The 70,154-nt window shown below is 45.3% G+C and overlaps 3 protein-coding genes across 3 annotated transcripts; 2 read left to right on the top strand and 1 right to left on the bottom strand.

Moving 5' to 3' along the window:
* Positions 1-12,740: 12,740 nt before the first annotated feature.
* LOC308058070 (uncharacterized protein) lies at positions 12,741-23,733 on the top strand (the record flags this gene model as incomplete). Its single annotated transcript, XM_080412079.1, has 10 exons — positions 12,741-12,875; positions 13,110-13,283; positions 13,397-13,503; positions 14,025-14,162; positions 14,938-15,077; positions 20,868-20,901; positions 20,981-21,050; positions 22,288-22,348; positions 22,958-23,148; positions 23,704-23,733. Exons 1-10 carry the CDS (start codon positions 12,870-12,872, stop codon positions 23,731-23,733), a joined length of 951 nt encoding a protein of 316 aa, XP_080268205.1. The 5' UTR covers positions 12,741-12,869.
* A 7,543-nt stretch (positions 23,734-31,276) lies between these two features.
* Positions 31,277-43,608, top strand: LOC308058036 (ankyrin repeat domain-containing protein 26-like). Its single transcript, XM_080412047.1, has 5 exons — positions 31,277-32,258; positions 33,241-33,644; positions 35,570-38,689; positions 39,882-40,835; positions 41,480-43,608. Exons 3-5 carry the CDS (start codon positions 38,642-38,644, stop codon positions 41,612-41,614), a joined length of 1,137 nt encoding a protein of 378 aa, XP_080268173.1. The 5' UTR covers positions 31,277-32,258; positions 33,241-33,644; positions 35,570-38,641; the 3' UTR covers positions 41,615-43,608.
* A 21,509-nt stretch (positions 43,609-65,117) lies between these two features.
* On the bottom strand, positions 65,118-69,163 carry LOC308058049 (vigilin-like). Its single transcript, XM_080412062.1, has 4 exons — positions 67,912-69,163; positions 67,219-67,434; positions 66,167-66,373; positions 65,118-65,952 (listed from the first exon to the last, which is right to left on the bottom strand). Exons 1-4 carry the CDS (start codon positions 68,017-68,019, stop codon positions 65,821-65,823), a joined length of 663 nt encoding a protein of 220 aa, XP_080268188.1. The 5' UTR covers positions 68,020-69,163; the 3' UTR covers positions 65,118-65,820.
* Positions 69,164-70,154: the final 991 nt, after the last annotated feature.

Here is a 70,154-nt window from a genome sequence, read left to right on the forward strand (position 1 = left end):
TCTCTAACATGTAAAGCATCTAAAGCTAACTTAACATCTATGTTAACCCTAACGTCCCCCCAAAATCACTGGGTAGCTAGGTTACTGACAACGAAAGGAGAGGAAACAGCACTGTGAGAATGAAAATACCCCACTAAGTCTTTTTGTCTTTTTGTCCCACAAATTTTTTTGTCTACCTATACAACAAAGTGTTCTTTCGTGTTAAAGTCAGAGTATGTTCTGATTTGCACTGCCCCACTAAATGGTTTTATGCTGTAAAGGTTTACTAAGAAATAATTGTTAGTGTTCTTCTTGGTTATGCACCCACATCTTATAATGAAAAAATTAGATGATAACGTCTTTGCTGTGCTACACTGGTCTATAACTGAGAGTTAGGTTGTGTTTTCATTTTAAGCATTCTCAAAAAAGTACGGATAATTACAGCTTTTACTAACAGCACTGCGGCAAATGTGAATTCACTGGTGGGCTTTTAAGCCTCACCTCGGCATGTTTGATGTAGGAACAAACATTACAAGTACTCTAGTATTTTTGCCAATGCTTTCCTGCACAAATTGTATTAAAAGCATAGATTCTTCCGGTCTTCCATGCAGAAAGTATGGTGAGAATAAATCTGATATTAAAATGACTTCTTCAGATGTCAGAGGTTTATTTAGAAATGTCCACTACCTGTATTTTTTCTTATTTACTTGCAGTGGGTCATAACAACCTGCAGAGAAGATATGCAAAGTACGTCATCCCTATTATTTCCATTCCTGGGTTATGATAGCATTTGGCACAGAATTTTAGATCAGTTGCAAAAAGTAATGCTGGGCCACACATATACAGATTGATCCATGATCCCAGGTAGCTGTATGGGATTTGGTAATTTTCTTTAACAAGTAAAGGAAAACTGCATGTATTATGGAAATGAGAATTTAGTGAGACAAAGGGCAGGTCCAGTTCCTTTTTCACTAATACACAGAGATGTTCTAACATATCAAACGAAAAGAATTTCTAAAGAAGTAGACCTTTCTGAGCTGGAGAAGAGGTAGATGAAATAGAAAAGATAGATCTAAAATCTGCAGCAATATATTGCCTCTAAAGGAAGATGTGTTGGGGTTTTTTTCTTTCATGGAAACAAATGAACAATTACTGTGCGATTCTCCAAACTGGAAATTTGCAAAAAGCTGTGTAGCGTGGTTTTCAGTAGTATAAAAAGCAAAAGCTCTTTAGGGTTTCAAGTACCTCTTTGCAACAGCTGTTAAAAATATGCAAACATGCAGATTGTTCCATTGTATGAAAACACCTTCATTTACTACTTATTTGTTATACAGGGAGTAAACTAGCAGTGACAACCGTTGGAAAGTTTTAGATGAATAAAAAAATCCTCCAAACCAGGAAAAATACTGTGCTATCAGGTAGCTGCAGCTTTGCTTGTGAGCTTATTATTCACGTAGAGACTTTTTCTAAATGTGTCACTTAAGGCAGGGATGGCTTCTAATTCTAAAAAGCCATTTGCCTAGAGCAGTCGCTCATGTGCCACATACAGGATTTTTATGCTAACACTATTAAAAAATTTCCCTAGAAAATTATCCACCTCCTTCAAGTAAATACAACCGATGTCCCTAACTGTCTCAGTTTCCTATTCCACCATAGGTTGCTGTATTTCAAAGACAAAGTTAACCAACGGCTGGTTACTAACCGAGGGCTCAAACCAATTTTTGCAGCAGTCAGGTAGAGAGTTGCCATTTAGTCTGGACCCACTGAAGTGCCAATGTAAATATAAACAAAATAAGGTATATCAAACTTTAGGTTCTCTAGCAAAACAACGGAAAGGATATGAAGAGCTACGTCTTGTCTACTGTCTGTTCCCCATTTGTGTGGTGATCGGCTCCCTGGAAAACAAGAGGCTGGGCTGGTCCTGGCTGTGCCCATGAATATGCCAACTGAGTGCTAGGTGGTAGCAAGGAGAGCACTAGAGAAAAGCACAGACACATTGACCCAGCACCGCCGTTCTCATGTTCTTCATGCCTTTGAGGCCCGTTACCCTAAGGCTTAACCCTTAGACTTAATCCTATCTTAAGACTTAACCTTAAGACCCCTGAGACTTAAACTTAAGAAGTAAAGCTGAAACTTAAAGTTTTTAACACTAAGAATTGACCCTAGGTCTTAAATTTAAGACTTAATATTAAGACGTAACCCTAAGATTTAACCTTAAAACTTAACCCTGAGACCTAACCCTAAGACTTAACATTAAGACTTAACCTTAAAACTTAACCCTAAGACTGAACCATAAGACTTAACCTTAAGACATAACCCTGAGACTTAACTCTAAGACTTAACCCTAAGACTTCACCTTAAGACTTAACTGTAAGTTTTAACCTTAAAAATCAACCCTAAGACTCAACATTAAGACTTAACCCTAAGACTTAACCCTAGGACTTAACACTAAGACTTAACCCTGAGACTTAGCCTTAAGAAGTAACCCTGAAACTTAACTTTAAAACTTTAACACTAAAACTTAAATTTAAGACTTAACCCTGAGATTTAACCTTATAAGACTTATCCCTAAGACTTTAACCCTAGGACTTAAATTTAAGACTTCACCCTAAGACTTAATCCTAAAAGTTAACCTTAAGACTTAACCCAAAGACATAACCCTGATACTTAACGTTTAGACTTCACCTTAAAACTTAACCCTAAGACTTAACCCTGAGACTTAATCTTAAAGATTTTAACCCTAAGAATTAACCCTAGGTCTTAAATTTAAGACTTAACCCTAAGACTTAAACTTAAAACTTAACCCTATGATTTAACCCTAAGACTTAAACATAAGACTTAACCCTAAGACATAACCCTGAGACTTAACCCTAAGACTGAACCCTAAGACTAAACCCTAAGACTTAACCTTAAGACTTAACCCTGAGATTAACCTTGAGACGTAACCCTAAGACTTATCCCCAAGACTTAAAATTAAGACTTAAACTTATTACTTAACCATAAGACTTAACCCTGAGCTTAAATCTTAAGACTTTAACCCTAAGACTTAATATTAATACTTAACCTTAAGACAACACCCTAAGACATAAACCTAAGACGTAACCTTAAAGACTTAACTATAAGTCTTATCCTTAAGACTTAACCCTAAAACATAACTCTAAGACTTAATCTTGAGTCTTAACCCTAAGACTCATTCTTAAGACTTAACCCTAAGACTTAAACTTAAGACTTAACCCTAAGAATTAACCCTAATACTTAAATTTAATACTTAACCCTAAGACTGAACCCTAAGACTAAACCCTAAGACTTAACCTTAAGACTTAACTCTAAGACGGAACCTTAAGACATATCCCTGAGGCTTAACATTGAGCCTTATACTTGAGACTTTACCCTAAGACTTAACCCTGAGATTTAATCTTAAGACTTTAACCTTAAGACATAACCCTAAGACTTAACCCTGTCTTAACCTTAAAACTTAACCCTAGGACTTCACCCTAAAACTTAACCCTAAGACTTATCCCTAAGACTTAAACCTTAAGATTTAAGTTAAATCTTAACCCTAAGACATATGCCCTATAGAATAGGTTTTGTATTTGATGTTTTTTATATAAGTATTGCACTGATGACATGAATGAGAGTGGTATAAAAGCAGGAACCGTCCAATACACGAGGGCTGAGAAATGAAGATGCAGACAAGTGAAGTGGTTGGGGTTGGATTTATATGAAGCTTCTACAGAGGGGAAAAAATAGTTTTCTTGTTGGAAGAAGGGTTCGCTGGGGTCAAGAAGACGCTCAATATGAGTTACGCATCTTGCTCAACTTTATTAGTTTCTAACACTACTTATACAGAACCGATACACATGCATATTCGTAAAGCAGAAATAGAATTGGTTAGTAGTCTCTAAACGCGCGCGGTTCTCACACCCCTAATTATCATGACTAAAATAAGCATTCTATCCATGTAGCTAATTGTGTTGCTGTGCTTCAGCCTTGTCGTTTGTTACTCCCTATTTTCCCATACCGCTCCCTCTCTTTCTTGGCCCTGCACCTGCTTTCCCAGCAGCTGTAGCTTGTTACAGCCACGGCCTGTTGGCACAACATAATTACTTGGTCTCAGGATTCAAGAATAGCTCAAGGCTACCTTTCTTGTTAACTTCAGCACAGCAACTTCAGCACAATTCTGATTACAGGCCTATTCTAATACCAGGCCTGGATTGTGCAGATCTTCAGAGATTCTAAGGCCACGCTTCTGCAGCCATTCTTCTACAGTTTCTCTTTTAGTTGCTATCTAGATTGAAGAGTATTAGTAATGTCCAGCTGTTGATTTCTGTCTGTGTTTTGAGGATTCTGAGGGGCCTGCCTGTTCCTCAAAGTTCATGTCAGACGGTGACCTTAAGCTTTCCCTTCTCTTTTATGATATGTAGCCACACTCCAGCAGTACCGTCAATCATTTTAATCTGTGACTTGCTTTGTATTCTTACTACCAAAATAACAGGCTCCTTTTGAAGACTGTGTGTGTATATATATATATATATATGAGCTATCCAGAATTTTGTAAACCTAATCTATCAGTATAAAGGCAGTTGTTATTCTAAAACGAGCTCAGTAAGAAGACTACAAGAGGATGTGATTCAACATACTCTTAAAGTGTATCTCAAAAGAGCTTTCAGATATTTGTATTCATTTAATTGTACTTGTATAGTGAAGAAACAGAAGAAAGAACAATCTAACACAAAGTCCTGCCTTCAGTCACCAGAGTAATATTTGCAGTCAAACTATGGCTCTTAGATCACAACAGATTTCTTTGGGTTTTGTTAGAAAAAAATACCCGATTGCAGTGTGTGCTTGTGTATTGTTCAAGGAAGAACAATACCTGAGCCTTTTTTATGTGTTAGGAAACAGAAATCCTCATGAACAGCTGCTGATAGTCGAAGGTGCTCAGCTGAGAAAGATGATGAGAGGTTCATCTTCTGCGCAGATGCCTGCTGGTGGCAGGCAAAATTTCATACCTTTGGGTTCAATCTTAAGACAGGTCTAATTGTATAATAAAATAAGTTAAAGGTGTATTTCATGTTCTTAGAAATTTCTTCATGCTCATTTAACTGTTTTGTTAGGGCATGGTTGGACAACTGCAGCAGGAGCTTGCTGATGCACCTAAAAAGCAATCTATGCCAGAAGCTTCACTTGAAGTTACTACACGCTACCACAGTGACCTGGAGAGAGACAAGCTGCACTTGCAAAAGGAGTTGGAAAAAAAGTTGAAAACTAATGTCCTTAATGTCTGTAACTATATGAAGAAATCTGACTGTAGCTGTTGAAAGTAGGAGAGAATGTTGTACTTTTGCACCACCTTTTGCAGTGTTCTTATGAAAACTGAAGTATAGAGGGAACCAGAGGAGCTTTGCAGGAAAGCTGTAGGGTGATTTTGTGTATGTGTGCATGTCATCTCATCCCCCAAAGTTGCAACCTCATCCTGTCACTTCTAGAGTGTTCCTTCTTCCCACCAGCTCCAGCTGCTGTTCTTGGTTATGGTTCCTATGGTGTGTTTTACACTCCACATCAACCTTGGCCATAGGTCTTGGATGGGTGGAGGAGAGCTTAGGCCTGTTTCTGTGTAAGTTACTGCATTCTCCTGCGCTCTTGTCTTTTCCGGCCACCTTACTTTTTCTTCTGCCACTGTTGCTTTCACAGACGCAGAAGCAGAACATGCTGGCTCTGACATCCAAGGACTTGCACAGCACGTGGGAGGAGCACTTGAAGTCAAGATCCCACCTTGAAGAGCACGTTGCTCAGCTGGACGAGGAGAAGGCTGAACTGTTGTAACAGGTGAGCCCAGAAAATTCTCCGGGCACCGAGCCAATACCCAGGAGAACCACATGCACCTTCTGGTCAGGTTCTTACATATCATTGCTTTCTGTTATCCCTGCCATTCAGGCTGCGAGTACCTTGTCGTTTGGGGGTCACGGAGGAAGCAAATAAAAGCTGGATGGGTATCTTTGTGTAAGTTCTGGAGTGGCTCTGTTGGGAAGAGTTCCCAGTTACTCCCTCTCGGAAGAGAGGGGAGTAACGCAACCATCACTCGGAACAACTCTGTGCAGTTGGCCTTGCCCAAGGTCACCCCCTGAAGCCTGTCTCAGGCACGAGTTGAGCAGGAGGCAGGTGGGGGTTTGCTTTTCAGAATGGTGTCTTTGCTTCCCAGGGCACAATGCAGTGTGAGGTGATGCAGAAAAAATGAATGCAGTAACTTATTGCTTACTAGTAGCTGACTTAGTCCGTCTTTCCCTTGTCATGGAGACCCAGAAGCAGAGTTCCCAGAAGTGCTTTTGAGGTTGCTCTGGGTGATAGATTCTAGTTTTTAGTTTTGCATCCTTTCTGGCTAATAATAAACAAATAGTGCCCGTTGTGCCCATAATACTATATCCACAGGACCCATCAGCACCCTCTTATCTTCAAAGCCTGAAACTGAATTTCAGCCCAGCCAGCTACCAAGTCCCTGCCAACTAAAACTGGGTAATCACGGGGGGGTTTAATACCATTCTGAAACATTTAATATTGCACAGGAACTGTAGAGTCTCCTGGTCTTGGCTGGGGAGTGACCTGAAAAAAACCCAAGTTTTTGTGGCTGAGCATGCGTGCACTTGAAAAAACACTGGAGAGGAAATACTTCCTCCTGGAAAGAGCAGAGATGGATTGTGTTTACTGTGTATTGCCACCTTGTAAATAAAATCCTGCCTTTCTTCTAATGTCTGGAAAAAAACAAATACACTCAATTAAAAAATGCATTTTGCTCTCCATTCCCCCATTAAATGGTCCGACTGATTACAGAGGTACTCTTGAAATGGCTGCTGCTCATAGCCATTTCCCAAAACTCATAGAATTCGGGTTTTGCAACCTGAATGTACTTGGCTGTGTTTTCAGCAAAAGTCTTTTTTCTGTCTTTTTAAAATTATTATTATTATTATTATAGCTCTTCCTTCTAGAGATCATGTCTGCAATAACGGAATGCTGCTAATACACTGAGGATCAGCTAAGGAAAGTGACTGTACATCAGCCACTTTGGTCGGCGAGAACACTGCCAGAGCGAAGAGGCTTGATAAAGCTGTGAAGGCTCATTCCAGAAAGGAAAATGAAGGTTTTAGGAGCTGTACCATTATTAGTGATGAAGAAAAAGAAGGTATTTCAAAGGGCTGAATCTCCTCCCTAAAAAGTGGTACCAGATTCCTGTCCTGTTGTAATCAGTATTTTCAGCGCTAATCACAGTGCAGTGTGTCCCTCTCTCTGATGGAGGTTTTCTTTGCCATCTCTCCCATGTTTCACAAATTCATTGGCAAGAGACAGTTTCTAATAGGAAGTAGTGTGCTGGCAAGGTGTTCCATGAGTCAAACCATCTAGGGTATACTGGACTGTGACATCACCCCACAACCATATGGTACTTATAGTAAGGTTTCACCACGCTGAACCACTTAGTGCCATCACCGCAGCAGTACAACACGGAGGACGGTTCCCAACTTATCTATACCAAAGGCACGACCTGTCTTGATTTCTGGACCACGTTTCCATACCCTCAGTGCGCGTTTGTGTTCTTTTGTGGCAGTGCCAGCTCGGCCACGTTTACTGGAAAGTAACTTTCTGACCCTGTCCTGGTAAGGCAGGTAACTAGATGATGCCTACAGGCCCCCCCCCCCCGCCCCCCTCCCGCTATATTAACCCTTGCTGTTCGTTCCTTTGGCATCCATTTGCCCAGGGCTAACGATGGCACACAAGCAGGACTGCTCAACAAACTAGGAGGCGAATTGCTCGCAGAGCTGTTTTGGCCATAACTCCCTGACGAGATGCCCTTGCCCTGAACGACAAGCGCTTTCCCAGTTTGAGCCATTTTCTTTTAAAACCAACTCGCCCGAGCCGCCCCGCGAGCTCGCAGCGCGGGCCCCGCCGGGGCCAGCGGGGAGCTGCTGCTGCCCGGTACGCCGGCACCCCCCGGGCTTCCCGACAGCGGCCCGAGTGCTCTGCGGGGGGCGCAGCGCCGCCGCCACCCGCCGGGCCTCTCACTGCCCCCGGCCCCGCTCGGCAGCGCCGCGGCCGGGCACCGCGCGGGAGCCGCCGGGCACCGCGGGGCAGGAAGTGACGTCACTCGCGCTGGACACGCGCCGGAGCAGACCCCGCCCCCGCCAGCAGAGCCCGCCGGCCGTTTAACCGCCGCGCTCGCCGCTGAGGGAGGCGCTGTCCGCCGCTGCCGCGCTGAGGAGCAGCCTGTGCGCTCGGCTTCCCGCCCTCTGGTGGTTCGCTCTGTAGACAGCCGTACCGGGCCGCTGCCCAGGGCCCCCCGATCCCCCGATCCCCCTGCCCCGGGGCCCCCCGATCCCCCGATCCCCCTGCCCGGGGGCCCCCCGATCCCCCTGCCCCGGGGGCCCCCCGATCCCATTGCCCCGGGGGCTCCCCGATCCCCCGATCCCCCTGCCCCGGGGGGACCCCCGATCCCCCGGCCCTGCCCGGGGCCTGCCGCAGCCCGCCGCGTGCCTCCCGCCGTCTCTTCCCTGAGGCGGGACCGTGCCGCGGGATGAAGAGGTTTTTCGGGTTCGGGAGGAAGAAGAAGGGGCGGCCGGCAGCGGCCGGCAGCTCCGCCAAGCCCTTCCCCACCGGTGCCTACGAGCTCCGGCTGAAGGACCTGGGCAAGCTGCACCGTGCGGCCGCCCGTGGCGACCTGGGTCAGGTGCGGCAGAGACTGAAGAAATGCGGCATCGACGAGCGGGACGCGGCGGAGCGGTAAGCGGCGGGGGGCAGCAGCGCCGGGCGGTGCTGGGGCGGGGTGTGGGGGGGTTGCGGACAGCGCCGGCACCCGCAGGTGCAGCTGCAGCCACCGGCAGCTCAAGGGCGCTGGGAGCGAACGGCAGCATCGCTGCGGGGAGCCTCAGCCTGGGCGGGGAGCCAGGGCTGTGCTGCCAGGAGCCCTTGGAGTCGGCCGAGCATCCCCCGTCTTGTCCTGGTCTTGCCCCGGCCCCCTCCGTGCCCTCGTTCCCGGGGGTGTTGCCTTGCCTGGGGGCGCAGGAGCGGCAGGGGGCCGGCAGCAGCCTGGCCAGGGCGGGTTGCAGAAGGAGCCTCAGGGCCATTCTCCAGGCAGGCTTGGAAGGCAGAGTGCATGCACCTCGGAGGCCTCAGCGTGCGGGGTTAGTAGTTGAGCTGAGCAAGCTGCACTGCCTCAGCTGGGAGTAAAAGAGGGGTAAGCACTGCGTTTAGGAAAGGGTAAATGTGCTGTGTATTGGTGCTGTGTGGACGGTTGCCTGATGTGCCTTTTGTGACTGTGATGTTGCAGCCAAAGCAACATCAGTCTGATTTTAGGTGGCAGTTACTTTGCTGTTTGCTCTGTGGCCTTGGTACAGCTAATTAGTGCCTTGGTTTGGAAGATCTGGGCAGTGCCATGCAGAGGAAGCTGCTGCTTCTGGCAGGTGTTAGGATGTGTGCTTTTGAGTCGAGCACAGCAAGTACTTGGCAGTTATATCTTAGGGAGAAGCCCTGGGCTGCAGCACAGCTCCTCATGGTCCGCTGTAAGCATAAGGGAATCAGCTGAAGGTTTTGGGTCTTGGATGTGTCGAGCTGTTAATGCCTTTTCTGAAAAGACTGAGTCAAAACATCCATGACATTCAGAGGAGATGCTGGTTTAATCAGAGTACTTCAGCATCCTGGGCTGTCTTTTCTGAAGACTGGACTTTTGCCAGCCAGCTAGCTTATTGCCCTGAAAACACCTGAAACTGTCTAGATTTGTAGGAAGGCAATGAAGAGTGCAGTCAGTCAGCATGTGGGCTGTGTGCCTGAGTGTTGCCAGCCAGTACTTGTTTATGCAGCTGGAGGTGGGGGATGCCATTTAAGGTGGCTTGAGTGCACTTTTGTGCATAATTCAGCTGCCAGAGTCAAGGTGCACGATGGCATTTATGGAAATAGTTCGGAATGTTTCTCTCTTTTTCTTCTTACTGCTTACTGATTCAGTCATCAGTGAGTCACCAGCTCTTAGCAGACCCTGGTATGAAATTTCGCTAGTTTTTGCGTTTCAAGTTCATCTTGTCTAGAAAGCTTTTTTTCCTCTGAAGGGTTTCCTTCTGTGTGCCAGGCAATTATCAGTGTTATAACAGGACAAATACAGTCACAAACTGTAAAAAACAAGCCGGGGGTGGGGGGGGAGACGGAGGGAAGAAAGAAAAGGCAGCATACTATGATGAGCACTGTGGTGGTTTTGCCATGATAATGCCCAGTGCTGAACAGCGAGGCTGAGAGCAATTCGGTGGACAGAGCCTGCCTACTTGCTGCAGCCACTGCCCTCTGTACCAGCCATGGGGGTTGCAAGGCCACCTGTGCCCTCTTAGTGCTTGTGGGGGTGATGTGTGTTGTGAGTGACCACCGGATGCAGTTGCGTTTCAGGGCTTCATTGTGTTGGAAGACTTGGTATCATTGGAAACAGAGGTGAAGAATAGGAAATAATGCAAAGTAACGGCAAAAATGTGTGCATTGGTTGTATGAATATCTCAGTTTTGCTGCTCAGGATTTCCAAAAGCAAAATCCTGCACCAGGAACATGGCAAGGATCACACCAACAGGTTCCTTCCATAAAGTGGGTCCTGTAGCCCATAAGACCTCCCGAAAGCGTGCTTGATACAGCATCAGTTAGGAGCAGGCAGCTTTCAGAGGTGGTCTAGCAAAACCTTCAGCCTCACTGACAGAGACGGGCAAAAGTCAGCACAGAGCTGGAAGCACTGTAGGCACAATGCCAGCTAGTCATCATCCTGGGTCAGAGCTCATCGCTAAGGGAGATTTACCCTGTCAGCTGCCTGTCAGACTGAACTCCAGCACTTTCATTGCTTGGCTTGTAGCTGCTGGGTTGTCGGCTCAAGGGCCATTCAAAGTGCGTACTGCCAACCTGCTGTTTCCCAGTGGGGTTGTTTCGTGGCTGCTCAGGCATCAGCAGTTCTCTTCTACTCTGTAGGTGATCAGCGTAGCAGGAACAGAATCTGGGTAGTGTCCCCAGGGCTGGGTGGCGGAAGAACTTCGGTGTTACTGGAGGCCTCTTGCAGGGACAGGCAACCCTGAACACTGATGGTCTCTGCCAGCCTGTTCCCTGAAGTGGATCTTCTGTGGAGCACAGCAGGCCTTGCTCCAAGCAGAGCCGTCTCCTGTTGACAGACTGAGAGGCTTGGTTGAGGAGGACAGCAACAAGTCCACAAGTTTTCTGAAGGCTTTTCTGTTTGCAGAGCTGATAGTGACTACTTCACGTCTGTCATGCTTCCTAGTGGTTGGTAGTAGCAGCTTTCAGAGGACTGTGGACTCCTTCATAACCAGTCCTGGTTAGCTTTCAGATAATCTCAGCCAGTCATTTCTTCAGAGATGAAGAATCCTGCATGTTTCCATGGAAATTTCTCAAAAAGTGGTGGTAGTTGCTCTTGAGCTACTCCTCTGTCAGTGCTCCAGTCTGTTCCCTGTCTGTAGCAAGACATTACAAATTCTTTGAAGTTTTCTGTATTTCTCTCATCCTCATCTTTGTTGCAGTGGAGGAGGATGTCAGCTGCCCTGTAACAAGTATCTGCATTACAGATTACTGTGTTTCTGCATCACCTGCCACTGCATTTGTGTACCTCTCCCTTTCCATTCCCACTTAGCCAGGGAGCTGTTGTGCTCCGGTCTCAGCAAGGTACCAAAACAATTGCAAGGCTAGTTGAGCTTTCCTAAATACAGAGAAGGACCTACCTGCAGCGATGTGGTTCAGAGCCAGTGCTGGTGTTCCCCTCAGTTCTTGAGGAACTGTGGGATTGTTACTGCATCACCTTCAAGGGAGGAAGGTCCCAGCTGTTTTCTAGCTTGTCTTCTGCTCTGTTGGGACAGGTGTCCTGCAGAGCAGCAGGTGCTTTGCCTTTGCACAGCGTGAAGCTTGTGCTGATTTGTGCCTCTGATTTAGGGGGAAACACATGCAAGGACTTTCTGGGCAATTTCTTTCAATATAAGTAGGCTGGTTAATTGACATCAGACCTAAGATGTTCTGTGGTTTGAAGGAGGGTTTTTTTTGGGTGGTTTTTTGTGTTTTTTTTTTTTTTCCTCTGGCAAGGCTTTAACTTGAAGAAAAGAGTTTCATTTTCTTATGCTGGTCATGTATTATGGAAACACAGTATTCCCTCCCTGGAGAGGACTTCCTCTGTAGTAGGCTTATTATGACTATCGTAGTTATACATATCTGAAGGATCAGGTATTACTTCCCTGTACTCAGGATTACAGTGTTCTGCTGTCTGGTTTGCTGCATGTGATGGGGGGCACGTTGGTGCAAGTGAGTACTTGGTTTTGTTGCAGTAGTAAGCAACCTAGAGAAAAAGCAGAAATCCTCAAAGTGCAGGGAAATGCTAATACTCTTTATATAAAGCCCATCTACATCTCTGATACTTCTGGCACATGAATAATTATAGAACTTAGAGGGTTGCTTGCCATAGTTCTCAGATTCCCAAGCTTTTTTGCTGTGCCACAGGTGTAGTCCTGCTGGAGGCAGTGACCAATGCCTGGGCACAGGAATCTGTGCAGATTAAGTTCTAGAGTGAAGGAAATGGCAGCTTACTAAGCAGATGCTGTGGAGGGGTTTTGCTGGCCAGTCTCGGGTGTTTGGTGCGCAACTGCTGTTACTGGTAAAAGAATGAGAAATCATTTCTTAAGCTTGCTTTGTGCAAAGTGAAACTTGTGGTTATATCAATTTATCAGAGCCTGAAATTATTTCTCTAGTTGTCTGTTTGTGCTAATTTAATATGTTTATTTTTTAGGACACCTCCGCATCTTGCTTCTGCGAATGGCCATGTGAGTGTTGTTACATATCTCATAGAAAACAAGTGTAAACTAAATCTTACTGACAGTGATAACAGATCGCCGCTGATGAAGGTATGTGGAATATGTTATGCTCTTTCAAGTGGGGCTTGTCAACTGTGCATTAAATGAGAGGTGGCTGGTAGGATTCTTTACACAGCTCTGCATAGAAGCATGCGTCTCGTAATCAGCGTGGAATAGGCATATGTTAGCTCAGCTTTGAAGGTGCTCTTATTTTCCAGCATTGGGAAGCTGGGGCAATTGTAACAGAGTGCTGGAAGTTCTTCCTTTTTTGTGTGTTGTTCACAGGCAGTACAGTGCCAGCAAGAAGAATGTGTAGCTATTCTGCTAGAGCACGGTGCCAAGCCACACCTGGCAGATGCTGATGGCAACACTGCCCTTCACCTTGCTGTCCGATCTCCTAATACAACCGTAGCGGGGCTGTTACTTGAGCATAATGCCAATATTGATGCTCGGAATAAGGTAAATTTTTGTATTTGTTGAAGAAGTTCTTTCAAAAAGTTGTATTAGTATTTCTCTGGTAGGGTGGTGGTTTTTTTTTTTACTTTTATTTTTAAATTTATCTGCCCTTTCAGGAGGGAAACACTCCGCTTATTCTTGCTATCTCTGAACATCATGAAGATATAGCAGAGTTTCTTCTGCAGAAAGGAGCTGATGTGCATGCTCGAGATCACTGTGAAAGGTGAGTGGTTCGTCAAAACTCTGCATGGGTCTCTTTAGTATTCTTTAGGTTGGATTAATCAGAGGCATGAGAGTGAGCTCTGAAAAAAAAACCTGGGGAGCCACATAGTAGCTATTTCTGTGTGACTTGTGAAAGAACATCTGCGCTTGGCTGTTGTCATACCTCAGTGGGTGCTTTCCTCATTGAGGATTACAAGAAGGCGTTGTCTGTGGTGTCCCTTCTGGCAGGAAACATGCTGTTAGCTCAGCAGCACTGCCTCAGTTTGTGAAAAACATCTCCTGCATAGTGGCATAGTTTGTATGTGAGTGTTGTCTATGTGGAAGCTTTGTCTGAAGATTGAAGGTTTGGTTGTTTTGACTCCTTCTTGCATTTTATGGTTGCTCTTAATATTTAATGAAAACTGCGTTTTCTTTTGCTCATTCAGTAATGAGAAAAGTAGTTTTTGAGAGCAAATAGGAATAAAAATAATTACAGTGTCTGTGTCAAATGGTCTACTTCATAACATATTTTTGGTGTTTCAGAACCCCACTTATGACTGCAGCATCTGATGGACAGCTTAATTTAATAAAAGTTCTTTTTCGATATGGTGCTGATCTTTTCCATAAAGACACTAACGGATGGACAGCTGAGGATTATGCTGTTACTCATGGATATTCTAGGTAAATTTTTGACTTTATTGTTAGAATAGGTTGTCAGTTGTCAGTGTGGCTTTTGAATGTTTTTGGTAATAGCAGCACGGTTTAATGGTGTGTTGAAAGCTGTCCTGAAGCTGTGCTCAGTGACGTCTTCTGATACGTATTGTTCCCTGTGTCTAGTATTAATCTGGATGTTGAAGAAAATTTCCGCCCCAAATTGTCTGTAGATGTCAAGTTTTGACGCTAAGCTTGCACCTGCCCAATACAAACTCTAAAACATGTCTGTATCCTACAGTTACCCAGAGGTAGAACGTGGCAAACTGAAATGCGTGTCAGTCCTCTCCTCAGACCAGCACCATTGTCCTTACTGACTTCCACTACAATCACCAGGAGCTACCAGTCTTTTGTTTCAGAGATCTAACAAATCCCTTTTGTTAAAGTCTTAAGCAGTTTCACCCCTCTTACGGATAGCTTTGTACCTGTGCGTATCCCTTCTCTGAGGTGGTTATGTGTGCTTAACAGCTAGGCTGAAAATACTGTGCCGAGCTGGAGCTAATAGCTTCGTAGGTGTGGATATGCACCTCTAGAGTGAACATGACTGTAGTGAACATTGAAGTAGGTAGTAGTCGTGCAGTAAGTTCTGTGTGTATTACTCTCAGTGAATGCATACAAGTATATGAATTCATATGGCTGTGAATACGTGTAGGGTGGTTAAGTGGCTGTTAACTGTTCTATTAAACTGTATAAGCAAGTATGTGGTTGTTTTTACCAAATGTGTTTCTTCTCTTTCCCTATATAGTCTTTGTAAACAACTGGTGGCATACGCATTCCGGGGAGACAGAGACGAAGGTGGTGCACAAGGCGACACAGTACCTGGCATTCCTCACCGGGCCAGAGCTGCTGGCTTGACGTTGGGTGCACCTGCTGTGGACAGAGGAGGTAGGATCTTTAATCACGCAGGAGCTCACGAGGAAAATCACTGTGGCCTTTTCTTTAGGGGGTTTGTGTTGTCAGCGCTCACTGTGTTCGCCGTTGACTTTAGTGGAGGCATCAGGTGGGGTAGCGCAAGCAGCTTTGTGAATATGCTGACTTGTTGCTGGTTGGAGGTGCTTCTTGTCAGGGGTGAAGGCAGCTGCGGTTTGTGTGCTACGGGCCCACTTACCGGGCTGTTGTGTTCTGCCTGCCAGATTGCCCATCTGTATAGGTTTTCATACAGAGAGAGAAGGGGGACAGGGAAGGAACTAGGTGAGAGTGGTTTTGGTTTTGGGGTGTGTACTTGTACCTGTAGATGGCCATTCAGATTGTGAAAATGAATTGCAAAAGCAGTAGGTTCGTCCTGAGTAGTTGTTCATCTTCCTGTAGCTGGGAAGCAACAGATGAGTTAGCAGGGCCGTACATGTCTTGTTGATTTCCACTGAGTTTGTGCAGTAGTGTTTTAATATTAATGGTTTCACCTGCACTAAGCTGCCTTTAGTGAGTTGTCTTATTTCTCAGCATCAGTTACGATTGTTTCTGTGTAGGTGCTGTAGAGACATACTTAGGAAAAATCGTCTTGGAAAAGTCACTTTGTTAGAAACAATAATGCAACTTCTGTGTGTACTGTATCTTCATGGACATAGTTTGATTCCAGTAAAAATAAAAACCACTTCTACTTCCAGTAATTTTATGAAATAAACATTAAAAAGTCCATATTAACTTGTGATCCAGGAAAACAATTGAATTGCCTTGTTATCAAAAAATTAGCTCCTTCAGTGAGTTCATTTTAAATAAAAAAAAAACAAAACAAACAACTCCTTAATTTTTAAGATCCAGTCTATGCTTATGAGCTCATATAGCCCTAGAGGAATCTTAGAAAACTAATCTTTTAATATAGATGGAACTTCTTGTACTTTACATCTCAGGCCCTACAGTGGGAAGTTCTATCCTTTCTGTTTTTTTTAAGGGTGTTACATCAGAACTTTGTGGCAAATGGGCAGCAGACAGTGTTCAAACACAGTTTATTACTCCTTTTTTAAATATGTCGTGAAATATGAGCAAAACATGGGATATTTTTCCGAGTTCACTTTTCCCAGATAGGGGAATTTAATTTAGAGCCAAACTTTGTTCCTTTGACTTAGGAATAGTTATTTTGATCTAGTCAGTGATGTGTAAAGTTTCTTGATAGACTGAAGGAAGATGCAGAGGTTTTTATATTTTATTTTATTTTTGGAAAGGGCTTGGTACAGGTAGTTTAATCAACAAAATGTTGCTTTTACCCAAACAGCACCCTGTGGCTGCCTCCTGTGCACATAGATCATTGCTGTGGTACCACATTGTGATGACTGACAGGCCTGGGTTATTTTAAAATATGTGGCTTGCAGAATAATACTGTTGTGTGATTCCAAAATTAATATGCCCTCAGGGAAACATGGGTTCTTGAACCAAGTAATTTGCTCAGTTCCTTGAAGACAGTAATACTACTAGCATAAGTCCACAATGTTACAGGAAATCCTCACTTGAAGAGGCCTAGTAAGTGTGAAGAGCATATTTATGTGGGTTAAGGACTTGGGAGGAGAAAGAGTGTGCTATGGTCTCAAACTGTTTATAGTAGGGCTTGTTTTCCTTGAGTAGTACGAATCTTTTTCTCCTTGTGCTCAGTCTCCTGGAAAATGACCCCGGCCTGTTGAGTGAGAGGGATTAGTAGCATGCAGGGAGCACTTGGTGGCATTGATTCTGCAGTCTCTTGCTTGCACACACAAAGGGCAGGTCCTGCATCCTGAGTCCCTTTGACAGGCTGCAGTAAAAGCTTTGAAGCCCCTGGTAGAGGAGAAGCTCAACTGATGGTGAGACAATGGAGGAATACCCACTTTGAATTCTTTGTTTTAATCTTGCTCTTCATTCCTGTTTTTCTGGGATTTTCAATGTAGTCCTTCCTTCTTTTTGCTGCTACTTTTGCACTTGTTGAACATTGTTCAAAATATTCGCCTCTAGTGAGCAAGTTGGTATATTTAAGAAGTTTGCTCATGCTTATTTGAGTGTTTACTTTTTGTCAGAACATGAACCTTTTTGTTGATTACAGACAGACTTGCAAAAACCTCCAAATGAATGGCTTCCACCTCTAGCATATCGAATGACAGACTTTTCAGGTTTGAAGTTGGAATTTCTTTGGCAAAAAGTAATTATGTATTTTTTCTAAAAGCGAGGGTTCAGATTTCTAGTATGTCTTCAGTGGCAGCTTTTTTTAGCTGCTGCACTGCATATTGGTGTACTGTTCCTACAGAAACCATTGGTTTTTCATCATAGAGCTCTTGGAAAAGAAACGAGTGCTTCAGTGTGCTTTATATCTGCTGTATCGCCTTTTAAGAAAACAGAAATGGAGAAGGAATGAGAAACAATCTTGAGGTCCTTTTTTTAACTCTTACATGTGTATTTTTGATAGGAGTCCTCTTGCCACATCCATTCCATGTATTTGTGGTAACATCAATATAAGCCGGACTCCCTGTTGCTCTGAGGCAAATGTTATGGCCTTGTCACACAGACGTTTGGTGTTGGGTAGCTGCAATAACAGAACCACACCATTCATTGATATAAAAAATAAAATTTTACTAAGTAGGATGAGTAGAGCAGGCGGATGGTGATTTATATTCTAAAGCTTCTGTTCCACAACACATAGACACGCGTACACACACAAGCACACACGCATGACACTCACACCAGCCAGTGCACCTGTTCTGGTCCAGTTGTGGCCTGCCCTATAGCTCTGGGGGAACAGGGTATTCACTCTGACTGCTTGTCATGCCTGCGTTCTGGCTGGTGGCATAGCTTCTCTATGTGAACAGTTCAGCATGGTCAAATCAATATATGCAGGGCTTTTACCTTCAGACTGAGGTAGGAGGGGGCTGTGTTTGCATCCGGCACCATCTGACACAACTGGCTAGTGTATCTCCAAAGTTTGTTGGCACCTACAGATTTTTGGGATGCTTAAACGGAGGGATTTTAAGTGTGCCGTATGTATAAAACACTCTACAAATATGAAGGAATTGCATTGGCAGTCAGTGCTGGGCAAGGACTAGTCAAGCTGAGAGAAATTCAAAGTTGGCAGTACAGTAAACTGCCAAGAATCTGTTTCAGTGTTTCAAAATATTGGAATATAGGTATTTTACAATGGAGCAAGTAAATTAAGTTACACTGTTTGACACTGTCCCTTAAGAGTAGAGTTCTGTAGGTTGTGATAGGTTTGGCTTCTACTTCTTGTAACTGTAGAGTAGGCTGATGGTCACAGTACAGTCTCCCATTGCTACAGCTTTGTTAATGTACTGGTTAGGTTTTCCAAATTTCTGGGAATTCACATTTATTCTGGTGTCCTTGTTTGGTCTGTCCTTGACACGCCTTTCCCTAAATGGATATAGGAATGCCACAATCTCCTAGCCAGACATCAAGAACAGGAAAACCAAAGAAAGGTATTCTATACAGTAGCATTTCAACTGTGAAACATGTTGTGTGATGTACAAATACTAACACACCTGTGATGTTTATTATCTTGGAGGTCTCTATTCTGATGGTTTTGGTTTTATAAATCAGGTTTGAGAGCAGGCTTTGGGCGCTTTTTGTTTGCGTGTTTTGCACGGGTCCTTTAATACTGGATTGAGTGATTGCTTTGTGTCATTAGTGATAGTAAATAATATTAAAAAAAAAATATGCTCTTCTGTTACTCCACAATGAAAATGGACTTCAATTAAAGTAGAAACAAGTGATCCCTAGATACTACTTTTCTAGATCCCATTTCTACAGTAGGGCATCAAGATCTGTCTGAAAACTATCTCATAAACTTTCTCTCTTGCTTTTTAAAGGAGAATGGGAACTGGTTTTGATCATTGCTTAAAGTTACTATCCATGGAAAGCAAATGTTCAGATAACTTACTCAACACAATATGCCCTTTGTTTTCTTTTCCTTTTAATGATTTTGTCTAAGACCTCGGTTTGGCTGTCATCATACAACTTTATGGAAGACCACCAATCTCCTATTTATAAGCAAGTTCATTTTGTGATGATAGTTAACGAGAACTAATTATCGAGGACTTGAGGAATGCTGAAATAGATACGATGTGGAGGCTCTATTTGTTTTTTTCCTTTCTGTCCTGGGAATTGAAGAGGCCTTTTATTTCCTCTTAGTTGTTGGTAATTGAGAGGTTTTCGCACTCTTCAGGCTGGATTCCTAGAGTTCAGATTTCTTTAGTACATCAGTGGTGTGCTAGAGTGCGCTGTCGTTGAGTTTGCAACATGTGCATCTGGGCCACGCTGCCATTCGGAGGGATCTTGACAAGCTGGGTAAATGGACTGTCAGGCCTGTCTTAACAGAATTCAACAAGGGCAGATGCCAAGTCCTGCGCATGGAAAGGAACAACCGTTTGCTACAGCACGTGCTGGAGCTGCCTGGCTGGAGAGCTGCTTTGCTGGGAATAGCCAGAGGGTCTTGGCAGAAAGTGAGCTGAGAATGAGCCAGCAGGGTGCCCTGCCGGCTGAGAAGGTTAACGGTGTCCTGGGCTGTATGAAGAGCAGCATAGCCAGGGGACTGAGGAAGGGGATTGTACGCTGCTACCTGGCAGTCCCTGGGTTGTGTCCAGCTCCCTGGGTATAATTTTGAGCCCCCAGTGCAAGAGAGAGTGGTCTTTCATCTGTGAGCGAGTTCAGTGGAGGGCCATCAAACTTTGCCAGGAGCAGGGCTACTTGCCTTTTGGGGAGAGACTGGGGGAACTGGGCTTGTTCAGTGTAGAGAAGAGATGACTTTGAAGGGGACCCAGCAGCAGCAGCTTCCAGTACGTGTAAGGAGAAGACAGAGACAGGTGCCTCCCAGTGGTGCGTCACATGAAGCAAAGGTACAAGAGGCATAAATGGAAACAAGAGAATTTCTAATGGAATGTGGGCAGCTTCACCATGGTGAGAACAGTAAAACAGAGAGGTTGTGCAGTCTCCCTCCTTGAATGGTTCAAGATCAGAGTGGAAAAAGCCCTGTGCAGCCTCATCTGACCTCAGAGCTGAGTCTGCTTTGAGGAGGCGGTTGGCTGAGAGACTTGCCGAGGTCCCTTGTGACCTGATTTATCCTGTGATCCTGTGTGCAAGTTGCTGTCTTAACATGGATGAAAGCTTGGAGCGTAGTATAGAATGCCCTGGTTACGCCTGTCTTGCCTCTTGAATACCCTTTTTGGTGCAGCGTAGAGAACTGCTGGGGATTTTTCTGCCTGAGGATAGGCATTAGATCTTGGTTATGCTTTTTGACGGTTTTTACCTTTTCAGGATAACCTGTAAGTGGGTAGAGCACCAGCTAGTATAGTATATAAACCAGTAATATCTCTGTCAACAGTGTGTGCTTGTGTGTGCAGTATGAATACTTCAGAAGTTCATTTATTTACTGTCTTGCTAAAGCACCAGTATTTTGTTAACTGTTTATTAACGTAGCATATTCATGCTATGCTGGGTTTTTTTAGTTTAGAGGTAGTTCTTAAACTTTTAGGTATAAAAGTTCAAAGGAGATAAAACTCTAGTCTTTTTTGTTTTGTCAATTCAGTGTGACTTGAGAAAGCAGTTGTTTGGAAATGCATGCATTCATTCATGCTGTCTTACATAAAGTTGACTCCCCAAAGTTTCATTCTGTTATGACATGTAGAGTTGTCCAGGTTAAATGTTTGTATGTGCTGGTTGATTTTTGGCATGCCAAATCTAATTTCAACATGTCAATTAATGTTTGAAGAGCAATAGACGACTTGTCGCAAGGAGACTCAATCAGGTAAGACTTTAAACATACCCAGCACATACCTGAGGAATGATTGGAGAGACACAGTACTCATTTTGCTTTACTTTTTAAGAAGCTTGGAGAAAGAGGGGAGCGATGTCAGTTGGCATACTTCTGAGGAAGAACTCGATTTTTCTCCCAAGGTATGGTGTATTTACAGTAAATGTCCTATAAAAATAAGTGATCTGAAGGCAAGTTTTCTGGGGGATTGAAAGAAACTACAGTTCTAGCCAATATTGTTTTCTCCTTAGAAGCAGTCTCTGACCTGCCAGCCTTTCTTTTGCTGTGAGTTTTTCCTAAAAGACCTGTAGCTGTGGCAGAGCACGCAGTAGATTTGTGGTTTGAGGCAAAAGAGCCATAGGCGACGAGATAAACCACCACAGTTTTGTTTGTTCTTGGTCATTTGAGTCAGATTTTAAGTTTATAAGTTACTAATATAACCTGTTCTGTTCTTCCCCAAACACTGTTAATGTTTCCTGTAGATTTCGTGATAGAATCCTAACTGATAAAGGGCACTTTTTAATGAAGAGGTACTGAAATCCTTCATCACCTAGTTCTCCTTTCCTCCTCATCAGGTTACTCAAGAGTGCTCAGCGGATGAGTTACTCAAATGGGTCATCTTTTTTTCTTCTATTGAGATGGCATTCTGTGCTTGCACGTAATCTCACATTGCATGTTTTCCCTCCTTTTTTTGAATGCTTAGGCAGTATTCTTTTTGTCAGCTACAAGCTCTCAGGCCTGCTTTTTTTGCTAGTGTTCTGAAGAATTATTAACTTCTGCAGGGATGTCTGGAGCATCTGTTCTGTTGCTCTGGGATTCTGCAGCGATGAGGAACCGGTGTTCTAGTTCAACCTACTCTGTAATACTGGAGGTGCAAGCATGTTTAGTTTTAACATGATTTCATTTTCTTGCACTGATTTAAATATAAATTATGCATTTTTTGGGCATGTTTTTGAAATGTAAGGATATTCTGGTAAGTGTACTTGCAGGGACTAATCAATGCATTAAACCTAGGGTTCTTAACAGTTACTTCCCTTGTGCACACTTGCAAGTAAGCATCCAGAAGCTGCGATCTTAAATATAACTGAATTTTACTGAAGTACTACAAATATTAAACCCAGATTTTTAAAACTGCTATGCATGTAACCATAGTTGTGGAAACAATTTTCAGAAGGGTGCCTGCATGGTATTTTGGGGGTGAAATACTCACTGAATTGCGTATGTGAGGAGTGTTTTTGTAGATAGTGGTCAGGTGTTGGCTCCATCCTATACTTCTATCAAAAGGACAGCCTGATTACATTTAGTGTTCAAGGTTTGATGTGACCAAAGGATTTGTTGTTGTCGTTAGTGTTCTAAAAGAAAATAATCATTTATTTACAGAAGCTGCAGAAGCCAAATTTGACATTGTTAATGAATGTTTCCCAGCAGTTCAGGAAAAACAGTAAGCTATTTGGAACAGATTGCATAGTATACTAATGTTTAAAAAACTACTTAGCCAATCTACTTTTATATAATTCTTTTCCTATAGTAAATGAGAAAAGTAGCATTTTGAAAACACAGCACTTGGTCACTTCAGAAAACATAAGTCATGTTGTTAAAATGAAGGTATTATCCCCTCCTAAGCCTTTGTCCCTGGCCAAGTCCTTTCTCCATCCTGCCCATCCTTGACTTGGTTCCTTTTCCAGACGTTCCCAGATTACTCCATTAATCTGGTAACATGCCTGTTGCCATTTCCATAACTCCTTTTGTTGTTTTGACATAACTGCCATGTCTCCAAAGACGGTGAATAATGAAGTATCTTGCAAGTCAGTACCAAAGCAAACTGTCTTTCAAAATCTAAATAATTTGCAAGATAAACAAGAAAGTTGGAACAAGAAAAGCATGATTGGGGTGAAGTTTCGCAGAAATGATGACTCCCTTTTTGCAGAATCTAAGATGACAGACTGGAAAAAAGAGACACCTCAGCTTCTCTCAGATAGTTGTGGTCTTAAGGAGGAAAAGTCAAGCTTCAGTAATGGCTTTGAAAGCGATAATAGTTCTTTGTCAGCAGGAAAAAACCCAAGGCTTGAAAGTCAAAGACCAAACTCTGTCTTTCTTGAACATGTGGATGATGAAGATACAGAAGAAGAGCAATGTGAAGTAGATAACAAAGACTGTGAAGCACTGAAACAAGAAAGTGAACACTTGTGCTTGAATAGGCATGAAGAAAATGTAAGAGCAGCATTTCACTCAGGCACCAAAGTAAGTTATATAAGGATGATTCAATCACAAAGGTATTTTCTAAGGGTGATAAAGGTAAGAACCAAAAGGTAAACTGGATTTCTGTTAATATTTCATGTATATCCATCTTTTGATCATCCTTTTTTTATATTAGAAAATGCCTTTACTCCTAACCAAAGCAGTTTCTTAGGTATAAGAATAGTGTTGGGCAGTATTTTCAGTATTTTTTTATTGGTTGCAGTGGTTTTGCAGGAAAACAAATAGGCAGTATAATTTTTCTGAAATAAATTCATTTTTTCTCAGTTGTATGTACAGTTTTTATCTGTCAAGATTTATTGCCATTTAGTAAAATACCTGGTGTGATGGCTGAAATAGAGGAAGCAAAAAGTTTGAATAAGATTGAGAGCAGGAAGTTAGTGATTTTCCTGGAGCAAAGTAGAGGAAAAGGAGCGTGTTCCAAAACAATGTAACTGAAATGAAAGCTAGAGTTAGGCTGACATGAAGAATTGCTTCTCCGGAGCTTTGCAGAGCCAGGGCTAATGACTTAGGGCTAATGTCATTGCTGTCTCCTCATAGAGTCCCATGGAAAAACTGAAGGCCTTGTAAAACAAAGCTCAACAAAGTTTCCCTGTTGTCTTACACAGGAAAAGCATTTTTAAAGTTGTCGATGGGTGGCTAAGAAGGTGCTTGCTTCTGCTATTTCCAGCTGTTTGGTCAATCTCTTTTAGGAAAAATCACCTGAACAGGAAGAAGAGGAGAAGGAGCAGGAAAAGGAAGACACAGGTGAAGAGCTACAAACTGCAGTTGTTGAAGGTGTGAAAAACTCTATTTGTAATGATAGCCATCAAGTCCACAGTGCTTCCAAAGACAACACTGGTGAGAGAAGTGAGTTAGTGAATACTGATCCCAGTTCTTCCTCTATAAATATTAATGCACAGTAAATGAACTGAAATGGTGATTGACTTCTGAAACAGTAAGGTTTTCCCTTGCCTGTGAACCCTAGTGGGCATTGGCAAGGAGGAAAGTAGCTTTTGTTCCTTTTCATTCATTCCTGAAGAACAAATTGTGGCCTTGGATTCCAAACGATGCTACATGGAGCAGGTGTCATTCTTTGTTTTTGTTGCTGTGTTCTCCCTGAAGCGATCAGAACAAAACGCACAGTTGAAAAAGAGGAGGATTAGAGAGTCTTGGTGTGACAGTAGTATTCCCCTTTCTGGCCCGTACTGTCAGACTGAAAAGTTGTGGTTGCTCTTGGCTGAAGCTTGGGAAAGATTTGAGTCGATCTGAGAGAAAGCTGTTCTGTTCCAGTGCCTCACCTTGTCCAGTTTTAAAACGTAGAAAGTCTCTCCAGTGCCACGCTTGAGTGTGCTCGAAAGCATTGCCCCGTCAGTCAGGGCTGAGCACTCTGGTACTCACCTCAGGTCTTGGAGCAGGAGGAGAAGGCACACTTTCCACTGTGTGTCTCCAGAGAGTAGAGTGGTGTGGTAGATGTTACCAGAGCGTGTGTAGCTGCTGATCAAATGCTACAGAGCGGGCCTGGCAGAACCTGCTGTATTCCAGGTGTTGTGCCTATACATGCTCTTCTGTCTGTGCATTTTGCCATAAGCCTGCATTTGGCACAGTGTGAGTAGTCCTAGCTGAGGCTGGAACCAGCAGTTCCCCTCTGCTAGGACGGGTGCCCTCACTGGTCTCTAGCTCCTTTCCCGTTTTTTGTGTGCATGTCTCCACAAGAGCGAATCCTGAATCAGTTTTACCTAACGGACTAGCTTAAAACAGAGAGATGAAGATAGTTTAATCTGGCCAGGAACCTACTGAGACTGAGCCTTGCGTGTGTCTGGTAGAGAAGAGATTCGGATGTTAGCCCCCTGAGATAGAGACAAGTTGTGTGTTTGGGGTGAGATTTTGGGCGGTGAGCCTCTCCTCTTTTTCAATGGCAATGCTTAGGTGTCTACCTTCTGGGAAGGTGCAGGGTAAAAACTGCTAGTCAAGGAAGGTCTTTTCTGGCAGTGCTACAAAAGGAGCATTGTTTCTTGGTGATTTTAGCGTGAAGATGTGTCGGGTGGTGTTTCTATGGTACTTCTTGTACAGTGGATAGTGGTAGTCAGTGGCAATTTCTGGAGCTGTGGACTGGAGAGCAGGTGACCTAAACTCTGTATGCCACAGGGCTGCAGCGTGCTGGAGCCTTTTCCTGAGTGTGACCCAAACACGTCTTCAGTGCTGCTTGTAGCTGTGTCAGCTGTTGTGCATAGCCATCTTCTGCTGGAGAGGTGGCGATCCAAAGGAAGTACCATGATGTTGTGTGCTGGGTGTGAAGAAACCCTTGAATTCAACACTCACTCCTTAGTTTGTCCTCAGCAACAGAGCCGCTGTGCATCTTTTGGGCGCAGGGGTGATGGGGAAAAGCAGAGTGAAATAGAAGGGCTCAGTGTCTCACCTCTTACTGCCTTTGTAGGTGCCCTGACTGCGGTGGGAGCAGAGGAAGAGGAAGATGCTGAATCTCCCTGGGATTCTGAGGTATTTCCCGTGAAGGACACCGGGGTTCCCAGTGGGGCGGGGGTGGGGAGCGAGATCCAGAAGCACTCGGAGCTTGGGCCCTGCCGCGGCTGAGGCTTATTTCCCCTTCTCCTGGTTCTGCTGTATGTTTGTAACTGGGGGCCCTTGAAATACTTGTGCTGTGTGCTAGCTGTTCAGCGAGGCTTGGGGTGAAGGTAGGTCGAGCTAATGCTTTGGGTCTCATGGCAGCTGGCCCTTGGAGTTGGGTTTCTGGTACAGTATTGCGGCAGTGAAGTTTCTTGCTGCTTAAAATAGTCTGAGCTCCTCACGGGGGCTGGCGGGATTGTTGCTTTTTCACCACACAACTCTATTCCGCTGACGTGTTCAGTGGTTGCCCTTAGGGTCTGCAGCCTAGATGATGAGCTGCTTTGGGAAAGAGCCTTTCTACCTTTTTGACCCTTTTTGAGAGTAGCGTTCAACAGAAATACCACACGTGCTGGCTGTGTTTGCCCTTTTAGTTCTTCCTGTCTGTGGGAATGGGTTAGAAGAAAACGAGCAGAGTCTGTAGCTTACGCCCTCTGACTTTTCTTGTGAGGAAGAAGGAACTCTTCCCCGTCTCCTTCTTACAAATACAAGGCTAAAATATTATTGGGGGGGTTTAGGTAGCTTTGGTTTCTGTAAGCTTTGTCTTGCTCGTCTTTGTTCAACCCTTGCAACTGGGAGTAGCAATGTGTTCGCTCCCCACTGCAGGACGTGTGCCTGGGGAACGTCAGCACAAATTTGAGTATTCGGGTACCAGTTCAGTCCGAAAGTTGGGTCCCCCCCAGACCTGCAGTTACGGGTTGGCAACCCACAGCTCGAGTTACCGTGTTAATTCTCCCTTGCGGCTGTGCAGTTTGCCAGCGTGACAGACTAGTTTAGATGAGTTGTGAGGTTTTTGCCTAAGATCTGAAAACACACAAGTCTGCTGTGATTTTCCCATATACTGTGTCTTGACGTGCCCTTTCCAAGGGGCTGATCAAAGGCTTTTGTGATTCCATGCTGTGCAAGTTGGCTTAGCAGGAACATTTTGCGTAGAAATGAGTTGAGAATTTGTACCGATGCTCACGCCCATGTTTTATGCTCTACAGACGGATTCTGAAAGTCCGGAAGAAGGATCACCTGGTGTGTTGCTTCCAGCTGCAGACAGACACGGAGCGCGCTCACGGATTGTTTCAGGGGAGCGCCACACCGGTAACTTCCTGGTGGACTAAATGTTTGTCTGTAAACACGTACAGGCTGAAGTGAGCTTTTATCGATGTCTGCCTTAGGAATGCACTTACGGTGTGGGTGCGCGCTATAGCAATGAAGGGCTTAGTATTTGTTAATTAACACCAGCTGTCACGGCGCTTGCTGGCAAGTTGTAAAGGAAGTTACCTTGTTTGCGTTACGTGTGTCCTTTGGATGTGTTTGTATCTCTTTGGGTTCGGGTTCTTGTGGCATAGTGCTGAAAGTGTATGTGGTTTAGGGCTGACCTGTCTGAACACCTGGACATTCTTGGATGATAACGTAGCAGAAGAAAGCTATGATCTGGCCAAGCACTTTTCCCCCCGTCTTAATTTTTGATACCTTACTGTTACGCTTTGCCTAGGAGCTAAAATGTGACTGAAAGTTCAGGGTTTGTTGTGAAGGGCTTCTGCCTGGAGTTTGTGACGCTGTCTCTTGAGCATCTGGAGTGTAGAATGGCAGGGAAGTTTTTGCTGTTGGCGTAGAACTCTCATCTGAAGGATTTCTCCTTTACTAAATGGCCAGTCCTGCATGTAGTATTTTTTTTATTTTATGTTAAGATTTTTGTCACAAGTAGGGTGATTCAAGATGCACTCTAGGTGTAAATAAGTAGTATTAAGTCATACTGTTTATAAAAATGTGTGGTTTTTCACTGCAGGTGAGAACTCGGGATCTACCTTTCATATGTCATAATGAGCTGAAAAAGAAGACATGAATGGTGGCATTGAATATTATGGGGTGCAGGTATGTAAACCCAAGTATTTTGGATTGCAGTCTGATTCAGTAGGCTGTGTTATACACTAAGGTAAAGAAAACGTACCAGTTGGGGAATAATGCAGAAGGGACGTCCTGTAGGTGAAGGCTGTGTTTACAGTCTGAAGTAAAGTTGGATACAGTCTTCTTATGGTGGGGTAAAATCCTTGTCACTATGTCGGATGCTTGCTGTTACACTGATTTGTTTTCAGTTGGTTTGCTTACATTTTGAGGGGTGTTTTTCCTCTTGTGCACTTCTGAGAAACAGTGCAGCCAAATGTGGGTTTTATTGCCTGTGCAAAATGCACGTTCAAGTGAAGAGGGAGATTTGTCTATAATATGCTGATCTGTTTGATGAAACACGCCGGTATTCCTCTTTTGTAAGACAAAGATCAAAGAGAGCACCTTGAAATGTGGTGACCTTTCTGAGGCTTCCCCAGCCTCTGCAAAATACGCTCTTGTTTGGCCACGTGAAGTGTTTGAAAAGGGTTTTCTCGGAGGGTATCCTAGAGGGGAATAAGGCAGGCGTCCTGCTTGTGGCGGGCGTGCGGGGCAGGGCTGCACAGCAGGGTCTGGCGTCCTCTGGAACACCCGAAGGGACAGCGTAGCAAATGATTTCCACCCCACAGCCGGGCATCACGAGAGAGGGACGTGCCTAATTCTAGCAGGCAAAGCGCAGGACTTAAGCCTGTTGCAAGGTGGTAGTAGTTGGCCAGTGAGCTTGGGAAGGGGGAGGGTGAGACAGGTGGTGTCTGGCTGAGGTGCTCCTTCCCTCTTGTGAGCGGAGGGGTCTTTGCCGCGGGAGAACAGGGCCTGGCTGACGAGAGGAGCGCGAGGAGCGTGACGGTCTCAGCCCGCTGGGACACCAAGGCTGCAGGCCCTCTTCAGGAGGCACCACGAGGGGAAGGGGCGTGTGGGCAGGACTGTGACACGGGGCAGAAGCAGTCGGAGCTGTTGAGAAACAGAGCGTGGGGACAGGGACTTGAGGGGGCTGGGTAGGGTTAAGGCATGGTGCGGTTTTCCTGCGAGCTTGGGTTCCTGATTCCTGGGATGAGGGCAGGAGCAGGCAGGTTTCCCTAATAAATCCTTTCCTTTGCACCTTGGAGTGGAATTTATTATTTCTGAAGCTTGGGTGAAGAAATAATCCTCCCTTAGCCAGTTCTCTGTGTGGTGAACGGTAAGAAGCTTGTCATGTTCATTCCCGTTGGGTTAGCTTAGGTGGCCGGGGACTGTACAATGCCAGACGGTAGAGCGCGATGGAGGGAGGAGGGTGGGTGAGAAAAATGTTGGCAGTTTTAATGAAAAACGGTATTAAAGCAATAAAACATGAAAAATAAACATGCTCTGTGACAAATGCCGGCAGTTACAGCAAGCAAGCAGGCGAAAAGGTAAAAGCAACCCTAATGCCTAGGCAAACCTAACCCAAGAAACCGCTGTCTCTGAGTCCTTCTCTTGTTAAGAAGATGGTGTGCAGTGAACCTTTCATTTAGTGTCCCTTGATTTTTGTAGTGAAAATGGCTTTCAAAATGCCTTATTTCTATTATAGGATGAGTTTGCAACAGAAATTGCATAGATTAACTGTAGTAATTTTTCTTGATAATCTTTCTGTCTGTACCTGTTTACTTAAGGATAAATATACTTTAGAAACTATCAACTTGATAGAAAAAACAGCACATGAAAATCACACTGATAAGGCAGAAATTTTCACATCAGAAATTTCACAGCAGAAAATGAGGAATTGCACGGTGCTGACAAGCAGTTCTAAGTCCAAAACCTTGGAAAGAAAGAGATGCAAGAATGTGGGTTGAAAATGAGAAGAGGGAATTGAAAACAAGTTTTAAAAACGTTACAGCAGAACTAAAGCAGCTGCTTGGTGAAATTAATGAAAGTGGGAAAACTCCTTCCCTTGTGGAAGAAATGTCAGAAGATGGCTTCAGTGCTGAGCTGAAGAGTTCTCATGCTGTTTCATCTCATGCAACAGAATCGAGTAACAGCTTAGAAAGTAAAGGTGAATTTGGAGACATTAAACTTACGCTAGGTGGAAAAGTACCCAAAATGGAAACTGTAATCCGAGTCTTGGTGTCCTTCCTGATCAAGATAACTGAAATGCAAACATGGAAGATACCTGGAGTACAGATGAAGAAGATTGCACAAATAATATGGATGATACAAAGGTGCCTCTAGCAAATGGAAGTAGTAGAAACGTAGTGGGAGGTCCTGAATACTCCCCGAGATACAGCTTAAAACCCAGTCTTTTGGATGACATTTCTGATATTATTCCTACAATAAGACAGTTTCTCCACGTGGTGAAAATGCACTTTTTGTAACAGAGAGGGAACTTGGAAAAGACTCTGGATTTAGTGATGACTTTCCCAGGGACTGCTTTATCGACAAAATAGGAGAAGCAGAAATGGAAAGTCTTTTTGCAAATGCTCAGCAATCATACGTCATGCTGAAAAGGAATCTTGATGAAGAACTAAACCAAGATACGGGAAGATTTAAGGGTAAGGTAGGAATGCTGCAAATAGTATTCCTGGCTTTGGAGAAAGAGAAGGTACAGCTGCCAGAAGAGGTAGTTCACCTGCTACTCTTTATTCTTTAATCTCGCTCTGGATCAACGGTCCTGTTCACTTTAGCTGTTCATCATTAAAGGAGGATGCTTCCTACAAATTGGGGTTTGTTCTAATGGAAATGTTACTTGTGAACAAAGAGAGCAGTGGAGAGTTGTCTTTTTCCCCATTTTTGGAAAACGGAATGCATTATTGCTCCAGTTTAACAGCAGGTGGCACTGGGTTCCAGTGCAAGTAGTTATCACTACATTGCCTTAAGAAGAAATCCATAGAACTCTATCGGTTCTGATTCTGAATCAAAGAATGAAAATAGCTTCTGAACAGGGTCTTGACTAATAATTCATGTGCTGTGATATCTGCATGGTGTGTCCTCATTGCCTTTCACTAAAATTCCTCTTTCCTGTGAAACCATTTGTGTTTGTGGGTTTGGGATCTTTTTTTTTTTCTTTTCTCCCCTTGTTCAGGGAGCAGGAGCCCAGCGCAGTTCCACTTGATATTCTTTTCTGGCGGTGTTACAACTGACATTGTGCAGTCCTCCTAACTCGTTGTCCATCAGTAATGCTTTCACTTCATTGTTGTTCTCATGTTTTAAGAGACACTATTGTTTTCTTTCTAAGGGCTGTCTTCTTGTTATCTTTAATCATGAGTGAATTCAAAGCACTTTCAATGACGTGATACGCTTTGTAGTGTAATTTTGTGAAAAGGCTTCTCTAATGTTATATTATTTCAGGGGTAAACCCTGAATTAATCAATCTTGGATGTGGTGTTTCTGTCTTTTAGAACTACTAAGAAATACATGAAGCTTAACTTTCTTTTTATAGGTTGAGAAGGAAAAAAGCAAACGAAGAATTTCAAAAGTGCAGGCGGTGGCGAAACAGGAATGTCTTGGTAAATTAAATATACCATCAGACAACATCACTAATCGGCAAATGAAACAAAAGATTACTGTAAGGAAGAATGACTGTTTGAAAATGGAGAATGAAAACACTATAGAAGAAAAAGACAAAAAGAATTTTTCATCTGGGGAGAGCTCAAAATTGATTGAAATGCCAATGAAATGGTAAGCTAAGGAAATGATCTCTAGTTCTTATTTGTAGTACTATGTAAGTGTCTTAGGTTTTCTAATACTGTGGTAGGTGAAGTAGTTTCCTCAGTGGTGAAAGCCATAGTGAGTAGTCCACTGCTTCTCCAAAAGTGAAGAAAATGTCTTTTTAGAAAACACAACGCTCACGATATTCAAATCTATTGCCTGCTCTAAAAAAAGAAAAGGAAATAAAAAATAAACCCCCCACCCAAATTCCTGTGATTTCCTTGTCAATACTGAGGCAAAATGCATCTTCAAAACCAGAACTGAAGACTGGAAAAAGCAGTTATTTTTGTAGGAAATGGCCACCTAGAAAAGAAAAGTAGGAACCTGGGGTTTGCTACTACTCCCTTTTCTAGGTGATTTTAGTGATCTCCGTGCAGTTGGTGTTTTCCTTTTCATTAAGTTAATATGCCCTTTGTCGGGAGAGGGGAAAAGATGACATTACCAAACGAATCTCAAAAGTCTAAAGAAGGCACACGTATTTTTATGTAAACCTAAAGCAGGAGTTTTTTCCTGTCTGTCCTTCAAAGGAATCTCTGCTCTAGATGCTTTCTGTAACATGGATATTATAGGTATTCCAGCTTAACCTGGCTCTAGCTCAGATTCCACGTGTCCCCCTCACTCCTAGGGGCAGGTTTTTTAAGTACTTGGGTATCTTCCACGATCTTTGCAGTCAAGTCTGTGTTTTTATAGTAGATATTTTTTGTCTCAGTCGTTTCTGGACATCATCTTATGTCTGTTTCACAGAAATATTTTTTGTAAGCCTACTCACTTGGTGATTTACTTTTTTTTCCCCTTTCTGTTTAATGCAGTAAAATTGCCCTGAATGCCAAAGTTGCAAAGAAAAGTAGAAGGCAGCCTTCAAAGCAGAAGGCTCATCAGCAGATGAGCTCTTCCAGTGGCAATCATGGTCAAGTACGGGATGATAGCACTTCCAGTGAAACATCTGAGGATGAAGGAAGGTATGCATAAAAGGAACGTTGAAAACAAAACTTACTTAATGATGTAAATTGGCCTAAGAGCTAGAGGCAAGTTTGGGGTTTTGTTGTGTGTTGAGGCTTTTTGTAAACCTGATGCATATGAAGATTTTTGTTCTTTCTTGTGACCACACTACCTGGTGCACTTTGTGTTGACAAACACTTTGCTGTTGTTTAGAGTGCTTTGAGCATGCTGGCCAAGTTAATGATAAGGTCACTGTGCACAAATTCTGATTAATTACATGAGTGTGTGCACAGGCATAGAAGTATTTTATGTGTTTAAAAAGGGCGAGGAGAGACTTACAGAAAAGCAACATCACTCTTTCACTGCAGGTATCTCAGGATTTTTTGCCCTGCTCCCCGCTCCACCTTTTCTCTTGCAGCTGTGTACCCTCCTGACTTCTTGCCCACCCTGAACTTACTTGTGCGGGTTGTGGCAAAGTGAGAAAAAGAAGTTGTTGACACTGTTCAGCCCTAGCTAAAAATCTGGTGTGTTATCAACACTGTTTTGGTCAGAAATCTAACACACAGCCCTGTGTGGGCTGCTGTGAAGAAAATAAACTGCATCCCAGCCAGACCCAGGACACCAGAGAATCCAAAATTACAGTTCTTTGACCTGTAGGAGAAGGATTCTCAGTACTGAAGGGAGCTAAACCCCTGGTATTAAACAGGGAATGCACGTAAGCGTATAGCTACATGTCTGTAGCTGTAAGATTTCTGTCACTTTGCGTGAAGTTTAGGGAACAGTTATTTCAACTATTTGCTTAATATTTTGCGGAAAAATTAGCCTTTCGGTAGACATTAATAGCACACAATAATTGTTTCAGTCTTGAACTATATCTAGCGAAGTTACTATACCAGATTTTAGTTTAATTCACTTCTGAAATGAGGTTTTCAAACGAACTTCAGGTATTATTCATACTGCAATGTAAGCATTCCAGTACTGAAATATATTTCTGTTTTCTAGACCTGCAGCAACAACTGGGAGTGAAAAGAACAAGGTACTGTAAAACGAAGTTCTTGATAAACAGTTTCTATCAACTTTTAATCACTTAGATGGGAGCAGTGTTTATGTAGTGATCAACCAGATGTACAAATTGCTGCTGGTATGCAGCTTTATTGTATTTGAGACAAATCTGTGGGCTGTGAAGGAGAGAATGAATCATTCATGCATTTGTAATGGTCTGTAATACTAGAAAGTGGAATTACAGAAAGTACTGTATTTTTTGTAGGTCAGCATCCCAGTGGAAGTAACTGATGACCCTGGTTTAACTCGCTCATCTGACCCAACTTCAGAGGATGTGGAATTACGAACTTCAACCTACAAGGAGGCTATGCTGCTGTTAGAACAGCTTCGTGTGGATCATACCGGTATGTTTTCAAGTCACCGTCTTCAGCTGTTACAAGTTCCCCTTAAAACATGGTTTCTTTGTATGCACTCCTAAGTATTGTTTTTTTGATATAGTATCTCTTTATGATTAGAGATCCCCCTCAAAAGCTGTGAAACTGTCACCTGACCCGAGATGTTGCCTGTATTATCAGCCAAGTGCCTTACATTATCATTGGTTCTCTGTCTAGTCAGAGCTGGAGAAGCAGTTTCTTGCAAAGTACAGTTCAGCTCCTTCTAATGCGGTCATCAAAAGTCAGCAAGAGCTTTTTCTTCTTTATATCCCCCTGATGTGGTTTAAGCCCAGCCACACCTAAACACCTAAGCACCACACAGCCACTCACTTGTTCCACCCCAGTGGGGTGGGGGAGAGCATCGGAAAGGGAAAAGTGAGAAAACTCATGGGTCGGCATGAAAACAGTTCAATAGCAAAAGCCACGCACGCAAGCAAAGCAAAGCAAGGAATTCATCCAGCACGTCCCATGGGCAGGCGGGTGTTCAGCCATCTCCAGGACAGCAGGGCTCTGTCACGCATAACAAATACTTGGGAAGACAAAGTGCCATCACTCTGGATGTCCCTCCCTTCCTTCGTCCTCCCCCAGCTTTATATGCTGAGCATGATGCCGCGTGGCATGGCTCGTCCCTTGGGTCAGCTGCGGTCAGCTGTCCCAGCTGTGTCCCGGCCCGGCTCCTTGCGTACCCCCAGCCTGCTGGCTGGTGGGGTGGGGTGAGGAGCAGAAAAGGCCTTGGCTCTGTGTGAGCGCTGCTGGGCCATAAGGAACACATCCCCGTGCTACCAACCCTGTTTGCGGCACAGCTGTAAAACTTGGCCCTGTACCAGCGACTGTGAAGAAAATTAACACTATCCCAGCCACAACCAGCACACCCCTCAACAGCTAATGACAAAGCAAAATAATGGCTTTGCTTAAAAATAATAAAAAAATAAATGTATAACAGAAATCAAGATGCTTGCATATATGCACAAGGCATTATATAAACATAAGCATCACTTACTAGGGCTCTTAAACTATGCTAAAATTTCATTAGGCAAGTGTTAACCTTGGCCGAAGGCCAAACTCCCCGCCCAGTGCTGCCACTGCCCCTCCTTGACAAAACGGGGTGAAAAAGCTTGTGGGTCAGTGTGAAGGCAGGGCTGTCACTTCCCAGTGACTGTCACTGGCAAAACAGACTCCACCGATTAAAATACATTTGGATAGTGAGAAACAAAGACCCAAAACCTGAGAAGGACACGTCGGCACCCCCCCTGCTCAAGCTCTGCTGCGCTCCTTCCCGGCCACCTCCCCAGGCAGCACGGGGAGGCTGCGGTCTGCAGTCGGGACGTAGCAGTTTCTCTCTGCTGCTCCTTCCTCGTCCCTTTTCCCTGCTCCAGTGTGAGTCCTCCCCCAGGCTGCAGTCCTTTGGGGAAAATCTCCTCCAGCCTGGGCCCTCCATGGGTCGCAGGTCCTTCGGGAAGGATCCGCCTGCTCTGGCACGGGGTCCTGCGCAGCACTGCGCTGTGGGTATCTGCTCCAGCATGGTTCTCTCAGGGGCTGCAGGGGAATCTCTGCTCTGGCACCTGGAGCAGCACCTCTCCCTCCTCCTTCGCTGACCTGGGTGTTCGTTTGCGGGGCTGGTTTTCACATGCTTTTCCCCTTCTCTGCCCGTGTGGTGGTTTCGCCCTTTCCTACGTTTGTTTTTCCTGAGGAGCTGCCAGCACGGCTGAGAGGCTCAGCTGTGCCCTGCGGTGGGTCCATCGAAACCGTCCATGTCCAGCACGGGACGACCCCTGGCTCCTTCTCACAGGGACCTTCCCGCTACCGAGACCTGCCACCTGCACCTAATGCAGCAAAGCATTGAACAGCATTGGGCAGTATTTGTGCAGCTTTGTGTCTTTTCTGTCTCAAAACAGGTTCTGCTACTTTGTTGAAAATGCAAAACATGCTTCTTGAATATGAACAGAGAATAGAACGTCAGAAAAATCAGTATAAAGCGCTCTCAAGAGAAGTAAGGGAATTGGGAGATGAAAAGAGGGAGTCACAGTTCAGAGCGGAGAAGACTCAAGATTTGAAATCTGTATTGGCTCACCAAGAAGCAGAATGGAAAAGGGATATCCAAAGCCTTAAGTATGTAAATTGTGGTCTGATAATGTATTATCTTGTCAGTGGTTTTGTTCCGAAAGACACTGATGGTGCAGGCAACAGGATGAGAAGTTTCCAGTCTTTTGGGTTTGGGTTTTTTGAATCCCGTGGGCCAGTTATGCTATGAAGGAGAGGGGAAAAACGTCCGGATACCAGCTCCATGTACAGTCTTCTGGATGTTGTTCTAACTTTGTTTTCTAGCAAGAAAAGAGCAAGAGAGTGTGTATGGGGAAATCAGATTTATAAGAGAGATTTGAGAGATGGTTGGGTGGTGGTTTTTTTTTTTCATTTTGTCCTTGCAGCTTCAGTGGGCCTATAATACTAGGATTTCTGGTAACTCCACCCAGTGCAAGTCAAACCAGAGCTTAGAGCATTTGTTTGCTTACCTGTTTGTTTGTTGGAAAGGTCAAGTTTGGGATTGCCCCTTTCCCCACACTCCTGAGCTAGACCCGGAGGCGTGAGGTTTCTCATCGCTGTTGACATCACGTCAGACAGGGGTGGCCAGCAGGCACCGTAGGCAGTTCAGCAAGGACAACTGCAGAGCCCTGGCCTGGGAGGGGAGATCTCCTTGTGGTGATCCCCGGTGGGACGGCGTGGCTGGGGAGCGGCCCAGGCAGAGAGCGAGCTCAGCAGGAGCCACCGTGAGCTGGCAGCTGGGGCGGCCCGCAGCGGCCTGGGCTGTATGGAGGGCAGCAGTGCCAGGGCACTGGGGGCAGTGAGTGCCCACCCCTCCGCAGGGCTTGCTGAGCTGTGTCTCGAGCCCGGGGCCCGGTGTTTGGCCGCCCAGCCCAGGAGATCTTGCCCAGTCCGTGTGAGGTCGGCAGGGAGATGCCGGGCTGGCCCGGGGGCAGGAGCACCAGCCCTGTGAGGGGAGGCTGCGGGAGCTGGGCCTGGGGGAGTTGGGCCTCCCAGCGCGGGGGAGGGGGGTACGAGGAAGACGAGGCCGGTCCCAGCTTGGCCTGGGTTTGACTTCAGCAGGTGTTCAAAATCCTCAAACATCTGTCAAGTATAAAGAAGTAGTATTTTCATTCTAAGTGAATTCTCCAAGCAGCGTTAAATTTATACTTTCAAAAGTTACACTTTTTGCGAAATTACACTAGAAACTACATGTAAAGCTTTCTCCTTGCAATATACGCCATTCAAATGCAAATGTTTCTGTCAGTCTTTCAAGTAATTTTAGTGGTGGTTGATTCTTGTCTTGCAGAATTTCTAAAGCAGGCTTTCAATTGGCAGTTCTTCCCTTACGTTGACACTTGATTTTTTTTTTCTTGTTCACTGTTGTGAATATATGGGAAAAAATAGTCAAAATAATGATCAAACACAAAGCAGCTTTCTTGTTTGGGTACCATGGGCACACCATGGACCGTTTTTTACCATGTCAGTGCTCATTGCTGATTGTTTCAGTTGGTAAAGAAGCTGACCTTCCATAAGGCTTTCCTTGTAAGTCAGCTTCAAAATGAAATTGCTGTAGTTTCTCCCAGAGGTAGATCCACTGAGGTTTTAAACCTGGTTTTAATCGTATTCAGCTTAAACCCCATGCATTTCTGAATCTGGTTTTGAACACTGACATCCTTCTCGAGTAAACAGAAACTGCTTGTTCTGTCTGTGGGCAGCCTTACAGAAGGCTTGCTGAAAAATTGTTGCCATAGATAAGTGGCGTGCTGATTCACCAGTATTACTTCTGGTCACTGAATCCGTAATATGTAGGCTCAGTATACTAAGAAAATGTATATTAACCATAGTAAAAGTTTATGATGCTTTGATCCGATGAGACTACAAACTCCTTTTTCAACATAATGGCTTTAATATGAAGAGGATTTATTTTTTTATGACAGAAGTGTACACACTAGTGTGCATTTCCCTGTGTAACCTTACAAAAAACTGGTAAATCAATCAATGGTTTATTTCCGTATTTTGTACAACTGATACCGTGGACAATGGAATGAAGTTAGAATTCTTTAAAAAGTTGAGAAGTACAGTAAAAATATGGAATCTGGAAACATTTAAGTTTTTTTATGGTTTGAGTTGTCTCTGCAAGTTCATCATGTGGAACATCTACTTTTGTATCAGTGCTTTTGTTTCTCAAATACTCTGTTACATCCCAGGTGTTCTTTGAAACAAGAAGAAGCAAAGAGACTCAGAGTAGAAGTGCTCTGTGAGAAAATAAGATAAAAACTGCAAAGGAAAGAAGATCAATATTGTAAAGAAAGGGAGGAGAAACAGAAACTTGAGTTACACTCAAGGAATTTAGAAATGGAGATAAGAACACTGAGAAAGCTCTTGAAACAGGTATATTAAATAATGAATTAAACACTTTCTTTTCTGCTTCTTTTCACTTGTATTCCAGTATGCCTAGAGAAGGAGGTGCTTTGTTCATGGAAGAGGCATTGGATAACTATTGCCAAATTTTGAGGGCAGTAGAGAACAGTTGGTTCACAATTGGTCTGTTGTTGTTTTGTTTTGTTGGGCTTTTTTGGCTTTGCAGTTTATTAATCCTTTTTTTCTTTTTCAGAATTTAGGTTTCATTTGTATTTCAGGCAAAGCCTGACTTTTTTCGAAATTACTACAAAACATCCTGTATTTCTTCTTCTTAAATTTTCAGAAGAAAATTAAAATTTATTCTTTATAGGTGGATTATCATAGCTGTGGGGAATCAAAAATCTTTTCAGGTATTCTGGGGAGAGTGGGAAGATGTATTGCTAGCTCTGATTTTTCTCGAGATGCAAGCAGTTGTATTACTGTAGGTTGAAGAGGAACGTGATGAAACACAGACACAGCGCTCTCAGGAAAAGAGGGCCAGAGCCCTTCAAGAAGGAATTTTGAACAACCACCTTGGGAGACAAATGGAACTAGAAGAAGAGACAAGAAGATCTATAGGAAAAAATTCAGAGGTAAGCAGATATTTTTTTTCGAATAATTCAGATTTCACCATATTTGTTTTAAAGTCATAACAAATCTTATATAACTTCCCGTGTTTCTTGATGGTTTATTTACTGTTTACCGGTGTAACTTAACTGTGTAAATACCTTTCCTGTTTTCTCTTACGTCTTTAAAAGTTCTGGAAAGCAGCATCACTCCTGTATGTACCTGAATTACTTGTGCAAGTTGGAAACTAATAGAACACACTATTTACCCCGTTTCTTAACCTATCTGTTATTTGTCATTTCACAGGCATTTTATTATCACTTTTTAGGGTTTCTAGCAATGAGACAGCTAGCTACCTATGTCAAGGTTGACCAGGAAGAAAGTTGTTTGACAGTGTTTGTGTTTCCATTGCTCTTTTTTTTTTTTTTTTTTTTTTAGTTATTCCCTTATTGAACTTACTTACTTCAAGTATGCCTTTCTTTTCCACCTCCACATACTGAAATTTTATGATCGAATATCAACAATGAATTCAACTCTCTGTAGGAGTTAGAGTAACTGGAGGAGAAAAAGCAACCATAAACACTGTATTCAAAGAGATCTTGAAAAGAGTTTACTGAATTTCCTGAGAATGTGCAGTGCTTGGAAGCCTTGTTTGTTCTTGGCTGTGCTGCCCAATAAATGTAGGATGAATGTGTTTAAGTCGAAAAAAGTTAAACATATAATAAAGAGGGAATATACAGGACTATTGCATTCCGGGGGTGATTGAGTTTCATAGCTAACTTCCAGTAACACAAAAGGATAAGTGTTCAGAAGACATTTGAGAAGGAAAATACCCTTTCTAGCCTTGTTTTTACCAGATCTGTAGCACAACTAATTCAACCTTAAAGGCAATATTATAAAGGCATGCACATACAAGAAAGCACTGTCATTTTAAAAGCTTTACACTTGAGATGTTTTAAATAATTTTATTATTTGGTTGTAGGTTTAAGGGGGTATTGTGTATTTGGGATGTTCATTTAGGTTTTAAGGATATGTTGCACTTCCGTTGTGTACGTACATTGTACATGTGCGTGGGTTCACAGAGTAGCTTATTGCCTGAAACTTCATCCTTGAAGTCATGCTTCAGTATTAGAAATGTTAAAATGCAGTTTAATGCTGAAGTTTTTTTTGGAGATTCATTTCCCAATTGGCTCTTTATTCATGTTCCCTGTCATTCAGGAATCCAACACTGAGAGAGAAAAGGATCTGTTGTACAAGAATCAGTTACTACAAGATGAGATTGCTGTGCTAAGGCTAGAAATCAATCAAGTAAGACTTAGGCACCAGGAGGAAGAAGGAAAATCTTTAGAGGAAAATAAGACCTTGAAAGAAAAAAATGAAGCTCTCAAAAAGGAACTTAAACTGAACAAGGAAGCATTAACACAAACGGTTCTTCAGTACAATGCACAGCTGGACTTACTAAAGACAGAATCTGCAGTGCTGACTTCCAGACTTGAGCAGACAAACGAAAGCAAAGACAGACTAGAGACAGAAATCAAATCATTTCATTCCCGCCTGAATGCTGCTGTTCAAGAACTTGAACGTCATCGGTCATCAGAAAAGGATGCTGAACAAAGATTTCACAGAGAACGTGATGAATGGCATCGCTTGCAAGACAAGCTCCATCATGACCTCTCCGACACACAAGAAGCCAACAAGAGCTTGTCTCAGCAGCTGTGTAAAGCTGAAAGCAAAGCTAATAGGCTAGAAAATGAGCTTCACCAGTTGGAGCAAACCCTCAGAGAAAAAACTTTGCTTGTAGAAATGGCACAAAAAGAATTAAGTCAAGCCCAGCGTCAGGCAAAGGAATGTGATCGTGCTCAACAACTTGAGAAAGATCCAGTAAGCGAACTTGTAATAAAACAGGAGTCCTTGCAGGAGCGATTGGCCCAGCTCCAGAGTGAAAACCCTTTACTGCGTCAGCAGCTGGAAGATACACAGAGCAAGAGGATCATGAAAGAAGAAGTAGTGAATGATGTGCAGGACCGGTTTAATGATACTCTGAACAAACTCAGAGCTGATAGGGAAAAGCAAATTTATCTCATAGAAGAGCAAAACAAGGATTTAAATGCCAAGTGTACTGATTTAAGGGAACAAGTCTTCGAATACGAGACTGACAAAGTAGAAAGAGAGGTAAAGGATATGCTTAGAAAGAACAATTTAAAGTTTGTCTGTTCTTGAAATTATTTTGTTTCTACAGTGTACCTGGTTTGTTATGTTTCTCTCGGAATTGCGGAAGGTTTTGGCAAACGGGATGTTAGTCCTCAGATCTAAGCAGAGAGCAGAAAAAAGGTATCCAAGTCTAAGCTTTGATCAAGAAAGGTGATTCTTCTTACTTAGTTCATAAAATGTTGAAGAACTCCAAAAGATCAGATTCCTCCACAAGCCCCTGCCTGCTGGTTGGTGGAAGATCCCATGAAAGCTTTAGATGGGTCAGTGTTGGCCCATGAAGTGCATTCCTACGTAATCCCTACTGTGAGCAGAGGCACTGCCAAAAGTGTTCTCCAGCATCTTTTCCACCTTTTTGTCTAGAAGAGGATGGCCTTTGCTTCAGCGAGGGCATCTGTTTCTGTAGTTACGTATTGGTCTGTTTGATGTGAAACCTGAAGGGATGGAATATCCTCAGGAATTCCGTCCCGTGGCATTCTGTGGAACGTGGCTAACGGATAGAGACGTCCGGCAGCTTCTCTGTGGAGAGCGCCAGATGCACAGACGGTACGTAGGTATTTTTCCTGTGCTCTGTGTGTGTGATACATCTTTCTTTTCTCTTTTGAAAGTGCGATAGTGAAAGAAAGGAGGTGAAGAAGCTGGTAGAGTTGAAACACGCAGTTGAACTACGTCTGGACCAAGAAATGAAAAGAAACCTCGATCTGCAGAAAGACTGTAAGAGGTACGGCTTTTTAGCGTGGTGAAGAGGTATCCCTGCGTAGAAGTCATGTTTTATTGAACTGTAATGTAAAAAATAGGTGTACCTAACTGTGAGCAGATGCCAGCCTCGTGTTAGTTCTTGCAAGGTACTTCTGTACACCAGCCCCTAGTTTTCAATAGCTGCCAAAACAACTGCAGATGCAGGTTGCCCTGCAGTTCTCCGGGCAAAAAGGGAGTCTTTCATTCCTCTTTTCAGGTGAAATCTGGACTCTCCAAGCGTATGTGGCACAGGAATACTGGTTTTTCCTGGTAATTCCTGGTGTGTCAAGCATGTTAAAGATGAAGCAAGCCGTGTCTGTGCTGTTTACATGAGAGTATGTGAAAAAGTCCAGTTTTGTTTCTTTGCTTCATTGTTTTTGTGACTAATTTGCTGTGCAGGTTGAAGAGGCTGCTGAGCAGAGCTACGAAGAAACTAAGGGTGTATGAGGCGAGAGGGGGACTGTCCCAGCTGAATTTGCAGGGAGAAGTGAAGAACGGGTATTCTGAAATGGTCAATGAAGCTGACAGATTAAGAGCAAAGGTGAGCTTTGCTTTGTTTGGGTTATTTTGGTGGTGGTGGTTTTTCTTTTGGAACCTCTGTTCTTTCTTCGTACTTCTTTTCATGTTGTTGACTTTGACTTTTGTTTTCTTGGCTGTATTTCTGAAATTATTTGGCTGGTTTTTGATGTTCCTTCTATGGTCACAGTAGTAGGCGACTGTAATACTGATGTAGCTCTTAGGGGTAAAGATGGAAGTGTTACGTACACAGCAGTATCTGCGAGGGCGCATCAGGGGTAGGCTGTCCTGCAGAAGAAGGGCAAAGCAAGAGCCACAGCAAGGCTGGCAGGGTCTGTGACCACACAGGCCAGGGATCAGCCCCACAGGCCCTCACCAAGAAGAGCAGAAGAGTTCTGGGGACAGTTCTGGGGACAGTAAGCAGAGTCCTCCAAGAGTGCAGATCACCAGGCCGGTCCATAGGGATGGGCAGGTCTGCAGTCCTACTGGGACGTCACGTCCATGGGTGAGGGCCAGGGCTGAGAGCAGTGAAGGCCCAGCACAGGCCTGGCTGCAGCTTGAGGCCGTGGCAGCATCGTCGGGCTCCGACGGATGCATTCCCTCTCGGAAGAGAGGGGAGTAACGCCACCGTCACTCGGAACAACTCTGTGCAGTTGGCCTTGCCCAAGGTCACCCCCTGAAGCCTGTCTCAGGCACGAGTTGAGCAGGAGGCAGGTGGGGGTTTGCTTTTCGGAATGGTGTCTTTGCTTCCCAGGGCACGATGCAGTGTGAGGTGATGCGGAAAAAACCCTGTAACTTGTTGCTTACTAGTAGCTGACTCAGTCCGTCTTTCCCTTGTCATGGAGACCCACAAATGCTTTTGAGGTTGCTCTGGCTGTTCGGTAGCATGGAACCTTTTAGCTGCTTCTCCGCTCATTACTGAGATAGCTGTGTTTCAAAGTTATGCTCCTTTTTAGAAGATATTATTGTAGAACGAGTCAACTGCCTTGACAGTGGCTCACTTGTAGTTCACAGGTTAGCAGCATATTTTTGTTCCTGTTGGAAGAGTTATTTTGAATGACAGGGAATGGAATTACGTTTGGCCAATTTTAAATAAGTGTAAAGTTTCTACGTATTTTAGAGACTTTCAAGTGTTGACTCTGGTGGTTTCCCCGTCTTTTTTAAAAATAAAAGATGATGGGATATCATGTTTTATGGTTAATAGGTATAGACGATGGATGTTTCTGGAGGGGGAAAGAAGGGGATAGAAGCTGTAGTTGACCATTGGGACCTATGGGAAGTCTGATATTTCCTGGAAATCTTTTGAAAACAAACCGTAGCTTTGACCTAAAGAGACTGTCTTCTGCCACCACTGCTGCAAAAGCGGTGTTCTGAACCACTATTTCCAGATCTATTAGCGTAATGGAAGGAAAGGGTATCCGTTTCTTGCCTTGTCAGTTCTGTGACGAAGCTTTGACCGTGTGGCAGCATGTGACAGTTCCTCTGAAGCATGATACATGGGGTTTTTTTTCTGATGAAACCAGAATGTGGCTGTGATGTAACTGGGTATGGGTGTGTTTGATTTCCTATGATCGTATGAACATCTCGCAGAAGAATAGCCCTAGTGCTTTTCAGCCTAGCCCTGCGGGTGTAATGCCGCTGGTTTGGTACCTCTTGGTCTGTGACCCACTGCAGAACTGAGGAAGGATGGGAACCTGAGGAATGCTGTCAGAAATGATGTGAAAGCTGTTCTTGTTTTAAAAGAAGAGCCTGGTTTCGCTTTTGTTTTAACACTGAATCAGCAGATGGTAAATACAGTGTTGATGGCCAACTCCTTTACCAATTTTCACAGATTTGACTAATTTTAGATCCCTCTGAGTTCCCTGTTTTTTTCCCCTTTCCTGTCTACAGGTTGACGAACTTTCCCAGCAGCTGGAGATAGAGTCTAAAAAAGGCATGCAGCTAGAAGCAGAAAATCATGATTTGCGAGAGGAGTTGTCCACCATGCGTGGGAGCCATGAAAAACTGGAAAAGAGCAAAAGCCAGCTGAAAGAAGAGGTGGCTAATCTCAAACACCATATGGAGACTAACACGGTGGATCGCAGCCAAATAGAACAATACAAAAGAGAGGTGGAGGAGTGAGCTGAACAAGAAATAAGACAAAAACTGCAAGAAGTCAATCTGATTTTGCAGGTAAGTTAATTTCTTATGTGTGTCTGTTACAGACTTCTGTTTTGGTTGTCATTTTATAGGGGCGGGGGGTGGTGCCTGATTCCATGTGTTACGCTGTACTTCTGTTTTTCCTGAAGGGCAGTGGGAGAAGGGAATATGGTTGGGCAAGATGCTTTCATGTGCGTGCAGTGTGCCTGCAGGCCCTGAATCAAAAACTTGCCAAGGTAGATTTTCATTTTGCAGTTCTTGGAGGGGTATCACTGTCCACTGGTCTGTTGTCATTGTTTATCCTTGAATGGGTATTGCAACTTAGAGTTGTCACAGCCAGCCATACACATCTTCCTTAGTCATTGCACAAGGGGCAACGCTCATAAAAGAAGTCACCAAAGCTGCAGGGTGGGGGCTGGGGGTGCGGCATCTCCATGATTTCTTTGAGGAATGCTATGCCCTGTCCTACAGAGATAGTGTTCCTTCATCAGTAGCTTTGATGAAGAATAGTGCTAAGATGGGGGTTCTTTCTGAATGAAAAGAATCATTTGGTGTGGTAGTTCCAGGGTTCTGCCCTGGTCGCTGATGGCAGTGAGGAGGCACAGTTGCCTCGCTGAATAGAGCTGGGCCCTTGAAATTGGGTACACGCAATTGACTGGCGAGGAGAGTTCTCTTTTTCTTTGCGGTGGTTGAAAGTGTGTATCTACTTCAGATGCAGGCAGCCTCCCAGGACAGATTAGAACAAATCAGAGCCAGTCGTCATGCTTTGCTGACAAACCAGCTAGAACACAGAATTGGAGACCTCGAACGTGAATTGGACAGGATAAAAAATACCCAACGAGACAGTATTTTTCAAAAAGAATCCGCACAGGCAGAAGCGGAAAAGTACAAAGACCTGTATCTGGAGGAAGTTAAAAATGGAAGATGCCTAGCAAAAAACCTGGAAAGGTAAGTCCCTGCTCTTTTGGGGTGATAATAAGATACTACTTTTTCCTCAAGCAGTTTTCTTCGTTAAATACCTTTTCTACATCTGGTCAGCATTATGCATAAGATAGCATATTTGTGATGAAAGTACCTTAAGGTTCCCCCCTGTTCTTTGGAACTATCTTCATTTCTCTTCAGTGTTCCAGCAGTAACACCACGGATCATGGGCGTTAATAGGATATTTTTGAAGTTGAGTTTGTTTTACCAGGCAGCCTTTTTGCCAGTCTCTAATCTCCTCTTCTTACTCTAAGTATGGCAGAAAAGATAATGTCATGTCCTTTACTGCTTGAATAAGGATAGGCCCTTCAGAGAACGGCATTTGATGCTATGAAGAAGAACAACAAAAATCTTTTGGCTTCCATTTTAGCCGCATGTCATAGGTTTCAGCTTTCTTTGGGAAAGGAAGGGTAGCCCAGAGTTCTTATGCAGGTGATGTACCTTTCAGGAAGAGCTATGTAAACACACGGTGTGCACAGACTGCTTTGAGGCCTTAATGCTGAGAAGTCCAAAGTATTGGTTAACTCTTGCTGCTTCTTGCAGGTAGTGTGGTTACCTAGTAATAGGCTCTTCAAAAAACCTCAGATCAAATTATGGATGTTTTTTTTGGACTCTCTTAATCCCTTCCACTTTCAGAAGTCAAATAATAGTCAAAGACCTGGAGGGTAACTTTGCGGAAGTGTTATTACCAAAGATAATTCTTTGTATGCTTCTGAATATTTCAGAGCTAATGAGAGACGAGCAGAAGCCAACGCTAAGCTCCTTCGGGAGTGCCATAGAAGCAAACCTTTAATTGCAAGCAGCGCTGTCAGTGGTCCAGTTCTGTATTCAACTGAACTGGGACATACTAGCAACGATCTGGCACTGAATAGAATTCTAAATCTAGCAGGAAGCTTCCTAACCCCGACCGTGAATACGTTACCATCAAGAAACAGAGTTGAAGCCTATGTGGCTAAGGTAAGCGTTTTTAAATACTGTTCTCAACTAGTGTTGAAGAGTATCTGTAAGCAAGGTTGTGCTTTTCAGTCTAAAGTTAGAATCCATTTCTAGTTCCAAACCATATGCTCTAATATGCTAAACCAAATTGCTCATCAAACCAGTATACAACTAGGTGGTAGAAATGAAGACTTCTGGTCATTAGGGTTATAAAATTTCCAGAAGTGCTCAAAGACAAAAAAATACTGAGTTCTAAATGATGAACTGCATAACAGGTTTTTTTTGCAAGTTCTCTTTTGCAAGAGAAACTGTGATGAAGAATACTGTGGCATAGGAAGCTGCCAAAGAAGCTCTTCAGTAAAATTTAATGCGGATGCCCCATCCCTGGCAGTGCTCAAGGTCAGGCTGGGTGGCGCTTGGAGCAACCCGGTCTAGTGGAAGGTGTCCCTGCCCATGGGAGGGGGGTTGGAACTGGATGATCTTTAAGGTCCCTTCCAACCCAAGCCATTCTGTGGATGACCTTTTTTAAAACAGCGAACTTTATGATGAGTGCAAAATCCCATCAGACATCTTTCTTTGAGACACCTTTTCCTCCTTCACTGATGTTCATGCTAGCAGTTTCTTCACCGGAACTTGTTTTAGTACAATACCAACAAAGGGATGCTTCAAAACTAGGATGGTATGAACAGGACATGTAACTTCTCACTTGAGTGCGGGACGTATGCTGTCCTAGTTTAAAAGAAAAGGGTTTAACAGTTGTGGTTTCTTTTTTTGAGGAAGAAACAGGAAAAAAAGAATAACCTCCCTGTTACTAAATCCAGCTGCACATCTCTTTATGATGTTTCTTCCTGTAATCACCAGTTAGGGAACAACTGAGACTAATTGTAGTGGCACCATTTGTAGCCTCAAGTCACCTGACGTTCAGTGTATTCAGGGAAGTCTTAAAACCTGGTCTTCTCTGGAGTCCTTCAGAAGAAAGGAACTGAGTTCTCAGAGGTGCAGTAGTTGCTAGAGGACTAGGTGAGTATTTCACTTAGAACTGCGGGCTTAATTGTTCTCAGTCGGGTGCAGTATGTCATGTGCATAACATGCATCTGAGAAAAGAGGATTGAATTGCAACGTAAGACTTTGAAGTCAGGAAGTAACAAAAGGGAAAAACTGCATGTATCCCTCTGCATACAATAATGGGTGGCAAATCTCAATCAGTTTCCAAATGCAAAATCACCAGATGCACAGTCTGTGCTGTCATTTCCGCAGGAGTCCCGTGCCATTCAGGAGGCAAGCTGGAGCATGAGGGAAGAAACCAGAGATTATAGTTTTAGTCTATTTTGAAATGCTTTGCTGGTTGTGCTGCCTGGTATTCTGTCTGTTCACCAGACTGTTTCAAAACAGAAGAATTTCTCTGACTCAGCCCTTTCTTCACTTCACTGTTTACTTCAGTTATGCCTCAGTTTTGTTTTCCCACTAACCTGGTTCCCTTCTACAGAATTTGCCTTGCCTTTAAATTCAGGATGCGCAGTGCTGCCTTGGCTGGAGATGACACATGTTTCTGCCACTGAAGCTCTAAATGACAGGGAGTTAAGAAGCTGAAATTGCAGTGTGCCTCAGGCAGTCCTTTGAGGCTTCTTTTTTTAGTCAAAGCTCTTTGCAGATTTGGTGTTCCTTGTGGTAGCTTCCTCAAGGTGAGAAGGGCTATTGGAAGTAGGGAACATGCCAGCCATTCTGAAGAGGAAGATGTTTGTGTGAATTTCGTTTGTGCAGAAGCTTTGAAATAGCTTCAGGGGCAAAGAGGTGAAAATAGTTCACACTGCTATTATTCAAAATGATGGTATTCATTGGTCCTGCAGCTGTTGGAAAAAACCCTGGTAAATGATGCTGACAAGAGGAAGGAGTGCTTCACTAGCAAGTGGACACAGTTTCTCCTTTAGACTTAACTAAGGAATTTGGTGTTTAAAGGCTTGAAAGATTGCACCGTTTTCCTAAACATTAAGCATGACTATCAGTGATTACACATAGAGCCGTACATGTTGAAGATGGTAATATCACAAGTTCAGCAAAAAAATGAGCGTGTTATTCTTAAAAAAGCATAAAGAAATGTGTTCCATTACAGTATAGCCCCTTCCCCTTTATCAAATATATACGCTACAGAAATGAATAACCTTGAAGTGCAAAAGGATCTTTAAAAATACAAAAAAAGTTCATATTGGCACAAGCTTATTAACCAGTAGAATCCCAATCACATGCAATGTCTTTGGGTTTTTTTGGTGGTTTTTATTTGTATTAGAGCTTCAGTAATGTGGAATAAATTACAAGTACTTGACAAATTCTGTGCATGTAATTAGACAGTGACCATAGCAACTAGCAATTCAGTATTTCAGACCTGCTCCCTTAGTCCATAGACTAAGGCAAGGAATGTCTCCTGCAAGTGCTGCAAGGAGGTTTTGGGACTGGAGTCCTGTTGTTAGGTTTAACAAATGTCAAGCTTAAATCCTAACAGCTGTGCCAAAGGCTGGTGAAAATGAACATGGGTGTCTTGACAGACAAGAACAGTGAACTCTGCAACCAGGGTGAATCAGTGGATAAGTGAAACCAGTTTAATGTGGGTAGGGAAATGTCTGCTTCCTACTTCATCTTCCAATTTCTGTTCCATTTCTGATTTGGCTTTCTGCACTCTTGTAGCAGTCTTTGTTGTTAGCTTTTTTACTTGCTTCATTTACATGTAGGCCACGTTCTTGTTTCTCACTGAAGACCTGTGAACTTCAGGCCGTTTTTCTTTCTTCTTCAGCTCCTTCATCAAAAATCTGTCCGTCTCTCTTCTCTGCAGCCAGATACGTGGCAAGGTTTGCAGCCAGCACTGTTTAATGTTGGGATGGTATTTTATACTGGAAATGTTGTCTGTTTATGCTGTTAGGTTTTGATTAAAACTTACTGATGTATTCACATTTTCCTAACACTGCGCATATTTTGAACTTTAGTTTGTCCAAGTGAAAGAATGACTGCTGCAGGGGACTTCTCTGCTTTATGTATTTGTAATGCAATGGCTTCTGTGGTAGTTAACCATCTGTGAGATGATAGTCTATGGATTTAATCTGTTATGATGGAACTTTGAGCTTTAGGAGTAGGCTGGTTTACCCTCCTTGCCACTTCTGATATACAAAAAGTTCTTGGTGGTCGCAGCAGTTGTGTCTAGGAACTCAACTTCAGAACAGTACGATACTCCAGACTCGGAGCATCATTTCACGGAGTCTTACAGGATCCAGCTTACTCTGTGCTAAAGCAGCCTGTGTGGATAAGTAGTAAGTCAACACCACTTTCTGAAAACTGTTGAGAAGGTGCCTGCTGCAAGTGAACACCTGGTGTGTTACCGCCTGAAGAGATGTGCAGTGAGGTGAGAAGTACCTGCTCAGGAGGTTTGGGACACTCAGCTGTGATGCCTTTCCCAGGGGTTTGGGGGGAAGGAGAAAAGTGGAGGCAAGTTAAGGTCCTCGGAGGTGTATTTTGCCTGGCTCTTCATTATTCCTTTTTCAGAAATCAGTGTGTTGGCTTTATTTCCACCTATTTCTCTTCCCTCAGACATGGATGAGAATCACAAAGACATTGATGGAATGAAGAAGGGGAAAACAAGACCTTTTTCTTCTCTTGATTGATTTGTACATGTTGCAGAGGGTCCTGTGGACCTTCTAGTCATTGTGAAGACTCAGGAAACCAGGGAAAGTGGTTTCTTCTAACACCACTAACTACTATGACTTTGTGTTGTCTTTACAGGCACGCGGTGACCTGGTTCAGGAATGGCACGGCAGCCGACCCCTGGCCGCGCGGTCCATCAGCTCACAGACACCAATGTGGTGGATGGCAAATGGCATTTATTGCTGAACGACGTGACACTATATAGCCTAGGTTTACAATGTCACTTCCGTCTGCTTACATCATAAACTAAAAGCTGTTGGCTACCTGGAGGGGGGCCCTGTGTTTCCGTACAGCGCGAGATCTTCCGGCCGCCAGGCACTACCTAGCAACAATACCCTGAGACTTAACACTGAGATTTAACCCTAAGACTTAACTTTAAGATGTAACATTCGGACTTAACCTTGAAACTTAACCCTAAGTCTCAACCTTAAGAAGTCACGTTAAGACTTAACCCTGAGAATTAACTCTAAGACTTCAACTTAATAATTCACGCTCAGATAGAACCCTCAGACTTAAACTTAAGAAATAACCCTAAGACTTAACCTTAATATTTAACTTTAAGAAGTAACCTTAAGACTTAACCCTAAACTTAACCCTAAGAGTTAACCTTAAGTGTTGACCTTACAGATTTAACCCTAAGAGTTAACCTTAGGACTTAAATTTTAAGACTTCACCCTAAGACTTAACCCCAAGACTTAACTCTAAAGAGTTAACCCTAAGACTTCAACTTGTGATTTAAACTTTGGACTTAACCCTAAGACTTAAAGCTACGATTTAACGTTACGATTTAACCCTAAGCCGTAAGCCTAAGACTTAAGGTTAAGTTTTAACCTTAAGACTCAACCCTGAGACTTAATCGTGAAATTTATCCATAAGACTTATCCCTAAAACTTAAAACTGAGACTTAAAGCTAAGATTTAACCTTAAGACTTAGCCCTAAAACGTAGCCCTGAGACATATCCTTGAGCTTTAACCTTGATACTTAATCCTGAGACTTAGCCCTAAGACTTATCCCCAAGACATAACTCTAAGGCTTAACCCTAAGACTTAACCTTAAGGCTCAACCTTAAGACTTAACCCTGAGACTTAACCCTGAGACTTAACCATAAGACTTATCCTCAAGATTGTACTCTAAGACTTAACCCTAAGACTTAAAATGAAGACTTAACCCTAAGACTCAATCGATGAGATGTAAACTTAAGACTTAACCTTTAGGAATTAACCCTGACACTTAACCTTAAGGCTTAACCCTAAGACTTAAGCTTAAGACTTCAATTTAAGACTTCACATTAAGACTTAACCCTAAGACATAATCCTGAGACTTAAACCTGAGACTTAACCCTAAGACTTAACCTAAAGTTTAACGTCAAAACTTAACCCTAAGACTGAATCCAAAGACACAACCTTACCACGTAACCCTGAGACTTAACCTTGAGACTTTACCTTGAAATTTAACCCTGGGATTTAACCTTAAGTCTTAATGCTAAGACTTAACTTGAAGATGTACCATTAAGACTTAACCCTAAGACTCAAGTTTGAATCTCAACCCTGAGACTTAACCTTAAGACTTAATCCTAAAACTTAACCCTAAGACTTAACCTTAAAACTTAATCATAAACCTTAAAACTAAGACTTAACCTTAAGAGTTATATTTTAAGACTTAACCCAAAGACTTATCCCTAAGACGTAACACTGACACTTAACCCTAAGAGTTAACATTAAGACTTAATTGTAAGACTTAACCCTGAGACTTAACCCTAAGAATTAACCCTAAGAGTTAACCTTAAGACTTAACCTTAAGAAGTAACCATCACACTTAACCCTAAGACTTAACCCTAACATTTAACTCTGTGAATTATATCTAAGACTTATGACTGAGACTTAACTCTAAGACTTAACCCTAAGTCTTAACCTTAAGATTTAACCTTACATCTTAAACGTAATACTTAAATTTAAGACTTAACCTTGAGAACTAAACCTAAGACTTAACACTGAGAATTTACCCTGATACTTAAACCTAAGATTTATCTTAACACCTCAGCCTAAGATTTAACCCTAAGACTTATATTAAAGACTTCACACTGAGACTTAAACCTAAGACTTAACCTTTACAGACTTAACGCTATGACTTGAGCCTAAGACATATCCCTGAGACTTATCCTTGAGACTTAACCTTAAGACGTAACCCTATGACTTAACCGTAAAACTTAACCCCAAGATTTTACCTTAAGATTTAACCTTAAGATTAACCCTAAGACTGAACCCCAAGACTTAATCCTAAGATTTAACCTTCAGAATTAATCTTAATACTTAACCATAAGACTTAACCTTAAGATTCAAACTTAAGACTTAGCCCTAAGACTTAACCATAAGGCTCAACCTTAAGACTTAACATAAAGACTGAACCATAAGAGTTAACCTTAAGATTTAACGCTAGAACTTGACCTTAAGATTAACCTTAAGACTTAACCGTAAGACTCAATCTATAAGAAGTCAACTTAAGACTTAACCTCAATACTTAAACCTAAGACTTAACCCTACGACATAATCTTGAGACTTACCCCTGAGACTTAACCCTGAGATTTAACCTTAAGACTTAACCTTTAGACTAAACTCTAAGACTTAACATTGGGAATTAAATTTAAGACTTAACCTTTGAGACTTAACCCTAAGGCTTAATGCTGAGACTTAAGATTAAGATTTAACCTTAAGACTTAACCGTGAAACTTATCTCCAGGACTTAACCATCTCCCTGACTTGTGCAGCGATGAGCAACCAGGCACAGAAGAAACCAGGTGTGGCCTGAAACCATGGCAAGGCAGCTCCTTTGGGAGAAGCTGCAGGGGTATTAGATGGGCACATGGGGCTCGGCCCTTCTTTTCATATTCCCCTTGCTGAAGGGGAAGGACTGTAGCACAAGTTTTGGTATCGCAAGATGGCACTTACAGTGAAAGTGGAAAAAAAAATTCCCCAATTGTTTTAATGCATCAGCATGCCAAGTGCAGTTCTGGTCACGTGTCCACATGCTTATGGGAAAGTGCTCCCGTGATAATAAATTATCTCAGTGGGAGAGAAGTGAATGTGTGAATGTGAGATAGATACACATCAATGCTGTGTGCAGGTTTAGACAGACGGTGGCTTTTTAAGAAACCCCTCTGTTTCGGGGGGGGGGCTGGAAGTGCACACCCCAATTCTGCATAGGAAGGAGGATTTAGTACTGGCCTGATTTTAAAGCTTTTGTTATTTCTCTTTTGAGCAGGTCTAATGATTCAAGATTTGGCACTTTCTCTTGCTGAACCCGATGTCACGTCGTAGTGCCAGGAGAAACTGTAGGCTGTAGGAAGTGCTATCTTCCGGCAGAGATAACAGACCTGTCATCTTCCTCTTCATCAATGAAGAGTCCAGTGGTATTTTTCGTGAGAAAGTAAACCCCTGTTTATAGTATCCTGACCAAGACTGTGTGTGGAAGTCGTGTGTGTGTGTGTGTGTGTGTGTGTGTGTGTGTGTGTGTGTGTGAGAAACCATCTCAGTTTCCAAACTGCAGTGGAATCTCTCCTCATTTCAGACACATCCTGCTTTGTGCACATACATTGATTTGTTAGTGTATCTGAGGAGCTAGTTCTCTTGCTCACTAGGACAAGATGTGTTTATTCTTTTTGTTATAATTCTTACAGCCTTTTTTTCCCTCTCTTTGAAGTGCTGAGGTGCAGTCACTCTTATTGGCTGTTTGTGGACAGCGCTGTGGTTTGGTTTGTGCATTTTGCTCCAGAAGAGGTCAATTTCCTTTTGGGGAAAAATATTACTAGGAGGAAGCTTCTTGTGACACTTTATGGATGCTGTGGACCTCAACTGTTGGGATGTAATGATGTTAAATAATAACAGCAACCATTATTCTTCCTCTGCTGATCATTTTTGGAGCAGTGCTCTGCTCTTGTGCTTCTCCAGCTGTCCCTCCTCCTCTCCCGTTCCCCTCTGCCCATCCCTTGGCTTGCACCTGTACGTCCCACTTGCCCACTGTCCAGGTACCTTTGGGGAAGCACAATATGTCTATAGTCCAAAATCCTACTGTGACTTGTTGAAAGTGTTCCAGCAGTGGTAAAAATGCTACATTTCATAGCCAACTCAACAAAAAAGAAAGGGCTTTGCATGGATGACTCAGTTAATTTCCCTTTGCCTACCGCAGAAGCAGCTGAAGGATTTCCAGTTGGTTGCCCCATTAGCCAGGGTGTCTCACTGCGGGTCTTTTGAAATTGCCATGGCTGTTGCACCGGTGAGCTAAAGAGGGCACTTGAGGCTTTCGAGCAGCAAAGACAGAGTCCTGAGAATAACATATGGAAACCATGCAAACCATCCCTGGCCTGCTGGTCTTAAGTCTTAAGGTTAAGTCTTAGGGTTCAGTCTTAAGGTTAATTCTTAAGGTTGAGTCTTAGGGTTAAGTCTTAAGCTTAATTCTTCAGGTTAAGTCTTAGGGTTAAGTCTTCAGGTTAATTCTTAAGGTTAACTCTTAAGGATGAGTCTTAGAGTTAAGTCTCAAAGTTGAGTCTTAGGGTTAAGTCTTAGGGTTAAGTCTTAGGGTTAAGTCTTAGGGTTAAGACTTAGGGTTAAGTCTTAGGGTAAAGTCCTAGGGTTAAGTCTTACGGTTGATTCTTAGGGTTAAGTCTTAGGGTTAGGTTGTTTAGTTAAGACTTAGGGTTAAGTCTCAAGATTAAGATTTAGGGTTAAGTCTTAAAGTTAAATCCTTAGTTATGTCTCAAGGTTAGGTCTTAAAGCTGAGTCTTAGGGTTAAGGCTTATGGTTAAGTCTAAAGGTTGAGTCTTAGGTTTAAGTTTTAGTGTTAAGTTTTAGGGATAAGACTTTAGATTAAGTTTTAGAGTTGTCTTAAGTTTAAGTCTTAAGGTTGAGTCTTAGAGTTACGTCTTAGGCTTAAGTCTTAGAGTTAAGACTTAAGATTAAGGCTTAAGGTAGAGTCTTAGGGTTAAGTCTCAGAGTTAGGTCGTTAGGTTAAGACAGGGTTAAGTATCAATGATAAGTCTTAGGGTTAAGTCTTAAAGTTAAGTCTTAGGGTTAAGTTTTACGGTTAAGCCTTTACCTAAAGTCTTAATGTTGAGTCTTGAGTTAAGTCATATGGTTAAGTCTTAGAGTTACGTCTCAGGGTTAAATCTTATGGATGAATCTTAGGGTTAAGTCTTAGGGTTAAACCCTATGGGTTATTCTTAAGGTTGAGTCTTAGGGTTAAGTCTTAGAGGTTGAGTCTTAGGGTTAAGTCTTAAAGTTAAGTCTTAAGGTTAAGGCTTAAGGTAAGGTCTTAGTGTTAAGTCTCAGGGTTAGGTCTTTAGGTTAATACAGGGTTATGTGTCAATGATAACTCTTAGTGTTAAGTCTTAGGGTTAAGTTTTATGCTTAAGCCTTTAGGTTAAGTCTTAATGTTGAGTCTTTGAGTTAAGTCTTAGTGTTAAATCTTAAGGTTAATTCTTATGGTTAAGACTCAGGGTTAAGACTCAGGGTTCAGTCTCAGGGTTCGGTCTCAGGGCTTGGTCTCGGGGTTCAGTCTCAGGGTTATTTCTTAGCCTTAGGTCTTAGGGTTAATATTAAGGTTAAGTCTTAGGGTTAAGTCTCAGGGTTATATCTGAAGGTTAAGTCTTAAGTTTAAAGTCTTACAGATGGAGTTTTGGGGTTATATCTAAGGGTTAAGTCTTAAGTTTAAGTCTTAGGGTTAGGTATTAGGATTAAGTCTTAGGGTTTAGTCTGAGCTTAAGTCTTAAGTTTATGTCTTAAGTTTAAGCTTCATCAGGGGACAACAGGCCAAGGAGAAAGAAATCAAAGGGACACAGCAAGGCTGTAGGTCAGAAGGGGACAGGACGAACACATGCCCAGGAAGAAGGCAGAGAGAAGCAGAAGCACTCTAGTTGGGGCAGAGTCCAGGGAAAGCCTGTAGCTTATGTTCGACTCAGCTGGGCACTGGGCTGTGCCAAGCGGGCCAGCTCGCAGCCGGAGAATGGGTGCCGAGACCCATCAGTGAGTCAGCCAATACGGTTATACCGACTTTCCCCAGCACCTGGCTGAGCAGAGGAGGAAGTGACAATCCAGCACACTGATCCCACGAGGCTCTCTTGCAGCCCAATGACCCCTGCTTGCACATGCCCTGCCCCACGGCTGACAGCGTTGCTAGCCAGAGCTCTGTGAAGATCTGAGGCTTGCCTCCGCCTGGCCCTGCACTGTGCAGCACCACCGATGTGCTCCTGTTGGTGGAAAGCCAGAGTCTGGCAGGCCGCCAGCCTAGGAATGGCGAACGCCGTGCCTGGACACCTAATTAGGGGGAGCCGGAGGCATGGAGCGAGCTTGGCTAAGAGCAAGGAACCTTGCCTGCGCAGTCTCTATTTAGAGGCACATCACAGGAACTCAGCTGTGTCTTCTCACCTTTCACCTGCTGCTGCGTCAAGCCACTGCGGTGTTTGGCAAAGCTCTCCTGGCTCAAAACTGCCACCGAGCTCATCGTCGACTTCCCACGCACACACACAATCCGGGTATGCCACTGGAAGAGACAGAGGAGGCAACACTGTTACCAGCACCACTCAAGATGCACACAAGTCACTCCAGGAAGGCAAATGACGTGTTTCCTGAGCACTTTTCCAGCCGGCCTCTTGAGAAGCGCCTACAGGGCCAGTCTGCTGCCCTGTTCTCTTGCTGAACCACACAGAAACTCAGGGGGGATTTTTCCTGACAGCACAGTGGGCATCAAAACCAGAGCTCCTCGTTAGGAAGGCAGAGGATGTGCAACCTAAGAAGCCTCTTGGAAAGGGGGACACCCCAAGCTGGCTTTACCTCTAGTAGGCCCGCAGCTAAGCCTGTGCTGGGCACGAGGCCGAGGGGCCTGCCGCCATCGTGGTCAAGAAGAGATGTGTGTGACCTCCCAACATACGGGTGGTCCCTCCCCTGTGTGCCCTTTGTCAGCCGGTTGCCAGGGGAACAGCCCGACTCGTTCCCATAGCAACCGACCAAAGGGCGCATGGGGGCGGGGCCACCCCTGTGTTGGCAGGTCACGCACTTCTCTCTTCTTCACCAGGATGGTGCCCCGGGACCGGCTTTACCTCTCGTAGGCCTGCAGCGAAGCCTGTGCTGGGCACGAGGCCGAGGGGCCCCTCTTCCCGCCAGCTGTGCGCGCGTGGCAGCGGTGGTCGGGGTCGCTGGCTGCGCGAGGCGCGGGGCGCAGGTGAGGAGACGCGGCGGGAGGGGGGCGGCCAGCGGCCTCGGCGGGGCTCGGGGGTCTGCCTGCGCGGCGCCCGTCTGGAGGGGCGGTGCAGGACAGCCCCTTCCCCGGCTCTCCGGGAACTCTCCGGGAAGCCCCTCTGGGGTGCTGAGCAGGTGCTGGTGAGGAGGAAGCAGTCGAGGGGAGCTGCGGGGTGGGGCACATACACACCCCCACCACCCCCCCCATACCCACAAACACCCCCACACCCCGGTCCATCCCTAAAATCCTTCATCAATTCCCACCCGTCCGTCCCTAAACCCCTTCCCCCGCCCCCTCCCCTGCCCCCGTCCCTCTGTCCCTGGCATGGCCCAACTGCCCAGCACCACCAGACCACTTTGGCCCAAACACCATAAGGCAATGGTTCCCACCTGACAATAGCAAGTCGAGGAACATTTTTTTTTTCCTAAATAAAGACACTTTTGCTTCATATGCTGCCCACTACACCAAATTATGTCTTGCTGACTGACTGGATACCCAGCAAAGATGAACTCCACATCAAATCAATCAAATACATCAATCATTGAAACATATCCAAGGTAGTTTCTTGTATTATAATAAAGGACAATAGCATGCAATATGATGAAAGGAAACAGCAGTAGCTATTGTGAGCGATATGATAAAGGAGCAATAGGAGCGAAGCACCAAATTGTCACTGCAAAGCCTTAACGAGACTAAGGAAAGGAGACATCACCAATTCCAACCCCAGCATCACACAGGACCACCCTTTGTCTGGGAGCGCCCTTGCAGCCGGCACCAGCAGTCTCTCGGGAACTGGGAAATTCCCCTGGAGAAGGTGCCAGAAAGGAATCCTCTTGCTGCTTCTCAACCTGCCCTGGCAGACATATGACGCACATCATAAAAGTTCTGCTCCCTGCTTTCTGTGGTGAAAAATTGACCAAAAGCTTTTGCACTCATGCAGAGCCAAAAAAATACATTTTGGGAAAGGGCAGCACGGCTCCCCTGGAGAAGGTTCCAGGAAGGAATTCTCTTGCTGCTTCTCACCCTGCCCTGGTAGCCCTGTCAGGCACTGAGCAAAAGTTCTTCTCCCTGCTTTGTGTGGTGAGAAAATTGACCTCTTTTCATTGGCAATCATGTACAGCCCAAAAAAACTCACCTTGACAAAGTGCAGCAGTGCTCCCCTGGAGAAGGTGACAGGGAGGAATTCTCTGGCTGTTTCTCACCCTGACCTGGAAGCCATGTGATGAGGCACAGAGCAAAAGTTCGGCTCCCTGCTTCCTGTGGTGAGAAAATTGACCAAAAACTTGTGCACTCATGCAGAACCAGAGCTCACCTTGTGAAAGTGCAGCACTGTTCCCCTGGAGAAGGTGACAGGAAGGAATCCTCTTGCTGGTTCTCACTCTGTCCTTACAGCCATGTGAGGCACATCAGAAAAGTGCAGCTCCCTGCTCTCTAAAGTCAGCAAAATTGACCGTTCACAGTTGCGCTCATGTAGAGACAAGACTTTCTTACTCAAAAGAAAACCCCAAAAAGCCACGTAGCCTTGGGAAACCCCTTGTCCTTCCGTGTGGCTGGTGACTTCCCGTGGCTCTTCCGCAAGGCAGGAGAAACAACCATGAATTTGGAAGCCCACGTAAATTCAAGTACACTTAGTCCTCTGACAGTCACTACTTATGGGCCAGCAGTCCTCTCACCCCTCCACAGATCTGCCTCTTAGTCCTCTAGCAGTCATTCTCCATGGAGGGACCACAAGTCCTCCATACCTACCTACCAACTCACCAGAAATGAGTCAGACCACACCAGAAGTGACACTGCCTGACCTGCAGGAGATATATTAGACCAGTAACGATGGTTTCAAGACAGAAAAAACACCACCATCCAACAGTACAGCAGAAAAACAACCAGAAGAAACTCTGTACACAAACCAAAGGCACCCATCCAAACCCCACAAAGGCAACAGAGGTGAAAAAAGGCACTCTCCACAAAGAAACCCACCACACAGTTCACAAGATAAGATAAAAATGCCATAACCCCAGGAACGCAGGGCCAACAAACCCAGATTCTGTCCATAACAATAACACACTTTGACACGAACTGGCCTGACCTCTGGCATACCATAACCTTGTTGCCCCCAAACCACAGCACATTGTAGCCCTAAGGCAACACTAGATGGAACACAAAGTCCCTTGAGATCTCTGCCAAGGCCTTCAGGTGGTCCCTGACCTCAGGCATCACAACCTTGAAGTGGGAGCCAGACGGAGGCACCAGGACATCACCGGCACCCATCTTCACACCCTGAAACAGTGCCTGGGATAAACGCTCCTGGGGACAGAGGCTGAGGCACTCGGAGGCTTTGAGCCGGCCAGCCACCATCACAGGGCTTCAGCTCATCATTTCTGTGTCAGAGCCACCAGGCAGGTGGCCCCATCCTCCCTGAGAGACCACTCAGGGCACCTGTACCCAGCTCCAGGGGGCTGGATACACAGCCTCGGATCCATGGGGGGAGGGGTGCTTTAATCCTGGGAGCAGGATTTCTAACAGTGCCCCTGGGGAGGAAAGCCTCCTCAGGCCTGGAAGCCTGAGAGACATCCCTGCGCTGCTCCACACGTCACCAAAAGCAGGGGCTGAGGAAGGCTGCTTTGGGGCCCGTCGAGGGAACCAGCTCCCCTGGGCTGCTCTGTGGCCACCGGCTGCCGTTGCTGTCGCGCGGGTCTCAGTGCTGCTCTGCAGTCGGCCGTCACCTCCCTGCGGGACACTCTCCAGCGCAGCACACGTCTGCACTGGCTCTCCCTGGGGACAAAGATCACAAGCGAGGGATGGGCTTGGCTTTGCCCCCAGTCCCAGGCTGCCACCAGAGAGACCTGCCACCCCCGCCCCAGCTGTGCGATGCGGGCACCACGTACAGCTGCAGATGTGGGTCAGGGCAGCTGTGGGCAGGGGGCAAGCCCCGTGGCGGTGCCCCCAGCACTGGCAGCAGGCAGAGCTGGGGAGAGCGAGGGGCAGCCCAGGGCAGCCGGCAGCTGGCGGCGGGGCCCGTCAGGGTGCAGCACCCTCAGCAATGCCCGGCTCCGTGCGCCTCGGCCCCAGGGCTGCAGCGCAGGGCTGGCCCCAGCTGGGGCTGGGCTGGGAACAGGCAGGCAGGGCCCCTGGCAGCCCCGGCACGCACCTGCTCCCTGCATGGGGCAGCCTGCTCCTCTGCAATCGACCCCGTGGCATCCAGAGAAGAGCCCTGCCCTGGGCCTGAGCCATCTCTGCAGGCAGGAGGCCTTCCTCGGCGTCCGTCCCTCAAACCCCTCCCTCCGGCCCCCACGGTCCGTCCCTAAAACACTTCCCCTCTGGCCCCCAGCCCCTGCGAGCGGGGAATCCGCCTCCCCAGCTGTGAGCCCGGGCGGCGCAAGCCCCCCCAGGGCTCACCCTGCCATCCATGTGGTTCCTGGAAGAAACACCATCCCACCATGCCCGCAGGCAAACCGCTATCCCTATGGACACAATGGGGGCAGCCGGCAGGGGGGTTGGGGGTGGGGGGGTGGGGGTGAGGGGGTGTCACTCTCGGGGCTATCCTAGTGAGCAACACTCAGAGAGGCCAAAAACTGGAGTGCAGGGTTGATGCCGACATTACAGCCGGCTGCAAGCGAAAGGCACTCAATGGGCATGGGCGCTGCTGGGAGGGAAAGCGCCACGTCAGGACGGTCGGGAATCTCGGCTGGCTGGGAGGGAGCTCCATCGAGCGCTCAGAGTCGAGGCTTGAGATCCTTGCAGCCACGGAGGTTTTTGCACGGAGAGCTGCGCTAAGCAAGGCCCGTTTATCACTTTGGCTGCAACACGAGGGTGCTGCACCCCTGCATGGTGCTTCCCCTGAGCCGACAGAGAACTTTCTCTCCTGGGCTTTGTTCCCTCTGGGACAGCGGCTGTGAGCGAGGCAGGGCTGTCAGATATGCACAGCTGGGGTCGAGGGGCTCAGAACGGATAAACCCCCCGGCCTGCGCCCGGCCCTGCCCCTCTCTTACAGCCGCCATGGCAGTTCCCCTGCAGCTGAATAGAACCATCAACGCTCTGTCTTCAGCGGGGTTTCTTGTACATAGAAAAAGGGGACAGCACAAAGCGTGACGCAAAGCCAAGAAGGTGGCACCTGCTTTTAAAAAAGAATACATTCAGTACATCACAACAAAATGCGGTGGAACTCACTCTTCCAGTTGGGTTAGGCAGGAGGAAAATGGATTTGGAAAGCAAATAAGAATCGCTCACTTCAAGCTATAAGGTGGCTACTAAACACAGACTCTCCCGTGCATGTCCTGCTCATTAGTTCCGTGCTTTGGAAGTGCCTGTGGTTTCCCTGAAGCACCCTCTCCAGGTTACTCTTCCAAAGGGGTTCCGGGGACATCTGCATAGGGAAGCTGCCTGAAGCAATCACCGTTTGTTATCCTGTCAGGTTTCAGCCAGGGCAGATAGCCTGTGCATGCAGGGACTACAAACTGCAGGCATCACAACTTGTGGACCCCAAGAAAAAGGGGGTACACGATATGAATTTACGGTACAAGGCTGTCACTGAAGCAAGCCATGTGAAGTGGAATATAGTACTTCTAGCAACAGTGAAATAGTGTACATTAAAAGAGTATTCATCTATATACAAAAAAGTCATGAAAACTTTTTTTCAGGACATTTCTCAAGATCTTGAGAAATAGACCTCTGTTTACTGGTAAGGGAAGAAGAAGTAAGAAACTAAAAAGTGTCCATCCCAATACACACACCACCACCACAAACACCACCACCCGCCCCCAAATTACCTCAGGTGAACCGCGGCCTTTTGAAAAAGGGCCAGCATCTAAAGCGTATGTAGTGACCTGGAACAACGTTGCTGCATATTTGGGATCCAGATGATACAGGGCAGCGTGAGGATTGCTAACATGGACAGAACAGCGGGACTTACTTTGCCTCTTTATCTCGGTAGCTAGGTAAATAGCTAAGGATCGAGGCTCTTGTGGCGAGGTGTCTGCTTACCCTTGAGCAAACAGTACTTCAGTAAGTGCAAAACCAAACCTGCAACATTGGGAACGGCAGTTTCCTGCTGACACGCATTTTTTTCCAAAAGGCAGGTGTCTGCTTCCTATCCGGGGCCATCTTTGTGCACGCTAAAAATAGTTCATGCACTTAGTGCAGTGTTCAGAGTTTTGAGAGATGGACAGCAGTGTCTGGATACACCTGGGCTTCTTGACCTTCCTGAATTTTTTCAGGGGTTGATCTCGAAAAGCTTTTCTTCTCTCCTTTTCTCTTCTGGTGTGCTTTCAGCCTCTTCTCCAGAGACCTGTTTTCCCTTTCTGTTTCTTTGCTTTTCATTTTCCTGAAACGAAAGACCTGCAAACCTTGACATTCCACAGTGTTTATTAGAGAGGTAAAACCACGATCAACTGGAATCAGTTCTCATTTTAAACAAAGGGAGCTCATTTTACCTTCTTTCCTCTGAAAGGCTCATCAGCTGTTCCGGGTCTACCGAGGAGTCTGCTGTGCTCTCGGGGGTGGTTGGAGGCAAAGGTACAAGTGCCTGAACCGGAAAGGTTGAAGTTGAAAGGTGGCAAGACACCTGGAGTAGTAAGCTACCGTTTTCCAAATTGCTACCTTAGCTCCTCAAATAAGATCCCTTTGGTTGCTTTGCATTATCCATATTTTGCACGGTCGCAAGATAGGCTTCAGGAGCTCTGATGAATTGGGATGATGGGCTGCCCCTTCTTGCGGGCTGGGGCACCACAAACTGGAGGGGCCTTGGAGGGTAGGACAGACCCTTGCCAGCTTCGTTCTGCTGGGCTTTCTTCTGCCTTCCTGGGACACAGTTCTGCCGTTATCCCTTGGGCAGCATTATCCCATTCTGGGGTGTGAGCCTTTTATTTTTAAATCTGCGATTTTGTATTTGACTTCTTGTAGGTATTTAGATTGATTAAGCACATTCCCAATGCATCTGAGAAACAACCTTTCTGGTTTTTCTTCTCTATCATTAGAGGGTGGGAAAAGTCAAACAGACAAGAGATCTAATGGCAGGAGGAGGCACAGCAGCTGCTTGGCCCTATCAGAAACTACTGTCATACATGAGAAACGTGTCAGTGTTTCTTGGCCTGACATCCCTCTACTATTTCTGATTTCACCACCATAGCTGCCCCTGCTTCTTTGTAGAGGATGAACAGAGAGGGTGCTGTGTGCAAGAAGTCTTTTGCCTGGGGCTCTGCGTTTGCTTCACCTGCACGGCTCCTTTGATCTTCCAAACGCACCCATGGAACACAAAAGCACGTGCAGCAAAGTGACCTCGTGGAAGTGGACAACACCTAAACCAAAATCCACCAGCAGCACAATAAGGAATTGGACCAGAAGCCCCAGATTTTGAAAACCCTCAGCCCCTCCTCATACCTGTGCACCTGTCCACAGGTGCTGGCACCTCCTCAGCTGATGGAGGGGAGGGGCCGGCCACCTCCTCCCCAAAGATGTCCCCGCAGTTTTCAATCACAAACTGCACCAGCACGTTCCCCTGCACACATCAAAGCCTTGGCCTCAGCCTACGAGTTTTCTCCCTTTGAGCCTCCCAGTTCTCCCTGCCATCCCCCTGGGGAGGGAGGGAGGGAGGGAGCGAGCAGCTGTGTGTTGCACAGCTGGCGGCCCCGCTTGAACCACAGCAGCCTATGAGCAACAGTTAGCTGGTTGATGGTGAGAGTGCTCATCCTTCGTCCTCCATCAGGGTGCGGGCGTCTCCCGTATCACACTGGGACGCACAAAAGCCTCAGCAGTCCGGCTGCTGTTGGAGCTGCTGGAAAAGCTTTTTGGGCGAGCCGACGTATTTGTAGTGGCCAGCGTGGCAGTTTGCTTTATACCGTTGCCCTGAGCGTGGGCATCTGGAGAAACTGCCCATCAGTCAGTGTGCAGGGATGACGGCCGCAGGGGACAGCGAGCTGCAGGTGATGGTCAGCGGCGGCACCGTGTCTGCCTGCGTGTTGTCCCGGCTCTGAGCTAATGGCGCTGCTCCCCAGTGGAGCATCCATCGAGCCTGAGCACAGGCTGTGTCTTAGCCAGAATCCGAGCAGGAGCTGAGGGGACAGTGACACCTCCAGAGGTGCCATCCGGCCCCCACCTCCCTGTGTGACTGTGCTGTGAGTCATAAAGCTCAGCCGTGATGCCCACTGGCAAGGAGTCTGGGCCAAGGGATGATCCCAAAGTCCTCCCCTAGGACGCACCACCAAACAATATCTGCCCAGTCCCCAATTATCACATGGCAGACGTAGTCAGAAGAGAGGAAAGATCATTTTATTGAGGACAGCAGCTGCAGGCTGGGGGGGTGGCGGCTACCCAGGAGCCCCAGGGCTTCAGGCAGGAAAACAGCACCTGCAACAATAAGAGCCAGGAAGCACTGCTAAAGCCACAAAGCCAGGACGAGGCGTGACTTGGTTGCCCTTGCTTTGGGGAACGCTTTACAAAGTGCCTTGCCTCAGCACTCCCGCCCAAAGCACTGGTTCTCTTCATTTACTCCAGCATCCTGAGCAGACAATAAAAGCCTTACACAAGCAGCCTGCCACAGCAAGAAAGGATCTTCCTGACTTGCCGTTCGGTTCTCAAATGTTACGTTACTGCCTGTGGAACAGGGTTTAATAGGCTGTATTCCCAAGGCCTCTGACTCCCCTTTACTGACCTGGGGCCCCGCGTTCGTGCTTTTCCCAAATGACATTCGTTCTAGTGTTTGGTCCACAGTTCCCCATTCTAATATCTAATAGTGCATTCCACCACTTCATACGTTGACTTTTCAATCGCTTCGTCCGTCTCTGGCCGGCCCCCTCGCGGGGAACACGGAAACGCAGATCGGGACCCCCCACTCACTTCACAGTTAAACTGTGTCTCTCACACACATCACACTTGCCGGGCAGCCCTCAGCCACACAGGCAGCATGTTACATACAACTCTAGGAATGCTGACAGTTTGCGTTAGCACACAAAGTACGTGTTTCAATGAACAATTGCCAAAAACCAAGTTCTAATTTTTTCTGGCCCTAAGCAGGGCCCTAAGCAGGGGCCCCTCTGCTCTGTTGCGCCTTCTTCCCCCAGTTTCTTACTGGAACTAGTAACTCCAGCTCATCAGTTCCTTGACCATGGCTTCAATCTGTTCCTGAGCCACATGCACATCTTCTGTAGGCCCTTCCAAAGTGATGTTATCCTCTCCTCCAGTGAATTTGATGCGAACCTTGAGGTGAAAGACAATGAATCTCTTAAGAATTTGCCAAGATCCAAGCCAGGCCAATGCTCTTGGTCAGGCCTACACCATCGATCCCTGCCACTAAGAGATGCGCCTCTTCCCAAAAAGCCCAAACAAAATCCCCACAATTTCCCAAGTCAGTAACTTAACGATGTCAGCCATATGGCAGTGCCTAGAGCCCAAGGCTCTGGTGCTGTCCCGGTTTCTGCAAGGGCTTTGGAGAAGTTTACTCATCTAGCCTTTATCTAGATACCGTCTAACTCACCAGGGAGAAGCCTTGCCGCACTCAGCATTTCCAGGTATCCTGCTACATCAGTTCTCAAAACAGCACCACATAAAGCTTCCTTGGAAGGGCTCAACCCATGACAATAACATAGGATGAGCAGTGTTTGCAGCAGTAAAAGAGAGGGTTCCCTTGAACAGCAAAGATCTGTGTCATTTCCCCCTGGGTTTACCCACGCTAGAATACACCTCTCTCTCCCGTGACCAGTGATCTGGACTAAACCTTTTTCTACGCCGGGGGTGCTAAGCTAACCAGCTCATCCATACCTTTGGCATCTGCTGAGTTATTTTGGCCAGGTTCTGTCCTTTCTTTCCAATAATGAAACGATGAAGCCAAGAGGGGGCAGAGACCGAGGAGACGGTAAAACTGTTGGCCTGAGAGACAGAAAAACAGAGAAGCTGTTTGATGGACAAACTGGAAGAGGCCTTCCCAACAATTCAGTTCCAATTCCCATGCTGCACCTCCGGTATTGACTTCTAAGCTGCACCTCTAATGGCCCAAGAGAGAGCACCCCCGCTACAGCCGTCAGTGCTCACAAATGTATCTTCATGGGACCTTCAAAGGAGGCCTAGCCCATCTTGTCAGTACCTTTGCATAGACTTCAGTCAATGCTTGCCCCAGTTTTTCAGGCTCGCCTCGCAGTATCAGCGTCTCCGAGCTACTGTCAATGGGTGGGATCTCGACAGAGACTCCAGTCTTCTCCAAAATCTCCTGCAGGGAATTCCCCTTGGGGCCGATGACATACTTGTGCTGGGACTTCTTCACCTCCACTGCAATAGTAGTAGTCTTCTTTTTCTGTAGGGGCAGAGACACTGAGGCGTCAATCACAAGGGGGCGGGGAAGGACAAGAGCGACAGGAAGAGGCACAAGATGCAGTCAGACTCTGCACCCAGCAAAGAGCAAAGCCAAGCTGAGCACAGTGGCTCGGCAGTACCCTAGCACCCCTTGGGCCCCTGCCTGCAGAAAGCCTTGTGCTCAAATATTCACAGGGGAAGTACAAAACTAGCATGCTGTGTCAAGCTCCCTGGGACACGGCATGGAAGAGACCACACACACACACAGGCATGCCGTTGTCGTCCCCCCCGTCCCCCCGTTGCACAGCAGGGTTCAACTCCCAGCCGTCTCCCAGGCAGTGCTGTGATGCAACACTGTGCAGGCTATAAGCTGATTGTTGAAATCCAGACCGGTACAAATACAGACCTAACCACGAGGAAAAACAGCCCAGCAACCCACAACAAGGATATTCACAGCAGCGTTGGCTGTGGGAAATAAACTGGAGTGACATTCGCTCTTCAGCAACTTCTACTTAGGTAGCAACTTTGATACTGTCAGCTGGCCACCGCTGTAGACTTCACACTTCTTTCCTTCCTTAGTAGCCCCGGTGTGAACAAGAGCCAGGGGAGCTCTTGGTGGCCTGCTAAGTCCCACGATACAGAAAAGCGAGAAATCTGTCACCTCCCGGATAGTATCAGCCCGGCTCCCACTCTGCCGAGTGAGGAAACGGTAGGATTCGGGGTCATGTACTGCAAGGGTTGCTGAGCCAGATGCAACGGAGGGATGCACAAAAGTAGAACAAGAAGGGAAGAGTGCCTAGGAGCAGGTGCCAGGGGAAGGTGGGAAGCTTTATGGACCATGCGTACCTTCTCCTCATAGATCTTCTTAACTCGAGCCACAGCCTGGGCTAGTCGCTCCTTTTCTCCGGTGAAGACTATCTCGGTCTTGTTGACACTGGGTGGAGGAATGTTGATGCGCGTCCCTGTGTCCTGCATGAGCTCCCTCACCAGCTTGTTGTAAGGGTCAGCAATGAAAGGGTGGTACACTTTCTCCACGTCCAGCCGCTCCACGGCACGCTTATCCTGGAAGAGCCCACAACAGACCTTGGTGGGAACTGCCCTCTATATTACAGTCTCTGCCAGGCACAGCTAAGTTCCCAGGGGTGTCCTGCCTGACACTCTGGCCCAAGCAACCTTCTCAGTTGGCGGGCTTGTAGATCTCCACCTCTTTCAATCTACAAATACGGTTGCTGCTGCTGCTCCTTGTTTACGATATTCACCCCTGTGATCTCCTGCCTTATCTCAGCTGGCACCTAAGACGCGTCGCTTCAACTATCAAATGCTTGTTTTGGCTTCAGAGATGGACAAAACGCAGCACAAGAAGTTTCAGGACCTGGCAGCGGTGCTCACACAGCCAGCGAGTGGCACAGCATACGTCTCCGTTCAGGCTAACGTTAGCCACTGACTGTAGCCACGGTGGCTGCAAACTCCGACTACACCACGGGGAAGCAAAATGGCTGAGCAGCCAATGCCATGAGAGAGATCACAGTACTGAGGTACCTGCTCAGCGGAGATAAGCAGGATCTCGTGCCGGGCCTTCTCAATCCCTTCTTTAGTGCCGCTGATCTTGATCTGGTTGCTGGGGTCATCTGGGCGGGGGACCTGCATTTTGGTTGCAGTTTTGAGCTTCAGGTCCTGCAGCTTCGCACCCTTCTTTCCAATGACAAAACGGTGGTGCTCCTTGGGGATGGCAACTGTTGCCGAAGCCTGCAGCAGAAGAACCAAGCATCTGTGAAAAGCCTTGCCTGCACTGGCAGATCCACAGGAACAGAGCCAGGGAAAGCAAGGTAGACGCTGCTCAGTGGTACTGCTCCTCAGAGCAAACACAACGCCTTCCCAGCACACTCTGTCTGAGGGCTGACACTGTACCAGTTGATCTACAGCGCCTCCGTGCCAGGAGTATAGACCCCACCTTTCCCTCAAAACCCTTCTGTTTGCACAGGAGCGGTACCCTGAATTAGCAAAGGCCTTCCGACACAGACGAGGAGGTGCCTCTCCTCCAGTGTAAGACACCAGACAACAACTGAGATGACAGCGCACAGCTGGAGTTTATCTGAACTCTGACACCTGCTGCCAAGGCTACAGAGAACAAGACATACAGTATGACTCCTAGGAAAGAGAAATTCAACACCAGAAACCTACTGCAGGAGGCAGGCAGCTAGCAGATGCTCACCGCTACTTAAGTGCTAAGGTGTCTTCAAGTGTAGCACGTGCTGCTCCTGGGACTGCTTCTAGAAGGCCCCACATGCAAAAGGGGTCCTTCTCAATCTACCATTAAAGGGCTGGTCTATACAAGGGCTTCCTGACTTCTTCCCTTCTCACTGAGTTTGTACAGGTCTGGTAGCTGATGACTGCTATCGTGCTCCTGGTCCCTGTGATTAGGTAACCACTAACAGCAATCAGACAATGAACATTCAAGCTATAATGGAAAAATGAAAGATGAAGAAAAGATCACTCGGTGTGACTTTTCAGCTCTGTGTTCCTGTCCTGAAGCCAGCCAAGCCTAAGAGAAGCTGGAATACAGACACACCTTCCCGACCTGGGGCCAGGGCAGTAGGAGGTATATTTGAGAACAGTGGCTCATGGATCTGTGGCGGCACGACCTGAACTGATTTTTCAGATGCACATTGTGGATGTAGGGTTTTGTTCCTTTCTCTTTCCTCTGGCAGGGTATGACACAGGGGCTGAACAGCACTAAGCAGACATGGTATTAACATCGCATTACCTACCTTTGGCATTGTACTTTAAAACACACTGCAACACCTGGCTGCGATACATCCTAACAAGAGCTACCACCTTGACTATGAGCTCAAGAACCTTAAGGTAAGAGATCAAAACCGAGAGGACTGAAGCAACCGAAACAACAGGGTTGTGGCTCCTTACCAGTGTGCCTTGAGCTACACAAGGCAGAACCCTGACCCGAAGCTTTTGGCTTTTGGCAGGACTTCCTTTTCTCTACTTTTCTTTCTCCCAGCCTTCCACGTTCTCCTCTGAAGGGCTTCAGGAAAAGCACAGTCCCGTTCTCACACACTACTAGCTTTGTGTGTGAGGCTCCTGCACCCCCTCCAGCACCAGCACCTCAGCACAAAGTCACTGGTTGCAACTCAAATGTTCCGGAGATCGCAGACTCCACGCTTCATGCAACACCACGGCCTGTAATTACCTTGGAACCCTATTTTAAGCCTCATTCCCATTCCAAATTGCCAGTTGGGTGCTTTGAAAACGTATGGCAAAGCTGAATTAGTCATGTGAAAACACACCTCTTTGGCTTACAAGCACACGGGCCCAAGGGTCTCAAAGCATTTGCGAGTCTTGGGGAAGAGCAAAGCTGAAGGCAGAAACAGTTAGATGCCCTCACCTGAGTCTGCAGTCGAGCGACAATCTGCTTCCGAGCCTTTGTGACTGCTTCCGGCTTGCCAGAGACCACGATCGAAAGGCCCTGGTCCTTTGCGAGAGACAGCTCCAGGTGAGCTCCCGTCTTCTGCATGATGTCAAGGCAGATCTTGGCCTGCTTGCTTTCTCCCAACTGATCCATGTCCTTGTATTTCCTCTCCTCCAGTGGCACATGGAACACCTGCTCAGCCACGGGACAGACACAAGCAGGGCACAGCAAGGTGTCAGTGTGCTTTTGATTGTCAGTGCCTCCCTCTGCAATCCTCCCTTCAGGCCTGTTCCAGCTGACTGTGCAACAGGGATGCAGAGCTTTGTCTGGGCAGTTTTCAACACATCCCTCCCCCTCCAGA

The sequence above is a fragment of the Falco punctatus genome (assembly GCF_963210335.1).
Source record: "Falco punctatus genome assembly, contig: scaffold_23, whole genome shotgun sequence".
NCBI classification, from domain to species: domain Eukaryota; kingdom Metazoa; phylum Chordata; class Aves; order Falconiformes; family Falconidae; genus Falco; species Falco punctatus.

What these genes read in the sequence shown, in the direction of transcription:
- LOC308058036 (XM_080412047.1), top strand. Translation starts at nt 38,642, where the DNA reads ATGGAACTAGAAGAAGAGACAAGAAGATCTATAGGAAAAAATTCAGAG. An exon ending in CTATAGGAAAAAATTCAGAG is followed by an intron (nt 38,690 to 39,881) that starts GTAAGCAGATAT and finishes CCTGTCATTCAG; the next exon opens with GAATCCAACACTGAGAGAGA. An exon ending in CTGACAAAGTAGAAAGAGAG is followed by an intron (nt 40,836 to 41,479) that starts GTAAAGGATATG and finishes CTCTTTTGAAAG; the next exon opens with TGCGATAGTGAAAGAAAGGA.
- LOC308058049 (XM_080412062.1), bottom strand. Translation starts at nt 68,019, where the DNA reads ATGCAGGTCCCCCGCCCAGATGACCCCAGCAACCAGATCAAGATCAGC. An exon ending in TGCTTATCTCCGCTGAGCAG is followed by an intron (nt 67,435 to 67,911) that starts GTACCTCAGTAC and finishes GGGCTCTTCCAG; the next exon opens with GATAAGCGTGCCGTGGAGCG. An exon ending in TGACTGAAGTCTATGCAAAG is followed by an intron (nt 65,953 to 66,166) that starts GTACTGACAAGA and finishes TCTGTCTCTCAG; the next exon opens with GCCAACAGTTTTACCGTCTC.